This window comes from Pinus tabuliformis, chromosome 8 (genome assembly GCF_031772625.1).
Source record: "Pinus tabuliformis cultivar Carrire ecotype Pingquan chromosome 8, CPIR1, whole genome shotgun sequence".
Taxonomy (NCBI): Eukaryota; Viridiplantae; Streptophyta; class Pinopsida; order Pinales; family Pinaceae; genus Pinus; species Pinus tabuliformis.
The window spans coordinates 962,520,312-962,592,400 of record NC_142294.1 but is presented as its reverse complement, the minus strand read 5'-3'; the positions used below and the strand labels follow the sequence as shown (position 1 = coordinate 962,592,400).

The window sequence follows — 72,089 nt, the reverse complement described above, 5'->3', positions numbered from 1 at the left end:
AAAACTAGACCCTAAAACAAACGAAACAATAAAAATTACTCAAAATAACTGGAGGTAAAGATAAAAAATAATAGACCCTAAAACAAATGAAACAATAAAAATTACTCAAAATAACTGGACGTAAAGATAAAAAATAATAGACCCTAAAACAAATGAAACAATAAAAATTACTCAAAATAGCTGGAGGTAAAGATAAAAAATAAATGAAGCTGAGTCCACAGAAATAAAGAGTGCTTCAGAAGTCCCCAGCTATATGAAAGTGATAATGACTAATGTGAAGGAGGAAGAAATAGAGATTAAAGAGCAGGTCAAATCCTTCAAGACATGAGCAAAAATGGTGGGTAGTTAGGTAGTAAATGGGGCAGATAAAATCATGATGACTAGAAAATTTGAAACATATTTCACAAGGAAGAGTGAGAATGAAAATTCGGTGGCAGTAATATAAATAACATTTGAAAAAAGAACTCCTTGAAGGTAGTAACGGGGTTTCTGAAAGATAAAATGGGCTGCTCAGGCATGATATAAACAAATAAAAGAGAGAAAATGGCATAGCTAGTGAGGCTATGAATGGATGTTGAAATGACCCCTACACATGGCCAAGATAAGGCCAAAAATAATATGAAGCAGAGGACAATTAAGAAGCTCAAAGGGGTTTATAGACGAAGACATGTTATCACACAAACCTATACAAGCAAATTTACCCAGCAACTGTAGGAAAACCAACTCTGGTCATAATTGGAAGCCCTTTCTGTTTGGACTGGAAGTATTCCAATGTCAGTGGTGTGTCCCTAGTGGATGTATGCTGCCACCTATTATCAAATCTGCACATATTCTAAGATGATCAGCACACAAAACACTCATTCTCAGGTTGTCCGTAAACAGTTAAGAAAGAGGCTTGAGTTCACATAATAGTTTTCAATTGGTTGGAATCAAATACCGAAGATATGTATAGCAATGAAAACAAATGGATGAAAGACTGTTTCTTTAAGGGAAAGTTATTGAAAGTAAATACGCAAGGAAACACCTTATGCTACCATAACAATTAAACCAACATAACAAATAGACTCAGAGAGCTAGAAAGGCCACTTGTTGCCCAACAGATTGTTTGCACCATAGGGAGTGATAGGTAACAAGCTTCCATTGATTTCCTTACCTGCGATAGAGTTGGTGGTCAAAGTCTTGTGGATGAAAGAATGAGGAGAATTCTACTGCTACAATATTGTCTAGAGATCGAAATTGTCCAATGCAGGTCGCTACAGATGGTTAGATGAGGAAAAAACAAAAAATTGCAAAGCTGACAGTGAACTGTATGGCTTCCAGTCCAGTTAAGTTGTTGGTTTGATAGAGTTTCAGTTGGCACAAAAGTTGTCACTTATCTTAGGGGAGTTCCTCTGGTAGTCATTATACAATGGGATACATAGATATCAACAAAACTATGATCTAGAGGTTGAATTACTGCTTTGTTTTCCACCTGTAATGTTGGTAGGGACCATCAAAATCATTCATGCAATTACTATTTCTTTGCACTGCTGTTGTTTTTATCTTAAGTGGCATGTTGTTTCCACACAGTTCCAGCTCTAAATAGGTTCACAACTAGTCGAGATATACATTTGATTTAGATGTTGTTTGGTTGATTTGTTTGGTTCAAAAAGTTGCCTGGAATACCCTCCTCGAGTGGTGACCTTGATTATCTTAATTAAGGAAAAGGGCTTGTCTAAGCAGGCAACGATTTCACCCTGATGCTGATTTTTTCACGAGTATATAGTGATATTTTTTTCCCAAAAATCTGATATTTTTTTCAAAAATTTGAAATTGAAAATGTTTGAATCATTTTTTTAATAGTTAAAATGGATTCAATACCTTAATAACCCCAATACAAATTCTGAAATTTAAAATATGTAACCTGTAATTTCAAAAATTTCAACCCATAAAAAAATCATTCTTTTACCAGTAAAATTGTCATCGGTTTAGACTATGGTAGGGTGAACCTTCTATAGTTGCTATCTTAAAGACGAACTCTGTTGTTTATGTGATTTTCACCGATTAACAGGCGCCCACACTCCATGTTATAACAGCAACACAAGCCTAACAATTGGACTTTCCTCGCAATCTGTAAAGTTCTTTCCAAATACACGTGATATTTCAAATAAATTGCTGCCAAAAATGAAGATTGCTGGGAATTTTCTCTTGAAGACAAAAACTCCTTAAAGACCTCTCATGCAGGTTGTAAGTCCACTCAGGCTTGGTAAAATCAGCCCCAAGTGTGAACAACTAGTGAGTTATAGTTTCCCAATTGATTATGTTAGCAAAGGGAAATCAACTTAGTATCCAACTTTTTGACGTAAACAGTAGTTTGGTAATTATGCCTGGGTTTCTAAATACAACTCGGACTGGATATTAGATGATACAACTAGTGAGTTATAGTTTCCAAATTGATTATGTCAGCAAGGGGAAATCAACTTAGTATCCACCTTTTTGACATAAACAGTAGTTTGGTAATTCGGCCTGGTTTTTTTTTTCTAAATATGAAAACGGGGTTAGATAATGCATGCTTTAAATATTGACAAAAGTAGCATGAAGATTGTAGACTTAGAGTTTAGAAAAACAACCTGTTTTGAAACGTTTTTTGCTGGATAAGGTTTAAGCAGAAGGCCTCTCTTATTCATGTAGTTTTGGCTCTTACTAAATTAATTTATGGTATATTTGGCTGGCGGGCTAATGGATATATTCTTGTTGTTATATAGCCATTAGATTTGATATTGCCCATATCAGTCTGATTCATTATGATTAAACAAAAAAATTAGGAAGGCTTATCAAGTATGACTAACCCAACACTTTGGGTTTTGACTTGTAAAAAGGGAAATTGATATTATAGAAAGTCAAACTAGTAAAAAAATGTTCGAATTAGGGTTTTTATGAAAGCAACTTTAGTGTTTAGGCATGAAATTTTATAACCTCATGCAAGCGGATACCTCGGTTTTTGAAAGCAATTTTAGTGTTTAGGCATGAAATTTTATAACCTCATGCAAGCAAATACCTCTCAAAAAAAAGTTTCCATGTATCCCTCCGTGAGAAAAAAAAAACCTGCTTGATATTGTTCTTAACCTCACTTTTTAAACCACCCAAACCTTGCACCTGCCCACCACGAAATGCTCAAAAACCATGACATTTATTATCTAAACTATATTTATCATACATAAAAAAAAAAAAAAAAGGTTAGTTATAGAGATGCCCAAAAGAGTAATTTGTCTTCAAAAATGCAAAAAAAAAAAAAAAGCGAGAAAGACCAATTTGAAAAAATAGAGCGTTAGTTTATCTTTTGTAAAGTAAAAAGTGGATTAATATTCTTTCATGTAGTTAATTATGCCGTAAGGTGTTTTTCTTTGAAAAGAAATTTCTTCTTGTCTACTTGTAATTTTTCTGTACCTTTGGATTATATGTTAGACGATTAAATGATGTTAAGCCATTTGATCATCGCAAGTGAAAATAGTTGGAAGAAACAATTATTGATAATCTACCTAACATAGGTCATATCTCTTTTGCCATGTCTTTTTCGCTACTTCTATTGTTGGAGCTTGCAAACTCTCACAAAGCGTTGTAAATATATTGTCATCGTCGTCCTCATATTGAGAAGAACAAAACCTAATAGGTTTTCTAGGTGAAGAAGCTCGAAATCGTGCCGCCCTCATATGAGAAGCCTTCTCAACTACTTAATGATTCATGAGTAATGTGTGATAATTGGGAATGAGGCCATTTGTGGTGGTTTCTAACTCATTCCCACTCCTCATAATCTATGTATATTGACGTTGGTCTTATATTATCTTTAGTGTACAACCTTGTGTGAATGTCTTTACAACTTCTTCAGAGTAGAGATATTGCAAGTCATTGTGTGTACAATTAGTTGTTTCGCTAATCTAGATAACTATAATTTGAAACCAAATCATGAAATCTTATATGAAAAAATGCTTGCATGATATGTAACAGTCCATAAATAAATATCTAATTTAACATTAATTTAAATGAGAGTGGCACTTACGTAGCCCAATAAACATGTAATTAATTAACTAAATTCAAATTGAATGAATAGTGCTTACATATTTACCTGTGGTCGAAGTAGGCTTACCGCAACAAGGTTTTGGGGACGGCTCTCCACCCAACCGTAGGCTCAATTGTGCAACGTCTTGCTACAACTGGCCACCCCCGAGCCTCAATCAACGTACTACTGCCAGTGTTCCTAAGTCTTAGTATACCATTCTCCCAAGAGAATGAAAGACAGAATCTCGGAAAGATGGAATGCAGGAATGCCTCTCATCTTCCTCGCCATCTATTAAATAGAACAAACAATGGAAGAGGAACCACATGCACACACTCCATGTGTCTCATGCAACTTTCTTTTGATTTCTTTCTTTTTGATAGTTTCATTTTCTTGTTTTATTTCCTTCTTTTTGATAGTTTCCTTATTCTTATCTAGAGCTTTAGTATGGTTATTACTATTTTTATCTTTATTATTTTTATTTATTTTCTTGTATTTTAAATATCATTTATTATTTAACATTTATTATTTTTTATTATTTATTATTTATTATTAAGTGGTTTATTATTTATTATTTATATTATTATTATTTATTTTGTATTATTTATTATTTATTATTTTTATTTATTATTAAGGGGCGGGATATTACATACTCTCCCACTTTAAGGAACTTCGTCCCGGAAGTTAAGTTGAATTATTTATTATTTATTATTTTTATTATTTATTATTTATTATTTATTATTTAATTTACTTCATGTTGCCAACACCCTCTCCTGAACTAGTATAACCAGCAGGCATCGAAAGTCCCTAACATCCCGAGAAATCTCAAGGAATCTCTATCCTTTTTCCCACTTTCGGCACCAGGCTAAGCCTGACCCAGTCTGTATCCTAGTCCAAGGCTGGCCCCAAGGCTCGCGCCTGACTCAGACCTCGTCTGCCCCAAGGCAGGCATCTGGTCCGGTACTCAATGACCCCGGGCATCTCGCAAGGTTGGCCCACTCCCTCCACAACTACTAAGGCGCTCTAATTTAACATTAATTTAAATGAGAGTGGCACTTACCTAGCCCAATAAACATGTAATTAATTAACTAAATTCAAATTGAATGAATAGTTTTACATGTTTACCTGTGGTCGAAGTAGGCTTACCGCAACAAGGTTTTGGGGATGGCTCTCCACCCAACCGTAGGCTCAATTGTGTAACGTCTTGCTACAACTGGCCACCCCCGAGCCTCAATCAACGTACTACTGCCAGTGTTCCTAAGTCTTAGTATACCATTCTCCCAAGAGAATGAAAGACAGAATCTCGGAAAGATGGAATGCAGGAATGCCTCTCATCTTCCTCGCCATCTATTAAATAGAACAAACATTGGAAGAGGAACCACATGCACACACTCCGTGTGTCTCATGCAACTTTCTTTTGATTTCTTTCTTTTTGATAGTTTCATTTTCTTGTTTTATTTCCTTCTTTTTGATAGTTTCCTTTTCTTGTTTTATTTCCTTCTTTTTGATAGTTTCCTTTTTCTTGTTTTATTTCCTTCTTTTTGATAGTTTCCTTTTCTTGTTTATTTCCTTCTTTTTGATAGTTTCCTTTTCTTGTTTTATTTCCTTCTTTTTGATAGTTTCCTTATTTTTATCTAGAGCTTTAGTATGGTTATTACTATTTTTATCTTTATTATTTTTATTTATTTTCTTGTATTTTAAATATCATTTATTATTTAACATTTATGATTTATGATTTTTATTATTTATTATTAAGTGGTTTATTATTTATTATTTATATTATTATTATTTATTTTGTATTATTTATTATTTATTATTTATTATTTTTATTATTTTTATTTATTATTAAGGGGCGAGATATTACATGATATTCTTGTGAAAACCCTTTTTAACGTTATTGGATCACCACATTTTGCATATCTTTGTTTCCATTCCTATGGTTTGATGGTGTATTAGTGAACACTAAAACCCTTTTTAACATTATTGGATCACCGCATTTTGCATATCTTTGTTTATCTTTGTTTCCATTTCACCCTTGTCATTGATTGATTGTTAATTTGTTAGGAAAGTGTCATTGATTGATTGTTAATTTGTTAGGAATGCCAAATTTGCAAGGTTGATTCCATTGATGGATGTAGGTACAGGTGTCAGTATTTGGATGCCCTTTCCAAATCTCAAACGAGTTTGCATGATTTAGGTGTATGCAATTCAAGTGATGTGTTTATTTGTATGAGTGTATTTTGTGTTTAACATTAAAAAGCTGAATTTGATAAAAAGGGTTGAATTTGATCATTGTTTCATATCTTGAATGCATTAAGAAATTTGGAGTTGTATGAAAACATTTTTTTTAACAGTGCAATCAAGATAGATGACAAAATTGCCTAAATTTTTTACTTCTTTCTTCTATGCTATTCTTTCTTATGCTACTACCTTACGACATTCCCATTGCAACATGTGTTGCAATTGCTAGTTATCTCTTTCATAACACGAGGCTTGACTTTAAATATTATACCATTTAGAATATCTTATGTGTTGCTTTAAGCTTTAGACGTGGTTATTTATGATAGAGAAAAGACTAAGATATTAAATAAAATAAAAATGATTAATTTGGTAATATTTCAAAAAAAGAGAGGAAGAAATAAGTTTGTAATGTAATATTAAATATGAGTAATAAGAAGTATATTTATTTTATTGAATTTTATTATTGTGTAGAGATATTTTCCAGTTTAGTATGTAAGAAATGTTGTAATATTATGTTTAGTAAATATTTTGATTTAATTAAATTCATAAAAAATAAAAATAAATTAAAAATAAGATAACATTAAATAATAAAATTCATAATTATTATTAATAAAATAAATTTGAATATATTTATTAATAGTATATATTTATTCTGTAAAAACTAAAAATAACTTCATGGTATTCACCCATGGTGTTGACCGATGGTATTCATGTGAAATATAACCTATTTCCCAACCTAGATCCATCTTAACTATGAATCTACTTATCAATAAAATTAAAAGCATTATAAGCGAAAGGTTATAAGTTGAGTGGTTGGATGAATGATTTATTTTCCCCTCTCTCTAGGTTTAATTTCCACAAATGACTTGTTAGTTTATTGTGACAAGGCTATAAGGGCAGGTGCCCCTTGAGATAGAGGCTTCACTCTGGTAAGCTTCGCCCCTTCTTACTAAGTCATAAGTTACTGGTATATTTGATTTGCAGGCTATTAAATGTACTATTGGGTTATAGTGACAACCAATAGGTTTGATGCCGAGTCTAGCCTAAATTACTCCAATAGATTACTAATTCTCATCATTAAAAAAATGTTATTTAAAACTTATCGTTTATGAAACCTCGCTAGGGGTAGAAGAACTGGCTTGCATTGAGAAACATTTTTGCAAGAAACCAAATCTTGCACCTCCAATCCATTTATTCCAGGTATTGATGACATTTCCATGTCCTTTTGATGGCTTCAATCAACTTATAGGTTTTCTACTTCACATGGATTTACAAGTACTCTGACATAATATCTTGTATAATGAAGTCTTGATCAACGAACCTTTTTGTATGTATCTAGTTCGTATATAGACATTTGGGACAAATGACATTAATTGGTTTCCAAAATTGACAAACCACAACAAGAAAAAATTAATATTATGTAATTTGATATCAATTTTATTAAAAAACACTTATTTACCGGAAAGAAAGGAAAAAAAAACCAAAAAACTCTTACCATTAAAATAGAATATTTATTTTCCCCCGATCGGGGTGTGAGCTAGAGGGCAATGCCATCATGGTGAATTAATGGGGGTCTCCTCAAGGTACAAACCCACCACCCTCCACATGCTCGAGGCATATGGTGTGGTGGCTACATGCATGCGAGGTATTAAGGTTCCCGCTGAAGGTGACAATGCCATTGCATTTTGGCAATTGGTAAGTTGCTTTATGAGGGAAGTCAGTAATCATGTAGTGTATGGTAAAGGATTGTTGAAGGGTGGTGGTGTTGGGCTCTATGGATCGACGCAGGAGCAAACAAGGTGGTGGTCTTGGCTTCTTCCCGTGCTGGTTAACGACTAGCTCTTGGAAATGGGGGTCACATCTTTGTTTAAGTCAGTCAGTAAGGGATGTTTACAATGGAAGAGGAGTGAGGCGATCCCTTGGGTTCTATACTGAAAATTATTTGTTCATGTTTATTCTATGGTAGGTTTGTGGGGCAGTGGTGTCTCCTGGAAGCTGGGAGCTTCTGGGCTTGAGCTACCACCTGTGAAAGTAACTAGATTAGTCACAACCTCCACAACAAAGTGTAGTCGTAAGGCTATGGTTCGGTCGGCAACAACAAAGGTAAGAAGCCCATCCTCTAGGGGCCATGGTAGAAAAACCAGGGGGGCCTCAGCGGCAAGGCATCCCAACTCCTCTAAGGGCAGAACGTGGGGTCAAAAGTCAATGTCCACCATTGTAAATGATGTGGCTACAACGTATCATAAAGGCACGTCGGAAGAAATTCAACAATTAATGGAAGAATGGGAAGCAAATCTGAACAGGCAGGTCAACAAGATGGAAATCAACGCGAAAGAATGGTGAGCTATGGTGCCGTACCTAGGGCACACTCGAGGCTGCGTCACTCAAATTAAACAAACTTTGTTCTTATATTGGTCTATGAAGAGTATCCTAGCAAAAGCTTTGGAACAGATTTATGTGGGTATGGCAGCAATAGTACAAGATTTTCCTGACTACAAACAGGAATTTCAGAAGCTCCAATTTCAGATGCAAAAGCAGCATGGCCGACTTCGGCGTATTGAAGAACATCTCCCGTGTATTCTCCCACCGACAGAGCTCTTGGGATCTAATGCTAAGGACCCGACTTCGATGGAGTCTGCGTCTGCTGATGGTGCATAGTAGTTTGATAATTGGTCTCTCAGTTTTCTTTTCTTTTCTATATGCATGAAGCATTTAGTTTTCAGTATGCTGATAATTATGTTTTTAGGTATATAGAATTCAGGCAATGCAAAGACAATCAGACTTATTTAGCTTAGTAGAAAGACTTGTTATTTTTTGTGTTACTGGATGGCATATCACGCTATTATATGGCCAACAAACTCAATTTCCCTCTAAACAAATTGAAGCCACCAAACAATCTAGATGTAGATATAACTTGTTTTTTATATATTAATAAAAACCAAAAAAAACCTACCAAACTTACAAATATATATATATATAATTTATAAAAAACACGCAAATAAAAAAAACGCACAACTTAAACAAACGCAAGGTTTGCAAATATCGCTCTAACGATTTATATTGTTATGGCGCCATTTTATTGTGGGTATTTTTGTTGGTATAAGTTTTCAAGCTACGTAAGTATGTTTAACTTATCGTAAATTAAGTTTCACTGTATTAAATAGTGAAAAAGGAAGTGTTTATATTTATTAAAAAAAAAAAGTTTTATCTATTGAACCTACATTCACTCCTAGAAGATGTCCACATAAAGAGTGATCTTTGAAAAAGTTGAACGTATAGAATATCATTCCACAATCAATCTATCAATATTTGAATACGGGTGCCAATCCACTTTAAATGTGCCATTTTTAAACTACCATATACCAATATGTTAATAGGAGAACCACTCCATTGTGGATATTTCAAACTTCGCATTTTAAACTAATAACAATATGTTAAAAGGGAGTGTTATTATATTTAAATAATTTAAGTTATTTATTTTTTATTTATTGATGAATAATAGAGTTGTATAGTTTTATAATGGGTGTTTGTTACTCTTCTATTATATAGGAAATCAAATTAGTGGAAAAATAACAATTCATCATTGTGATTTGGTTCAAAATAAAATAAGCCATATAAAGTTTTCCCATTTTATCTATTTTTATTTAGATAGATATGTATCTAAAATGTGCTATATAAATTTATTTGAAATAGAGTAAAATAAATCATAATCAACTTAAACATAAAATTATAAGAGGCGAGTGAAGTCTCTACCTTAATTGGTGTCACCATGTCTTTATTGTTGGTTCTAGGAGCCAAACCAAGAGCAGAACCAACTTTTATGAGGCAAGTTGTCCCTCAACATCCTTTAGCTACAACTACATCTCATTAAGCACCAACCAAATCTCATCCTTCGCAATGTTGTGCTTGAGCAAGATCTTTCCGAAGAGTGACTTAATCTACCAATATATGTCAATCATATGGAGGTATTGGTTTTACCAACCACACATATGCCTTGTGTCTAGCACCTAGGCAGCAAGCTCCTCCATCACCTCATAGTCCCAAAGACAAGGTCACTCCTGCCAAAGATCCTCCTCCATTTTGTTGAGTTTCCATTGAACTGTCACTAGAGTTTAGCTATGAAACAATCAAGTCAAGGACTCAACTTGTAATCAAGCCCAGGAGCCTTCAAGAGAGCCATGACCACCTTCTCCTCTCTTACACCTAGTGCATTATTAAATCATGATAGTGATGGGAAGAAAGAAGTCTGAAGTTAGAGAAGATTAGGAATCCCAAGAGCAAACGAAGTACAACCAAGAGAGGACTTCAAATTCATGAAAGTAGAACCAAAATTCTTCTATTCCACCATCATATCCTAATCTCAACTCATTATGTGGTGGAGAGAAAGGAGGGAAGGAGTAAAGGCCTAGGATAGGGAGGACTGTGAAGAGAGGTTGCTAACAAAGATAATCGAGGGCCAAATTGGCGAAAAACTAGACCATGAGAATTGCCATCATGAATCCCAAAGTTTGAAGAGTAGGTGCCAACTCATAGTGGATGAATGCCATAAGGCAGTGACCATCCCAAACTAGGGAATAATGGAGTTCATTAAGGCACAATTAATCCCCATTGCATGTATTGATAACATGCAGTACAGAAGCTGAATGAGCTAACAAGCCATATTTTCTTGAGGCATTACTTGTGGTGATGATAATCATGTCCCTCGCTACTTCTCTCACATTTCTTAACACCTCCATTGGGAATAAATAACTTTATGTTAAAATAAACTATATTAGCATAATTTTGAAAAAATAAATAAATCAAAATTATAAAAAAAATATATAATTTTATGTATTTATCAACTTACTTTTTATATGAAAAATGAAAAATATTGATATTTTTCTAATTTTTTTTCAGTTATGTATCACACTAATTTAAATGCATACTTTCTCTCTATTTAAAACAAGTGCCACTATAGTGACGATGCCTTTATACAAAAGCTCTTGCAATGATTTGCATAAGGTTATCTACAATACATCATATTTTTTTTGTTTTGTTTAACCAACATGCAATCAAATTCTATCACCATATTCCATCCAAATATATGACCAAATTCACTTTACTTGAAGACAACATTCAATCCTATAAGTACGTTAGGAAAATGTCTTTGAATGGTGAAGGAAGAAGTATGCAACAATAATCTAGAAATATATCCCTTGCGAGGAAGGCTCAAATGTAACAAGAAGCAAGTTTTCATACTTCACATTAATCACTTCATTAGGTTCATGATTCTATTTAATAAATCTCCACTAATTATCGCAAAAAGAGACAAGATTTGATGACAACATATATATTATCCCTTTTTTACTTTATATATAATTCTTGTTAGTTGAATTTAATCATATAATTGCCTTGACATGTTTCTTCTTCTTCTTCTTCTTATCTCTCTTTCTCTTTTATGTGTGGTTCATGGTCTCTAGAGATCGGTGACCTCTACGCCTATGGAATAATTGTACTAGGCAAATCTACCTGAAAGGATTACTTCCTACTGACTCAACCACATAGCCGACCCCGAGAGTGTTGAGAGAATTAATCCTGCCACCTCTCAATCACATGGGTACTTTAACAATGAAGATTCAACCAACTAAGCTAACTTCAAGGCTTACCTTGACATGTTTCTTGTTTTATATCAAATATTTTTCGGACAAAATCACATTTAGATTATAAAGTCGACACGTTTCCAACCACTTACTGTGGTTCATCATAAGGACCTGGATGGATAGTTGAAACATAGAACCAATAAATAATAGACATATAATAAATTAATCCCAATATAGAACCAATAAATAATAGAGATGCAACAAATTAATCCCAACAATCATTTTTTTAGTTTATTATGAACATTAGAAAAATATAGTAAAATTAAAATTAAAAAATATAAAATAATAAAAAAGCCTTAAAAATAAGAAAAAAATACTAAAATAAAAATTATGTTAATTGTTTCGATTTAATATTAAAATTATCACTTATTATTTAAAATATATATCATAAGATTGTATACCTAGAAATAATGTTATTTATGCGTTCTTTTTTAAATAAATGTATTAAATTAAATAATACATAATTATTTAATTAATTATAATTCTAATAAATTAAGCATGTTAAATTAATAGAGTCGTCTAATGAGGCGGAGGAATTGCCCGGACGTCCAAAAGTGGCCGGAATTTGGGCAAAAAAAATTTCAAAAAATCTTGTAGAGGCAATGTTTGAATTGTGTTTTTAATGGCAGAAATGGATTCAACACCATCAAAAACATCTAGGACACCTAAAATTTTGAAGGTTAACAACTATAACTTGGATTTACAAAAATCATTGCCATTTTCTCTAAATATGACCGGAATTTCCATAACTTTCCGGGTAACTCCTCTGCCTCGTTAGAATACGCGTAAATTAATTGATAAAATATTATTCAATTATTTAAAATTGAAATTATATTAATCAATTAATATAGAATTATTTAACTATTTAGAATTAGGTTAAAATAATTAGATAGACGAAAATAATTAAATACAACAATATGATCTAAAGTTCTACTTATTTATGTCTATCTGGGGTAGCTCAAGTGGTAGTGGCCGTGGAAATGAAGTCTCACCGAACCAAAAGTCTTGGGTTCAAATTTTGTGCTACCCTCCCCCTGTAGCGAGGTGAATAATGGACATGTAAAAACACAAAAATCAAAGTCCTACCAAGCTTACAAAAAAAAATCTACTTATTTGTGTTCCCCAATTTCTCTCTAAAGAAAAATCCCATCTAATGAGAGATCTTAAAAACAATGGATATTTTTATGTCCAAATCAACAAAGCGTTTCGAGCAGCCTCCCTCTAAACAACCTCTCCCCCCCCTCCCTCTAGCTATGGTTTCACTACCCTATATAAAATGTACCACTGATCACATTTCAAAAATACTAGGCAAGAAAAACATCAAAACTATTTTCAAACCCTTCAAGACTTTGAAGAAATTATTTAAATCTCCTAAAGACCAATCTGATCCATTGTCTGCCCTGGGTTTTATGAAATCCCATGCCACCCCATGCTCATGTGAGAATTCTTACATAGGCCGAACATGCAGATCCATTAAAACCATGCTAAAGGAACACATAGCTAATACTACTCATAATTGTATTTCCAAATCAACCCTAGATGAGCATTCCTTTAAATCTAAGCACCTTAAGCAAGCAAAAATCTAAAAAAAATATCATTTTCCATCCTTGCATTCACTTTTGTATATATAAAGCTGTTTCAAAGTTTTAACCTGTAGTCTAAATAATAGATGAAAGGACATTTTTCAAAGCTTTTTTTCTGGTTAATTTTAACCAAAATCTAGTAGAGATTTTTAAAAACTTGAGTTTAAGTTGTTTAATTTATAGAATTTGAGTGCCCCAGGGATTTTTTAGGGTGTTGAATCCATTTATGCATTCAAAAATGTATTTTAATCAATAAAAAATCACAATTTTGTTTGAAATTGAATCACTAAATTCTAGTGAGAAAGACCATTTCATCTATAAGTTAGACTATTCCATTTTTTAATATAGATTAGTTCAACCATATAAATTAAATAACTAATAAATGCATTAATTCATAATAGTTATCAAAACACACAATTCATGATACATCTCACATTGCCAAAATTTTAAAAAATCACAAAATAACTAAACATTATTTTTAAACTATTATCATCATCATTATTATTAATTATAAAAATAACTATATGTGAGCTATATATATATTTAAAAAAATGTAACAAGAAAAACACAGTAAAACAAGCATAAGAAATAAGATTTCAATGCCATAAATAAATGTCTAATGGAAACTAAACTCAAAACTTATGAAATTTATCATAAAGCTCTTTTTATCACTAAAAATAATTTAGCCCCGAGGGTAAGCTCAATTGGTTGAGTTTCGGTCGCTAAAGCACCTCGCTAATGGGAGGTCATAGGGTCAATTCTCCTCGACACCCTCGAGGATAAGCTCTGCTGATAAATCGATGGAATGTGATCCCATCGAGCGGATGCAGGATATTCCTTGAAAAAAAATAAAAATAAAAATCACTAAAAATAATTAATGGGCAGGATCATCCCACTTTATCTCACTATCCTCTTTTAACATGGCTATCTTGTGCTTAGTAATCTAAAGAAAATTAAGGAAAACCTTAAAATTGATTTTCCTAAAGAATGAATATATTGCTTTCATAAACTTGGTTAGGGGAATGGTATTTGTGGTTTCAACTCTTTTTGTATCAAGGTTTACCCTAGAGCAAATAAAATGTGGTTCAATATCTTTCCTTCCACCATTCTGGATAATGATTTCTTGATTTCTTTGTATTGAGAGATATGTCAGAATTCTCACATTTTTATATGACTTTTTTTTTAATTAAATTGAAAAGCAAAAATGATATTACCTTTCAAATAGATATTGATATACATGGGACACGCTCTCGGAGGAAAAAAAAAATTGTGGAAAGAGGACGAGGACGAAGAGTTAGGGTTTCAGGTTTCTAAGCTCCATGGAGGCGCGCAAAGGGGGGAGCTCCACTCCCTCCTACAGGCAGGCAGTGGCCAGCCAAGGTAAGAAACCAATAGAATCTGTCAGAGGGCCTTCAGGAGAAGGGAAAAAGAACATGGAAGAGGATCAAGATTTAACCAAACCAAGGGAGGATAACAACACAAAAGAAAATGAGGAAGAAGACAAGAAACAGGGAGCAGAAAATAAGGCACAAAAGGGGCCATGTAAACCCAAGGTTGAGGTCACTCCCAGAGTAGTTTTAAATGATCCTGTTTTGCGAGCGCACAGGGACCACATGCGGACCTATGCTATCATTTGTAAATTCATGGGATTATGGCCCACTGAAAAAGCATTACAAGTGTGGATTAAATACCATTGGAAACCAAAAGGAAGCATAGACCTACATCTTGGGTCAAAGGGTTTCTTCACTGTGGTCTTTACAAATATTAAGAACAAAGACAGGGTGTTTGAAGGAGGACCCTACTTCTACGCAACAGCAGGCCTCTACATGCAGCCGTGGATGATGAATTTTGTCCCGGAGCGAGAAACTTTCACTTTGGTCTCGGTCTGGGTAAGACTCTACTCCCTACCTCTTGATTACTGGCAAATGGAATCGTTATCTGCCATAGGAAATAAACTAGGGCATTTTGTTAAAGCCTCTTAGGCCACCAGAAGGAGAAAATACACTTCCTTTGCACGAATATGTGTGGAGATGGATCTCTCAGGAGCTCTACCGGATGAGGTCATCTTGGAAGTTTTTGATGAAGAATGGGTGCAAACAGTAGATTATGAACATATTCCGTTCAAATGTCGTAGGTGCCATGAGCATGGGCACCTATTTAGAGACTGCCCTCTCAGTAAAATAGAGAACAAAAGTAAAGCAACCACAATGAAAGATACTGAAAGCTTTCACAAAGTGGGATATAGAGGAAAAGGAGGCAAAAGGGGGCCAAAGAAACAAGAAACAGAAGGGAAACTGGTGAGTCTGAACAGGTTCCAAGTTCTCGAAGAAGAGGAAGAAATAACAAAAATAGATCAAGTCATGGAAGGAAGCCCAAGGGAGAAGGAGAAAGCGGAAGATAGGGAACAAACACAGGATATTAATAAACAGAAAGAGACTATGCTGAGCAATGGAGAAATTGAGATGGACCAAGAAATGACCCATAGTGAGATGGAAACGGAGGATCATGAACTGCAGAAGATTCTTGATAGAGAACACCTAGATTTGGAATGGTTCTTGAAACACGGAACCATGGGAGGGGTAGACTCATTACCTCAAGAAGAGTTAAACAAAGTACAACAGCTGTTCCTATGGAAAACTCAGGCTAAAGGGCTGGAAAGGCAAAGAAACAAGGAAAGGCAGGGCAATGAAGGTGTGAAAACTATGAAAACCACACCAAGATTAGCTCCTAGAAACACAGGAAAGAGAAGAGGCAGAAAAAAACAGAACGAGCTATTGATGGAATGTGGAAAGCTAATGATAGATTCAAGTAAGATGAAAGACCTAACCAGTTACTCCTTTACAAATCTTTAATAATGAAGTTCACATCTTGGAATATCAGAGGTCTAGGTAGTAAAAGAAAACAAAGAATACTTAACAATAGAATGAAACAAGAAGCTCCAGATATGATCTTTATCCAAGAAACTAAATGTTCCATTCAAAAAATTAAAGAAATTCACAGCAAATGGCTCAATAGATTTGAGTTTCTAGAAGTTAAAGCAAATAATACATCAGGAGGCATACTCACTCTCTGGAACCCCCAAAATATTGGTATAATAGATGTTGAGGCATCTAGGAATTATTTATCAGTGGTTATTCAGCCTGTGGGAGATAGGGAGACTTATCTGGTCATGAATGTTTATGGACCCCAAAGACTAGATGATAAACTCAAGTTTCTAGATTCTCTTGTGGAACTGACATGCAAGAGTCCCATGGATCATGGGTGGGGACTTCAAACATGATCAAATCACTTTCAGGGAAAAAAAAGAGAAGGGGGGGAACAAGAACTTTAAGCAAAGATTCTATAGCTTTCCAAACTTTCATAGATAACATGAAGCTAGTTGACACTGATATGAGTAATGGCCTCTTTACATGGAACAACAAGAGAGGAGGGGAGTCTCAAGTAGCCTCAAAGCTAGACAGATTCATAATTTCAGAGGACCTTATGCTCACCGATAAGGAAATGATAGTGAGAATTCTCCCCTTTGGAGGCTTAGACCATTGGCCTTTACAAATTGAGGTACAAGGCATTGGTACCCCCAGGAATAGACCTTTCAGATTTGAGAATATATGGCTCACTCACCCAGATTTTATCACCAATATAGCAAGATGGTGGACAAAAGATCTGCATATTCAAGGAACAAGAATGTTTCTGCTCCACAAAAGACTAAAACACATCAAGCTCAAACTCAAAGACTGGAACAAGAATGAATTTGGCAATATTTTTGAAGCGAAAAAAGATGTTGAAGACAAAATGCAGGAACTCAATCAAACCCTTATCACAGATGGCTTTGATAGAGCCAGAAATGAACAAGTCACCAAACTTCATCAAGACTGGGAGAACTTATGTAAACAAGAGGAAATATTTTGGAAGCAAAAATCTAGAGTTCAATGGATAAAAGAAGGGGAACGAAACACCTGATTTTTCCACAGATCCACTATGGCGAACAGATCCCATAATAAGATCTCTTCAATCAAGGATGAGGGAGGCCATCTACTCAATTCCCATGAAGAGATAGAAACTGTGTTAGTTCAACAATTTCAAGGTATAGCAAAGGAGACCATTGCAGACATAGCTCATTTTATCAGGGACTTTACAAGGCATATACCTAGGCTAGTATCAAGAGAGGATAATTTCAATCTCAATAGGCCAGTGACTAAAGAGGAGGTTAGTGAGGTCGTTAAAGAAATGCAGAATGGCAAAGCGCCAGGCCCTGATGGTTTCAATGTGGATTTCTTTAAAGCTTGTTGGAGCATTGTTAAACAAGATATTTTGAATGTAGTGGAGGATTCCAAAATGAATAGAACCATTTTGAAGGTGCTCAATACTTCCTTCATCTCCTTGATCCCAAAACAGGATAATGCTCAGACTCCAGACATGTTTAGACCCATAGCTTTGTGCAATGTGGTGTACAAAATTATATCCAAAGTTGTTGCCAATAGACTCAAACCCCTTCTTCCTACTCTAGTTTCTATGGAGCTATTAGGTTATGTGGAGGGTAGACAAATTCTCAATAACATCATTCAAGCGCATGAAGTGGTGCATACATTGTTAAGCAACAGGAGCACCATTGTTAAGCAACAGGAGGGCGGGAATGATTATGCAATTGGACATTGCCAAAGCTTATGATAAGTTGAATTGGACCTATATTAGGAAGGTCCTTCTAGCCTTTGGTTTTGATCATAACTGGGTAAGATGGGTTATGACACTAGTTACTTCCTCTAGCTTTTCAATTCTGGTTAATGGTTCTCCTTCCAAGACTTTTACTCCTTCAAGAGGTCTCAGACAGGGAAATCCGCTCTCTCTTTCTCTTTATCCTCATGATGGAAGGACTTGGTCGGTCTATCAAGCATGCAAAAGAAGTGGGAAACATCAAGGGTCTCCAACTTTATGAGACTGGACAGGCTTTGACCCATCAACAATTTGTTGATGACACTATGTTGCAGGGAGTCCCCACGGTTAAAGAAGCTCTTACTTGTAAACAAATCCTGTGTGACTTTTCCATGGCTACAGGTATGGAGGTAAATCTTTCCAAATCTAAGATATTTTTCTTTAATACTAATATTGTTATTCAGAGAAATATCTCCAGAATTCTGGGCTTTCAACGGGATGTCCTTCCTTCCAAGTACCTGGGAGTTCCTCTAACTGATAAACCTTTGCACAAGAGCATTTGGGACCCGATGATTAATAAGATGCAAGATAAAATCAGGAAATGGACTACCAGATCTTTAAACTTGGCAGGCTGGTTGGTGCTTACAAAAGCTATTCTACAATCAATCCCAATCTTCATGCTTTCAGCACTTCCAGCTCCAAAAGGAGTTTTACAACAATTTAGAACCATTCAAAGAGACTTTCTTTGGGGTAAAGGGGAGGAGAGAAAGAAATGGGCTTTGGTAGCCTGGGATAAGATTTGCAAACCGAAAAACCATGGGGGTCTTGGATTGGATGATCCGGATGTACTCAACAAGGTTTTAGGGGCAAAAATATGGTGGCGTTGGATAAAAGATCTAAAGGCTCAGTGGGCTAGTATTTGAAAAGGAAAATAAACCAGCACTTGGCAAGATAATGATCACATAAGGTTGACAGGCATCATAAAAGGCTCCCACATCTGGAATAGGGCCTCGCAGAATAGAAACTTAGTGCAAAAAAATAGCTTCAGGGAAATCAGAGAAGGAGATCTTGCTTTGTTTCGGGAGGATAAATGGCAACAAGAATCTACACTATTAAGAGAGGACTTTCTGGAACTCAAGAAAGAAACGGATACCAAAGGGTTTCTCAGGGTAAAATATTTTTGGGATCAAACCAATAGTGAAGAAAAATGAAGAACGTGGAAGAATATAGAATTTGGGGATGACAACCCCTTGAAAGCAAAAGTAGATGCACTACTGACAATGTTGGACCAAAGGAAGATTCTTGTTTCAGAGGGGCATGACCAGCTTAGATGGGGAAACAGTAATGAAGGCACCTTCAATATTAAGGAGCAAAGAGCATATTCCTTGTGCTGGACTCCAATGTATCGAACAGGGTTTGGTAGAACCTATGGAGACATCAAGGCTGGATGAAAATTAAACTCTTCATGTGGCTGGTACATCATAAGAAAATTCTGACCTAGGAAAATATTCAGAAGAGGGGTGTTCTGGGACCTTCTAGATGCCAGCTCTGTGAAGCCCAAGAGGAAACAATGGAGAACCTTCTCAATAACTGCATTTTCACCTCTAAGTTGTGGGATACATTTGCCACAATTTTCCAACAGACAGACATGGACAAAGGAAACATTATCAATACCCTAAATAACTGGAGATGAAACTACTTTGATTATGAGTTTCTTCACTCAACTTGGGCTTTAACTCCAGGCTTCATAATTTGGAATGTCTGGAAAGAGAGGAACAACAGAATCTTCAAAAATGTAAAAGGTGCCCCCCAATGCATTAGTAGATCTTAAGATAGCTCAAGGAGACGGTTGGCACTATAGTGCGAAATTCCCCAAAGAATCCACCTTCAGAAAATGAAATGCAGATACTTCTTCAGTTGGGTATGTAGGGGCTTATACCTCAGGGAATGGACAAGAAGGTAATGAATCTGGAAAATAAGCCAGATTACTAGCATCCTCCCCCTCAGGGTTTTTTGAAATACAACATTGATGGGGCCTCAAGAGGCAACCCGGGTATTGCTGGTGTTATCACAAAATCACTACTGAGGGCTGCAACCAAGCAAGATTTCATGTAACTCTTTCAACCAGACTTTAGACCAAAGATTAGCCTCTTTGGTCAGAGAGGGCTCTCTCACAAACTCTTGATAAAAATCCTTCACTACAACAGATGGCTAACTCTTTACTCATTCATGAAAACAAAAGCTGGTTGGATACATATCAAACTGGTCCTCATTGGGCTATGGAGTCTCATACACTAAGTAAACAAGAAAAACATATTCATTTCATGGAAGTCAAGGCTCTTTGCATTAAATGTTCAAACATACTCCATAAAAACCACAGCTTGCCAAACACACAGGAAGTCAGAGCATAAGATATGAATTCTGAGTGATTGTGCTATAACAAGGCTGTAAAAGAACATATAATATAAAACACCACCATTATATTTGAACACAATAATCCATCGAGAATCTTGAGAAGAAATCAACACTGTTTTACTATTACTGTAACAAGTCTTACAATGGCCCAAATAACTCTGTTTTTGTATAAAATGTCCAACCTTTTTTACATCAGAGTTATTTCTATATATAGCAAACCAAAATACTACTACCTGAGACTCCTCAACAAGCATGAAGGGAGCTCGGAATTCTATCATTAATTATCTTATCTATATCTTAAACAAACTAATTAATTACAAAGGTATTGTGCTGCGAAAACAGAGGGTTCCATTCCCATTGAAACTTCAAGTCTATCTCCTCGTGTGCATTGATGCGTTCTTGAAATTTGACACCTGTAGCACTTCAATAATAGCCAAGCCAAGCTGGAAGAACATTCACTGAATGAGCAGCTTCGGATGCCTGATATATGGATGATTCATCAACTGATAAGAATCTGTGCCCTATGTTCACGGTCTCTGCCTCCCATTAGTGTTCATGCATTTAAGATTATGCTTCAAGCCATTTAATTCTCTAATAGTCACGTATGATGGAAGAGACCTTATGATCTGGCCATCTCATAAACTGAACAGGTGTACCACTCAACACCTCGGCAACCCTACCAGAACCCTAAAAATTCGGATATAAAGTGAAAACTTTAACAAAAGACAAAATTTCACCTTTTCCTTAAATACCTACACCTGGCACCTTTTTAAACATCTGAATGGCTTTATATAATCTCCATGCTAGCCTCGAGTCATCCCTTTAAGATTCGCTGACCTCAGCATCAATCTCAAATTTTTCATATAAACAGTCATCTACAGCAGTTTCGTAGCGCGCTACGAAACTGCTGTAGGTAATCAAAATTAAGCATATGAACCTTAAAGCAACAATGACTTAACTCTGTGATCTCTTCAGCTATTTTACACAGGTGTAAGGACTTCAAAAAGTTTCAAAAAGTTTCAAAATGATGACAGCCAAAATTTACCAAAATTTGGAAGGCAAATTTCCCCTTGGATCAATTAGCTAGTTTGCCTAACTTCCTTTTCAAGCTGCTAACTTCTTCCTTTAACACCTTGTTTTCTGCTCTTAAGCTTGTATTCATTTGTTTCATGATTTTTTCCTGCTTCAGAGCTGGCACTGTCCACACATATGCATCAGATACTGAGTCAGTTTGGCTAATCAAACTTGTTCTGCCTTTCATTACAGCCTTTTTATAATTTGTATATCTTACTGCCCTTTCCTTAGAAACATTTTTAATCTGAGGTATTTCTTCCTTTGTTGCTCCAGCTTGTTTCTTGATAGCAATAACATTTCCACTTTGACTGATGATAACCTTATTATCTTTGTTCTTGCTTTTGGCTGCTTGAACTATTCCGGTGAAAACCTCAAGTATCTCTGTCCTAGGCACTTCTAAAGGTGCCTTCACTTTCTGTGCTTTTTCCACTTCTTTGATTTGCCTTCTTGTGACTGGTCTGCGTGGCTTAAAAGCATATTCTTTACTAGGCTCTTCAAATTTCAACCTTTTAGAAGCCCTTGATTTTTTAGAACTTTCAGGTGAGGACTGAGTGAGGTCAATATGCATTGGCTGCACCGAGTGATCTTGCTCAAATTCTAGTGGTTCAATTTGTATTGGCTGATCTTGCTCTAGTTCAATGGCTTCAAGTAAGTCATTTAAACTACCTTTTGAAATAGGACTTTCTTCCACAGTAACTGACTTTCCTTTCTCCCTGTTTAGTTGACCTCTGGTTCTCATCCTTGAAATCTTTTCAACTTCACTTGATTTAGCTTCATCCTTCTTTTTCTGAATCTTCTGCTTTGATGACTGAGGAGTTTCCTTTTCTGATACTCTAGATGGCTTAGGAGTTTTCTTCACTGATGCTTCAGGTGTCTCTTTAGCTGCCACAGACTTCTCTAATTTCCTTGATTTAGTTTTAGGCTTCTTATGGTCTGTCACTTCTCTTCTAAGTTCAGCCAAAGTGGGTTCTTCACTCCTTTCTTCCCTTTCTCTCACAGGCAATGGAGTGAGGCCTGTTTTGCTTGGGAAGCCGGCCATAAACACAAATGAATCCCAATCTCTGCCAAGTTTTTGTAAACTATCCAACACCAGCAATTTTACTAGACCATGATGAAAAAGGGATGTTTCACAACCATCTTTCTTTAACTGAATTTTATCACACATTTTGCTAATGCTCCTGAACAAATAGAAAGGTATGTCTATTGAAACCTTACCTGTGAAATGTAACAGAAGTTTGAAGTGGTAGGAGTAAACTCTATTGTACCTACCCTCGCATGTCAGATATTTCTGGATGCCTGTGAGGAGCATAGCATAATTCTCTTTTATATAACTCCTTGGCACCGCTTTGGTGAGATCTTCATCTACATAAGGTTCCTTCAAAAACTCTTTACAGGGACTCATGTCGAACTTGAAGTTTTTGAACCATTCTTGGCCACCCCTCAGAATTTCAGTGACAATGGAAATAACTTCAGGAGACACCGGAAACTCTAGCATTGCCACCTTCGAATTCAGTCCAGTGAAATTTAATGCGAAAGCCTTCGTCACCTCTGCATGTCCTCCTTTCAATTTTTCGCAAAACCTCCAGCAGCCAGCATTTCGAAAGGCTCTTGCTACACCTTCATCCCTGAGAGTAACATCTAACCCCTCCGGCTCTGTCCTCACACACTTACCGGATCGGTGTTCCCTCCTTTCCATCCTGCTTTGAATATTTTCACACAGGAAACTAATGGTAGCTTGTAGCACGAAAACAAACTTCGACTTTGGAGTGCAGGCTCGCTTGCAGTGGTCCTTTTAAATAAGAACTTGGGCTTCTCATACAGCAAACATGTTTACATATTATGAAAAACCCATTATGATATAACCATTCCTTGTAAAATCCCTTAAACTAACACTCAAATGCATGACTCTGGACTTTATGGCGGAATAATGGTTTATCATGACATGGAGAGGACGTAAACTGACAATCATGAACGGACCTATGACTCACTTCTCTCGGATTTGACATTCAAAGGAAGAGCGCTACAAAAAACCCTGAAACCCCGATTTCGTAGCGCGGGCAGTTCAAACTTAACAAGATGCGCTACTAAATCGCTGACAAACAGAACGCTGCGAAAAAACGAAAACATCATTTCGCAGCTAAACTGACCAATCAAACCTGCGCTGCGAAACTGCGCAAAGTACTAATGACATGACATGCTTCAACTAACAATGATGGAGGGTGTCTAATGATTTTTCCTTTACACGAATTCACATCAATACCTTTTGAAATTCAAATTTCAAATTGACATACACCAATAAACCTATTCACAAGACTTAAAACCTTTATATAAAACTTATGGACAACCTTATATACATGAACTATAGTTCTAAGTGATAACAGCTGGTTTTGGAGGGGTGTTACGAGATGCAAATGGCTGTATCATTTTTATTTTCCATTGCCATTTGGGAAGAGCTACAAACAATATGGTAGAATTAATGGCTCTTGAGCAGTGTTTAGAATTCCTGAAGCAGGATAATCTCTAGAATATTATAATCGAAGCTGGTTCCGAGTTGATCATTAACTCGGTTAAGAGAATCTGTTGTGGCACAGAGCCGAAAAAGTCTCAAGAAAATGGAGGCTACTTCAGGTCTTTCAAAGGATCCATTTTCACCTACTAAACTTACGCATTGTGAGTTTCACTCATGTGTGAAGGACGACCAATAAATTGGCAGACATACTTGCCAGTAAAGGGGTGCTCTGCACCAAAAGCAGGGTCAAGTGGAGTTGGCAAGAGATGCCTCAGAACATATTAAGGGAGCAGTGTCGTGATTAGGTGGTTGAGGACAAAAAGGGGTTCTGAAACAGCGCCACAGAGACAGGGTCTAATTGTCTATTATGAAGTGTTATGACACAAGACAGGTCTTTTTTGGGATGCAGGGCTATGTCGGCAATAGCAAACCAAAAGTCTCAAGGGGTCAGATGGAAGGAGGGATCTTCATCTTCCTTTGTCCCATATGCTGGAGTTCAGACTTTCTCGGCAGACGCAAAACCCCCGCTTTTAAACCTGTGGCTGCTTTACTACCCTTGGGGCGGTTTTCGTTCTATCGCAAGCTCATCAAGCCAGAAGTGGTTTTTCACAATCGGGAGCGATTCCACTCACCACGCAACACGAGGCTTAGGGTGGGGAGGAATTACCGCCCTCATCGCGTGGTAATTGTTGGTGCTGTTAGTCCGAGTGATATGATCCTTAACCGTTGGATCAAGTGTGGACAATCCATGACCAGGATTGAGCGTGCTTGTTGGTGGGTCCAAAACAGAGGTTATGCTTCGAGTTGTTCGCATGACCTCACTAGTATCGAGTGCAAATGGTGGATTTCGGGTGGTGAAAGTGAACGAAGTTTATGTTAAAAATGGACCCGATATGATTATAAATTATGGTCTATTGGGTTCATCGGGTCCGATTTGTTTGTTAAACAGTGTGCTTGTTGGCCACCCGATTTGTTTTTCATCCGCTGGATCTTTAGCATAGGATCCAACGATCAATTTTGCACTGCTCGTTTGGTTTGGTGGGCCTGCGTCCTTGGGTTTGATTTATCGTCTTGGGACCATGGATTGGGGTAGGCCAGTTATATTGGTGGGCCACACCACCGTGGTCGCCTTTTGTACAATATTTCTCCTTTTTAATTGAATAGAAGGATCCATTCTTGCCTTAACAAAAAAAAGATATTACCTTTCAAATAAATCTCGACACTCTATTTCTAACTAATTGAGTCGAGAGGCGCTATCCAGCCTAATATGAAAGAGATATTGTAATGTCCTGTTATGTTATGCTATGTTATCTAAACAGTTTGACTTAGTCAAATTATATAAAAAATACCCAAAAAAATAATAATAATTAGTTAAAACATTTTGACTTGCTAAAATTACATAAAAATAAAAATTAAATAAATAATTATAATTATTAATTACTAATAATTCATAATAATTATATCAACCTACATTCGTTTTAACTTTGAATCTATCAACATCGAGAGGGATCAAACCTCTCAAAGTGCAAACCTTTCCTCAAATTTTGTACTCAAGAAAGAGGTTTGCACCTTGAGAGATTTGATCCCACTCGACGCTTGATAGATTCAGCGTTAAGATGGATCTAAGCTTGTATTAAAAATATTTTGTGGATATTCCATGGAAGTTAAATCCCTACCATCCACCAAAGAATTATTAATAATTGCATTGAGAGGTGCTCTCCAGCTCAATATGGAAGAGATATTGTAATGTCCTCCCATGTCCTGTAAACAAAAATAATAAAATAATAAAAATAAAAATAACCATACGTTAAAATGAAAATAACGTATTGACCCATGGTATTAATGTGGAATATAACCTATTTAAAGTGAGGAAGACTCTTTAAAGGGGGAAAGACTAGCATAGATCCATTTTTACTCTAGATCTATAAACGTCCGAGAGGGATCAAATCTATTTTCACTCTAAAAGAGGTTTGCACCTCAAGAGATTTGATTCCTCTCGACACTTGGTAGATCCAGAGTTAAGATATATATATATATATATATATATATATATATATATATATGAGTAGTATTATATTAAATCTACGCCTAGTCATAGCAAAACACTCAGGAGTTACATCATCTGTATTTAAATCTGACTATATGCCATAGACAACACTAACCTTCTACTCATAAGGACTCATATGGACAAACTGAGATCAGACTCTAGTTATGATGGGGAGATTACATAGAAAGACTAAAACAACTACTAAAGGACTGACTAATACCATATTTGTATCATTACATCATACATATAGCCAAATCATTCTATAGACTAGACCTTTTCAATTATGCAATTTACAAAAGGCAAAACTCAAAATTTCCCATACTAAACTTGTTGGAGATGCTAACCATTGCATAGAGCTAGCTTATTAAGATCGATTTCGCGCTTGCCATTGTCATCTTGGTGCTTGTCTAATTCTGTTGGAGCTTCTTTATTCATCTTAATATCCATCACAGTATTTTTGAGTGCATCTACTTCATCAAACAATAAGGAGAATTAGAATTGGAGGGACATCAACTTGTTAGTAAGCTCAATCTAAGCATTGGACATTTGACAGAACTTTACCTACAAATCATAGTCCCCATGAGGAGCTTCATGCGTGGATAGGCAATGGGAGCAAGGACTATCTGCCAATGAGGAGTTAGAGTCTGAATTAGAATTCATTGTGCTTCTCTGAACATGTGGTAGATCCATAGAGGAGATAGAGGATTATGACCTTAGTAAACTTCTGTTACCTTCCCAACTAATGACGCATATAGGCAAGCAGTTGACCCCATGCTTCAAAATAGTATGTCCAATAAAATTGACCCAATTTCCATTTATTGTTGCAGGACTCGTCAAGTTATCCAAAAACTTATTAACTTTCCTATTATCTATTCTGGAACCAGGGAGGGGGCCTATCTTTAAGGAATTACCAACCCAACACAGACTTGCATAATTAAATTTTGGAAGTTTAGAAACACCTTCCGTGAATGAGATTTTCTTTAGATTGGAGAACTTTGGGTGAAACTGACTAGAGTTTTTTGAATTTGCCTCTGAGCTTGCAAGTCTCGAGCGCCAGAAAATCCATATGCAAGAGTGCCTTTCCCACCCTGTCACCAACCCAATGAATAGTTGGAGCCTGAATTGGAGCTCTTCGCAGAGATGCGAGAGGGGGATCTATCTTAATGCCACAGTTGTGATTGATAGTCAGACCATAGTCGAATTCACATCCAACTGGGGAGATATCACCTTTGGGGGAAGGAACGCCAAATGGAATATTTATGAAGGATTACATCTTGTCCTTTTAATTCTTTGATCCTTGTTTATCCACACAAATTCATCCTCCATTACATTAAGTTTCTTTGTGCATCGACCAAAGAGATACATCATTAATTTGCGTTAAGGATAATTCCAATGTTCAAGCATATGAGCTTTGATGTCTCGAGCATGCGAGGCAGGGAGAAAGGTCATTGCACGATGCTGGATGAAATTGCCTAACATGTTTAATAAATAATTCATGCCAACAATATACCACACATATGCTTGGATAAATGATGGATCATCATTACACGGGGCAGAGAGCGTTCAGAGAAGGGAATTAGTGGAGCCGAGGAAATAAATGAGATTTCTTGATGTTACATTTAATTTCCAACAAAAGCAATGCCTTACGATAATCCGATGGCCATATGTTCAATTAGGGAATAGAACATTTGATTCTTTGCTCATTAATCTCGAGTTTAGATTCATCCAGAGGGCAAGCTTGGTTTGCCTTCACGTCAACCTCCATATTGTTAATTCCGAGAATGTGGAATGAGTTTCTAGAGTGAAAAGCGACCAAAACACTTCTGATTCTTTGGAGAATCCTAGCCTAAGAGTTGTCTTTTAGGTTCTTTCCATTATTTAAATACTGGATTAAGAGTAAGGAGTCACCTAGGATAATTAAATCATTCACCCTTTTTTCTTTGGCGATGAGTAAACCTTGAAGGAGCTTGCATATTTTAGCTTGGTTGTTTGATCTTCTTCCTAGACCCCATGCAAACCTAACTTCAATTATTCCCTCAGGATTGATTAAAATCCCCCGCCCCCCTCTTGCCAACCCTGTAATTAAATTAATATTTTGTTGATAGTTTAAAGTTTAAAAATCCATGACATTTGCCCATGATACTTATGTAATGAAGTCAAAACTTCACAATGAAACTTTGAACCATATATATATATATATATATATCCCAGAGGAACCCAACAATTTAGTAAATCTTTGGGGCCCTATGGCTGGTCCTCCTCTTCGTAAGTCACAACCAGGGAATTTGAACTTTGGATTTCTCAATTTTCATTATTTTGATTATCAATTTAACCACCCCTTAAACATAAAATAATTTAAATTTTTAAAAAATAGGATACAACATCATAGAACAAAAAAAATATTTAAAATAAAATGTTAACTAAAAATAGAAAATATTTAGAATCAAAATATTAACTAAAAAAATTTAAATTCAGAAAATATTTAGAATAAAAATATTAACTAAAAAAATGTAAATTAAAAAACATACGGCTAGAAACATATAAAACTAATAATAACCATATTACGATAAACTCTTTAATGATTGATAATCTATTTTTAAACAACCTAACAACCTAACTTTAAATTTGACAATGAACCTCTAACTTATAGGGCATCATAACTTTCAGTAAACAACCTAACTAAATTTGACAATGAACACCCTAATTTAAAGGGCATTATAACTTCAAATCAGAGAGCGATCTTGGTCCTCAACCATATATAATTTGGTGAGTGCTTTACTTCGCCAACCATAAGAGGGCCCATAAAACCATTTACAATTTTAAAGCATTGTATTGCATATGCAATTTCATCTTTTCTAAAATAGTAGCCAAGGCGTTGCCCCAAAATAAAGAGATACCAAGATGCCCAGTGTAGGGGTGCAGTTATACAGCGTTGTGTTCAAACTAATATTGAAGCACCGTCTCCAACAACATACCCAAACCAGTCTCAGTTCCCAAGGAGAATCTAACCGACTAACGAGGTCGTCATCCTCCAGATCCAAAGCAAACACAATACCTGCAAGTGCTGCTTTCATAGATGGGGTGGCCACCAAAGACATCAACATTGATCCTAGTACACTGCTTTCCCTTCGAATTTTTCTGCCAGAACCAGAATTAGCAGTAGCAGCCCTCCCACAGGGCCAGCAGAGAGATTCAAGGGATGTGGATCTCACTCTCAGAGCTTGGGGTTTGGCCCAGAGAGAAACCATACATGAAGTGGATTCAGCTCAAAGTTCCAGGAAATTGAACAGGAATGCCAGTACTAATGCAAAAGGGGTCAGTTACGAATCAAGTTCAACACACAGGAGGAAAAGTTATGGTGGTATTGTAGACAACATGAGAAGCAGCTATGGTGGTATTGGGGACAAGCAGCAGCGAGTTTGTCAGGATTCGTTGCTCAGACAAGGAATGGACGAAGACGTGAATCCATCAGAGAAGGATAGTTTGCTCAGGTGTACGGATAAGACATCAGGATCAGGCCAAATAAATGATAAATATCAGCGAGATACCTTTGGCGGTAAAACCAGGAATATGGGAAACTACAAGGGATATCTGCCCACTTATTCCTCACCCTATCAGAGAAAATTACCCATTATTCTGCAGTTTCATGGCGGGGGTTTTGTTTGTGGTAGCAAGGATTCAGCTGCCAATGATATTTTTTGCAGAAGAATGGCCAAATTATGTAATGCTATAGTGATAGCGGTAGGCTTCCGGCTTGCCCCTGAGAACCGTTATCCGGCTGCATTTGATGATGCATTTGAGGCTCTGTGTTGGTTGGGAAAGCAGGCTAACCTTGCCGAGTGCAGTAAATCTCTTGGGCTTATATCGAAGGGAGTTTTGCGTGATGGGGTGGATGTTCGCAGAGCAGATTGGCGTCGAGAGATTGTCGATTCATTTGGAGATTCCATGGTGGAGCCATGGCTTGCAGCTCACGGCGATCATTCCAGGTAGCCTGTTGATTCTATTGTATATCTATTTTAATGGTACCGTGTTTGGCATCTTTGACAGTGAATGTGCTTCGGCTTCATAATGGGATTTTATACAAATATGTTATCCACTTGGACCATGGGACTTGCGTCCTGGAGTAAGTTAAGTGGACAATCTCAATTCTTTTTTCCTTTTTCCTTTTTTCAATCAAAATTATTTTTCAAATCAGGGAGGAATTTTGCTTTTAAGTTATAATTCCACTATTGATTCGAAAGTTAAGTGGACAATCTCAATTCTTTATTCTTTTTCCTTTTTCCTTTTTTCAATCAAAATTTTTACTTTTAAGTTATAATTCCACTTTATTGATTCGAATTTTGACCATTGAACTTTGCCATCCTATGCTATTTTGTACAATAATTTCAAGAAAGACCTAAATGATCAAATTTTCAAAACAATAATTAAATCAAAGTAAAAGTTTGAAACATTTTTTTAATGGAGAAAAAATGTTACTATAAGAGTTGAATTTATCCAATTATTAACTTATTTTATCTTGTCACTTAGTTTATAACCAATTCCATTCTTTTTCTCATAACCAAACACAAAAACCATGGAGACAACACCACCATTAATGGGTGGGAGTTAAAGTAAACTGTCAATGGCCCCTCACTCAGAGGGGATCAAGAGAGTCAAATATGTGATCTCCTCAACATGGTTAGAGATCTCACATATTTATCATGATTGCTTGAGTTAACACTTAGGGCATCATTGCTTGAGTTAACCGTTAGGGCTCCATTTCTAAGATGTTTATAACTATAAAACCATTTTTTTTTATCACCAGAATATTAACACTCCAATAATATTGATGGACTTTCAATAGGTTCATACATAGTTAAAATTTATTTCCAGAGATAGATATACCTGTTTAACTAAGAATGCAAGGAGCAATAAGGTTGTTAATGGTTGAAGCTTGGGAGTTGAATGGAAAAGTAATGCTAAAATGAGTTCAATAAGAGTGCAACTGAAGTGAGGAGTTAAAATAAAATTTAAACCATAGTTTTATTGGTTAAGTATTTTATGGGACACGAGTCTCCCGCGATTATATGACTGATTTGCAATTCTTTCCAAATGCTGAAACTTGAATCTAGGTATCTTATGGGACATAAGTCTCCGACGATTATATGACTGATTTGCAATTCTTTCCAAATGCTGAAACGTGCATCTAGAGTGCTCATTGGTAATTTGAATTTATCAACATTGTTTTATTTTGGATAAACAAGTAGGTGCTCAAGGTGCTCAGTAGGTTGAATAATGAATTGAAAAATGTTGTATACATTTTGACCGATATTTTAGGAAGTGACTTTTGGTTAGCTTGGAATTATTGGTTGGTTTCAAAGTTTCAAACCCTATAGCCAACTGCTATTATGTACCTAATTGACTTATACCTTCAGGCTTCCTTTAGTTTTCTTATCCTTCCCATCTATAAGTTATTGAAACTTGCCACTTCTCTTCATGGAAACTTAGATTTCATGCCTCAACTCCACTGCTCTATTCAACTCCTTTTCCTCTACAAAAAGCTTTTAGTTTGCTACGTTTATTCAAGGTAGCATAAATTAAGGTATTTGAACCTTGCAAAACAATTGATGAGTAGTTATGTGATTTAACATGGTTCCAATTGCTACCCCACAAGGGGTAACTACATTAGAGGCACCCCCACAAGGGTGTATAATGGTGATTTTTTTGAGCTTTCCTGTTCAAGCTCTCTAGATTCAGAGAATTTTTTTCCTTTAGATAGATGATTGTGCTAGCGCAATTGTGGTATATTAGATGCTCCATCCCCGCCTCTCATGTTTACAGATGCACTTGTGGATGCTACAATTTTGTTACAACATATTCTATCTTGATATCCCATGCATTAGTTTTTTTACTTGGATGTGGTGCTATAACTTCTTTGATCTTATTGTCAAAGTGGTAAACCCTAATGAAATTTGATAATATTTTATAGTTTTATTCTTTGCCACGTCATACCATGTGTGAGATGGTTTTCTTTTGTAGGTGCTATCATTTCTTGGGTTAGCTTGTCATAATGGGAAGCTAGTTAAGATAGTGTTTACATATCCCCAACTATACTTAACACCTTCTAGTATACCCCTTCTCTTGATCTCGTTCATAAAAAAAACTTTCCCTTTTATGTTTGACATATCAAAAATCACAAAAGGTGTAAAAGAAGAAAAAGCTTGCCATTAATGCCAGATGGCTAAGGTGGTGAGCAAATAGAAAGTTAAAAGCCAATAAATGTATAGCTTAAGTAATTGCCACCTCGCTATGAGGCCATTGCCCCTAGTCCCTTGGTTGTCTATAAATATCTAATGAAAAAGCGATTTGTTTGATAAAGTGAATAGTTAAAGAAAATTGCAAAGGGGGTAGAAAGAAAAGGTGTTGAGGAAAGGAAACTCAATGCTAAGCTCCCTCTTTAAAAGCTTGTAGATGGTCATAAATGTAATTCTTATGCATCATTACTAGATTTTGAAAATCATTACATGAAATTTTCCCCTTTCCTTTTCATGATTTTACTTAGGGACTTGGAAAACACACTTTGTCTTTGGAGTTGACACACTTATAACAGTGTTAATAATTGCCCCCCCCTCTGCCCCCATGGAAATACTAAGGTAAATTATAAAACTAACCTTTGTTATCTTGTGTTTGAAGAAATCACTAAAGGTATGCCTCCTAATGGCACATCAAGAAGTTGGACTCACCACTCCAAGTAAGCCCCTTCCATTGGGATTCAGGTGCCATGCCTCAAGATCCATGATGTTTTTTTGGGAAACATGTCATTACATTGGGATTTGTGGTTGTGCACTAGGTGATGATAAGGATGGCACATCATCACAGATGCCACATGGACCACTTATAGAGAGATTCCCTGCCCAGTTGAATGCATTGCTTACACTGTTAGATCTTTGGGCACCAGGCTTCGTGCGCGCACACACAAAATCTGGTAACAATCTCAACTTAACTAATTAACAAAAACACACTGATATGCCGAACTAGAAACAAATTTTACACAACAAAACCTTGTAAAACTAGTGATTAGATCATGCATACTAACAAAGAATTTCAACCCCAAAACACAATTCTTATTAGTCTTTCAACAAGAATCTAGGGCTCCCATACAAGGGAAAATGGCCCTTTAAATGCTCAGTAAAATGGCAATTCACAAGGGAAAACTTACATAGAAAGTCCCTTGCTTTGACCCATAGAAAATTACTCAAGAAATATAGTTGAAGGGGAACTTGTAACGCGACCCCCTGAGGATTATGGCTGCCTGGAAACTCAAATGTTGAATTGTAATTGGCCCCAAGACAAACTCAACCTCTTTGGAGTGCTCTTGGCCCTCCCTCCCCACTCAAGACCTCTCCAATAATCTCACGACTTGTGCACATGTCAAATCGGTCCAAGGAAATACCTTGACCTCTACAACAAGTCGGCCCCTCAGCTCGACCCTTCTCTTCCTACTCAGCTTCCCTTGAATATCTTTGGAAATATCCCCTTCCAATTCCTCAAATCTTCTTCAATCAACTAGAGCCTCTCGACCCTCTCAACCCTTGCCACAAGTTTGAGCCATACTTGGCCTTCTACTCCACAAGGTGCTTTCTTGCCAACCACCCTCCATAGACCCTTTCAACCTTCAAGGGGCTTGAGGCCTATTCGGCCTTCTCCACAATATGCACTTTTGCTAGCCACCCTCCATAGGTCCTCTTAGCCCTCAAGGGATCTAAGGCCTACTCAACCTTCTCCTCCACGAGATACTCTCTTGCCGACCACCTTCTACAAGCCCTCTTGACCCTCCTTAGGGCGTCTACGATGTACTTGGTCTTCTCCCCCACAAGATGCTTTCTTGCCAACCACCTTCACTAGGCCTTGCTGACCCTTCCCTGGGCCCTCTCAGCCCTCAAGGGGTTTGGGGCCTACTCGACCTTCTCCTCTACAAGATGCTCTCTTGCCAATCACCACAGGCCCTCTCGACCCTCCATAGGTCTGAGGCCTACTCAACCTTCTCCTCCTCAAGGTGCTCTCTTATCGACCACAAGAATGAATCATTCACCCTTATACTTTTCCAGAGGGTGAAATACCATGGGTTATCATAATACCATGGGTCATTAGAATACTAGGGGTTTGTACCATGGACCTATACCATGGGGCCTAAGTCATCAGGATCGGTGAATTTCAAGTTTGAAATTTGAAATTCACCCAACCTAAAACCAAATCGAATTTGTTTGTTTAAATTCACGAGCAAAATTCAAAATGAACACAAATGCAAACCTGTAAATAATATTTGATTGGGTTCGGCTAGGGTTTAATCCTTTTTTTAAATAGGTACTAAAACCTAAGTTGTAAACACCACACCATTGGCATTCCACTTCCATTTCTTCTTTATTGTGGCCCTCCTCTGTCAATTCTTGAAGCCTCCATTGGCATTGTGACTAGTCTCGTGACTCTGCAAGTTGAGAAGCTCAGAGTTGAGAGAATGACCATATGTCTGAGATTGCTTGTATTGGTTTGGTTGTTTGCAGTGCTGAGCCGATGACTATCGAGATTTGTACAGTGGGTAGGCATCACATGTCAAGCCGCCAACGCAAAGAATGCGCTCGAACGTGTAGTTGAAAGCAAAGCCGTAGATATATGTAAAAGAAATATTAGGTAACTTAAAAGGTTTTTAATAATCATATTTTAAATTTACATAACTTACTTATTTATCATTGATAGTTATATATAATAATATATAAATTTTAATATATTTATATATAAAAAATTTATTTACATAATAATTTAAGGTTTTTATAATCATAATTTAAATTTATACAATTTCTTTATTTGCCACTATAGTTATATATAATAATATATAAATTTAAATATATTTATAAAATTAAGCTATAAATGTTAATAATTTGAATTATATAATATATAATTAATATTAACATTATTTAATATTTGTATTACTTTACGTTTTTTATTTTTGCTAAGTGGTGGGATTCCTGAGATAACTGCATGCTTAACCTTTGGCTTGAGAAATGGTGACCCAAGGGCATCTAAGCTATCAAAATCACCTAAGGATCGCACCCGATTCCAGCCACACTAGCCCTTAATATGGTTGGATTTTTGCCTACGGAGTTTTGAACTGGCGACCTTCACATCTCGTAGTGCCTTAAATAGTACACCCCATCACCATCTATTCTACGCTTCGTGAGCTACTCTCGTAAAGTAGCCCACGGGGCGTCGAATAGACAGTGATGGGGTGCACTATTAAGGAAATCCGTGATGTGAAGGTCACCATATATATATATATATATAATTTGTCGAACTTCAAGTCAAATTTTATCATCTAATTTTTTATTGTTGATTTTTTTTCCACTTTCAAGGTTGTTGAATTTGAACACGCACTCGAACCAGGTGACTTAGCATGGGGTTATGGGTGCAAAGCCCCATTACTTAGCCCACTTGCCCCACACATGAGAATCTTCCGTTGCTACCCAAAACGTCAACATACACATCACGCCTACTAGTCTATCAGAACCTTGAGCCACTGCAAATCTAAAGGTAAACTACAATATTATACTTTCTGCTCCAAATTTGATCCAGATCAATCCAAGCCAAAACACAAGAAGCTCAAGAATAAACATTCCAAGAAAATGCCCTATCTAAGAAGGTGCCAACAAGCTTCTGAATGCACAAGTTGTGATATCTATAAAAAGTAAGGACATTGGGCACATCAATGCCCCAAGAAAATATCCAAGCCTATGCTATCTACATTGTTTACTGAAGAACGAGAACTTGAATGGTGGGACCTAAATTTTTGTTCTCCCACACAAAGACCTGAAAGAAATATTATCTTTATAGATACTTCTAATTTTTCAGAAGATGAAGAAAATAGTCCAGACGCTTCTGCTGATGAATTTACTATTTAGTGACCTTGAGGCACTAAATTGGGAGGGTGAGAATGCATATCCACCCAAGCATGAATTTGACTTTTGCATATTTAGTGCACAGAAGCAGAAAGATCCTGACATAAGAATTAGAGAAATTGATCAACAAATAGAAAATACTTCTACCTAGAAATATGTATTAAGAGAAAATTTGCATGACGAAAGAGATGATTTGTTAAGGCATCTAGCTTCCCCAAGCACAATATAGTCTGCCAAAACTGCACCCTATAAAGCTTCAACTAGCAACTATGATCTTGTTGATTTGTATATGGATTACAAAGGAAGCCACTGGGATAGACAGAATTTTAGGAAAGATAGAGAAAAGTTCCTAAAGCTTCAAATCGAAGAATAACAACAATTGCTCCAAAGAACAATTGAGATTATCAGAGAATTAAAAGCATCTTTGGAAGAAGTCAAAATGGAAAGAAACAGTTTATGAGGTGATGAGTTGTGTAGAGTTCAGGAAAAGCCTCTAAAAATCCCTGAAGGATACAGAAAGAAAAACTCGGGGAAAGAAAAGATAGAACATTCAAAGAGTTTGGATTCTGGAAAGCCCAGATACAAAACTTCAAGAATCCCGAAAAGAATCATGGTTAGAACTAATACTCCTTGTCTTTGGAGGTGTCAAATTCTATATCCAAGTAATGTTTTGTCCACCAGAAGTAAGGCTCTTGGACCACATGTGGAGTATTTATTGAGACATTGCAGGACTTCTAGGGGATTGGTACAAGTGGATATGGTGGTTACAGATTGTTATATTTGTGACATGTTGATGTGGCGTTGACACAATATCGTATTTGGATGAGTGTCCTAGATGAGGAGTCTTATGTACCATGCTGTATGTGATGCCTTGATGGGATGTCTCACACGTGTGGGTGACGTTACACTTCTAGGAGGTGGTCATTGCTCAATTTATCCACTTACTTCACTCATGGGAGTTTGTTAGAGGGGTACTATGAACCTTGGGCCTTTGGTTAACTCCTCCTCTACTTATTTCATGGATTTGACCACATTTTGGGGAATGTGCACTTCCTATTCCCTTTGGACCACATGTTTTACATTAGTTTGTTGCATCCTAGACCCTTTTGAGAGGCGATCTTGTATTGGAGATAGTGGTGGGTCATTTGTGCCCACTTACTGTATTTTTCCTATTAATTTGACTTGGTCGGCATGTATTTGCCCATAGTTTGAACTTTGAGCTAAGCACATTATATTGAGGAGTTTGTGCATCCATATAAGGAAGAGACCTCTCTCATTTTTATTTGTTGGAGATCAATGAAAAAATTAGTTTGAAAAACTATTCAACATCTAAAATTGTCTAAGCGATTAAGAATATTGTTCAAGGGTTAGACTAGGACATTTTTGTATGTTTGCTGGAGTACAAAGCTACATCAATGCCAATGAAGGGCACCATGCTCCACTTGGAAGGGAATGCTAAGGTATAGATCTCTTGCCTTTACCTTTAACTATTAGAGTTTTTGCATCATGGTATTGAGGTAGGATGTCTAGTGGTTCTTCCCTCTTCCCTTGACCATTCCTTAAGATCATCTTGTTGTACTTGGAAAGCATTCTTCATGGATTAATCCCCCCATCCATCCTTCTAGAAGACATATTAACCCTAAATAGTGCTTGAGGAGCAATCCTTTGGGTGCCATCAACATTGTCTCTCTTTAATCCCTAAATCTCACTTTGATCTTTGCATAGATACTCCATAGCCCTAAAGACACTGGTCTATCACTTTTCTTCAACCAAAAAACCTTAAATTTTCTCTATCTTTTTTTCTTTTTCCTTTTGCTTTTATAATCTAAGGGTTTAATTGTTAGATCTTAATCTAGATTGTCTATATCTAACGCTTTGTTACTTTGTTTTATCCTTTATTGCTTGGATCCTATATGCTAATCATTTCTCAAGGGTTTATCATTTGGTTTAGTATAATAAGAGTTTTTGACCCCAATTGATTTACTAGAATTTTTGACATAACCTTAGGTAACAGGTAGCTTGGAACCATACTGAAATTTTTCATATTTAAAGCTCCTTTAAATCAAATACTTCGAGATTCCTATTGAACTTTAAGCTTGCTCTGAAATATTTTGGTATGCAAGTGGTTTGAGCCTATGCTCAGATTCATTTTGGTTTAGAAGTTTTGATGAAATGAAACGAATGCTTAAGGGATGGAATGCCTAACTGATTCACCTTTTCTGGACATCATAGCACTTAAGAATTGTTTCTGGACATTTGCTCACTTTGGTTTAAGATTTCCATTTCATGCTTTGTTTGTAATTCTCCCTCCTACCCCCTTGGAACTCCCATGTTAATGGGAGGTGTTACTATCAACTAACTCGACCTCCTTGGTCTCATTATGGAGATGGGGTTACAACATTTTTTCTTCTCCAGATCTTGCAGAATCAACTTTGGACAACACCATTGCTCTCAACTCATCAAGAGCTTTTCGGCAATATAAAATTACCTCAATCTGACTCCGAGATTGGAAGTTACACCCTTTTATAGATTAACCAATTAACTCTTACCAAATCAGCAAGAGTTGGCATGTGTATCCCCAAGTGCCCTTGCCACGTCATTAATGATGCCTAAGTGGCACTCACGTGGTCTCAAAGGCACATTCGTGGCACTTACCACGTCAGTGTAATTCGCGGGTCCCATTGGCCCAACGTCCTTTACACAAATCACAATTTCCTTTGTATCTAACCACAAGGGATATTGGGATGCACACCACATTTGCACCTTGGCAAACTTCTTGGACCCTCAGACCGCTGGATTTCCATGTGTCCTCGTGCACATCTGGACATGGCCCACATCCGGCCCTGGTCCACATCCAATGCCTCATGCGTTTGAGACTAGTTTTCGCCCTTGGATGGCCTAGACTCCTGGACACATCTGCCACTTAACCATGCATCCTGTTAGAAAATCAGAAAGGCAGAAATATTTTCTTATGTTGATAATTACTTGTGATATCTTTGAGTTCTTATTAACTTTCTTATGTTCTTCTTTTATCTTTGTTTCATCAAGCAATTATCAAAATCAAAACACGAAGATCAAAGACACCAGATGTAGGCACTCTGCCAAGGCTAAAACCCCTATATAGGGGAAAACCCAGTCAAACTCTTCCACTAGCAAATTCAAGTTGAGATAGACCAAGACCCTAGACCCAAAGACCTTCCTCCTCCACCAAGTCAGCCTTCCAATATGATTCAACACACTTCAACAACCTCTTCTTGTCCAACAACTTCAATCCAACAACAATCCATAAATTCGACTTCCCAACTACAGAAATTCGCCCCCCAGCTACAAAATTTCGACCCAAAAACATAACTGCAGTTTCGACCCTCCAACAGCTTTAGTTCCTTCGCACATGTAAGATAAGAGAGAGAAAAATTTGACTTTCTTAGATAGATAATGTCCTCCTTTGCTAGCCTTTTTCTTCTTCCTTCTTGAATTTCACACTTTTACTGGCCCCAAAAGATTTAGATCGAACTTGATGAGTGAGTGCTCCAAATGAGGTCGAGTTGCTACCTTTATATAGTAGTTTTTGCCCCTCAGTTACGCTGACTTGTCCAATTTGAGGTTGACTTGGTGGAGGAGGTCTAGAAGACCTAATTTACATTAAAATAAATTTCTTTCTTGACAAATAGAGCCCTGAAAGGGTATTTTACATTATGACATGGACAAGGATACTTGACATAAACCCTAGAAGCCTTCAATGGAGGCTATGACCTAAAAACAATTGACCTAAGCATGAAATGTGAAAATTCCACAAGAGGAACCCTTTTGGCAACAAAATGATGTTAATTCTCCTACTTGATTAAATCATGCAAGTTATTGATTGTGTTCTATGGTAAATATCGAAGCAAATACATCTACAACCTTCACTTAATTTACATATATGCAAAAACAAAATATTGAGCAAGAAAGAAAAATACAACACATAGGACACAATTATTTTTGGACAAAAAGTCCCCGGAAAAACCCAATGCGGGAAAACTGGTGCAGTAGCTCTGAGGGTTTTATTATTATGCAATAGAAATTCTGAGTACAATTCTAGGATGCTTAATTAGCAATCCGATACAAAGAGAATACTGAACAAAAGACTGGTGAAATGATCTCACCCTGTCACTGGAGAACCAGTCATTGATCTTGCTGCTTTGGAGGCTCTGCGTCATCCTCTGCGTGGCCTTTGTGCAGAACTGCGTCACCCCTCCTAGGTATTACACTGCCTCTCCTCTGGATCCTCTGCTGGCTCAGAAATCGTCTTTCTGCCTCCCAAACTCACACCCTGGCTTCCAGCAACTGAACTTCGACTTCCCTCAGCAGGAACTCGACTTCCCCTTAATGACTGCACTGCCTCTGCGTCAGCACTACGTAGGCCAGCGTTAGCCTTCCTTTGGACGTCTTTCTGTTCTCCCTCTGCCTCATACTCTTTGGAAATTCCTGCTCCCGGATTCTCACCACCCCTCTGTTGCAAGATCCCCTCAATTGATTTTCCTCTTGAGAACTTCTCACTTCAGAAAATCGATTTTCTCAATCTCTCTGTGTGTTTTCCAAATTACCCACAAGCCCCTTCTTATACCTTTCTGTTGGACAACCAACGACCTAGATTAAATCATAATCAAAGACTTAGATCGTTTTGACTTGATCCTTGTCTTTATCTAGAAGTTTCACCCCTGATTAGATTAATACCCATTGATATTTTAATTTTCCCAAGTTTAGACTTAGGAACCCCATTAAAAATATTAATTATTTTAATAAAATCACTTCTGGGTGGAATTTCCCAAAACGCTTTCTGGGTTCTTTGGAATACTTGTGCCCAAGCCTCCCTGCAAAATTTGAGGCTTAGTGCACATCAATTCTATCACAAATCAACACTCCCTCTTAGTGAGGAATGTGCTTTAGCAATACACTACCTCTCTGCATACTGCTCTGATTCTGAAGCATCGTCTCTGCACTACTGATGTCTGACTTGCTGTCCACCAACCACTGCGCTGCTGTTGCTACTGTACTGGTGTCAACACTACCTTTGTCAACACTGCATCTGTACTACAACTTCCACTGCATTCGTGTTGCTGTTGGTCCTGCACCCAACACTGCATCTGCATTGCAACTCCCTCTCAAATGTTGCATCTGCTATGCTGCTAGCACTGCCACTGCTAACACTTCATTCGTACTGCAACTCATTTGCTGAGAGAAGCAACTAAAAGCATCCAAAACTGGATAAATATCCAGTGGATACACCTTGGTGTTGACACCTTGACTGTTGCTAGTCCCATGCTGCCTCTGAAGCCACTGCGCTGCTGAAGCTCTGCACTATGCCTCCTCTCATTGCTGCCTCTTTGCTCTGTGTTGCTCAGTCTCTGGCATCCTAGCCACTGCATTAGTCGAATCAACACTCCATGTCACAACTGAAACTCCACCATCCCACTACTACTGATCATGGGCTCCACGTAGCAAGGTAATGATCCAAGAGGTGGGCTCATCAAGGATCCTGCCCATCTACAGTCCTCCTGACTACAATACTATATCAGCGCACCTCCCTCCTGGAGGTATCTCAGCTGTCATGGCGAAATCCTCCTGTTCGATCTTTGCAGCTGCAACCTTTGGATCATGCTTCTCATCCTTGTCCTTTTTCTTCAAAGGATACTGGGATGCATAATGGCCCATCTTGCCACACCTGAAGCACTTCACCTTCGAGACATCCTTCTTTCGTCTCCGTTGTCCCTGCTGTCCCTTCGATGCAAGGGCTGCGTTATCCTCCTCCTCTACTTTGGGCTTTGACTCACTACTGCTACTGCTCCCGTCAAGTTTCACCTTGAGCAGTTCTCTCCTCAGCTCTTCTTGTTTCAGAGCTACTCACATCTCGTCCCAATTTGGCGATGTTGCCCTGCCCAAGATTTTCTGGACAAAGATCTGCCAATCATCTGAGACGGAATTCAGAGCCAATCTTACTAACTCCGAGTCTTGAGGTGTATGTCCTGCAACTGACAACTCATCCCAGGTCTCCTTCAGTTTTGTGAGGAACAGATTCACTCGCTCCCCCCTTCTGCATCTGAGCAGATCTCAGTTTCTGCTCTAAGTACATCTTCCGCTGCTCGGAAGATCCCTGATACAATGTGGTCAAGGCATCCCACATCTCCTTAGCGATACCTTTGCTTGCAACGTGGCACACCACATGATCCTTGACTCCATCCAAGATCATCCTCTTCGCCTTAGCCATCTCAACTCTGTACTTCTTCAGCAGATCTACATCCGCTGGGACAAGTACCACATTATCAACATACGTCTTGAGGGCATGCTCATCTTGAAGGAAAGTCATTTTCTGGTTCTGCTCTTCTTGTCTCACTTGCACTAGCTCCGATACCATATGAAAATTCTACAAGAGGAACCCCTACTGCAGCAAATTGATGTTACTTCTCCTACATGATTAAATCATGCAAGTTATTTACTGTGTTCTACGGTAAATATTGAAGCAAATACATCTGTAACCTTCACTTAATTTACATATATGCGGAAACAAAATACTGAGCAAGAAAGAAAATACAACACATAGGACACAGTTATTTTGGACAAAAAGTCCCTGGAAAAACCCAATGCGGGAAAACCGACGCAACAACTCTAGTCTCTAAGGGTTTTATTATTATGCAGGAGAAACTCTGAGTACAATTCTAGGATGCTCAACCAGCAATCCGATACAGAGAGAATACTGAACAAAATACTAGTGAAATGATCTCACCCTGTCACTGGAGAATCAGTCACTGATCCTGCTACTTTGGAGGCTCTGTGTCACCCTCTTCGTGGCCTATGAGCATAACTGCGTCACCTTGGGCAACTTTTGTGTCACCCCTCCTGGGTATTATGCTGCCTCTCCTCTAGATCCTCTAGTAGCTGAGAAATCGACTTTCTGCCTCCCAGACTCACACCCTGGCTTCCGACAACTGAACTTTGACTTCCTCAGCAGGAACTCGACTTCCCCTCAATGACTGCGTTGCCTCTGTGTCAACACTACGTAGGCTAGCGTCAACCTTCCTTTGGACGTCTTTCTGTTCTCCCTCTGCCTCGTACTTCGGAAATTCCTTCTCCCGGATTCTCACTGCCCCTCTGCTGCAAGATCTCCTCAATCGATTTTCTCAATCTCTCTGTGTGTTTTCCAAGTGACCCTCAAGCCCCTTCTTATATCTTTCTGTTGGACAACCAACGGCCTAGATTAAATCATAATCAAAGACTCAGATCGTTTTGACTTGATCCATGGATTTATTTAGAAGTTTCACCCCTGATTAGATTAATACCCATTAATATTTTAATTTTCCGAAGTTTAGACTTAGGAACCCCATTAAAGATATTAATTATTTTAATAAAATCACTTCTAGGTGGAATTTCCCAAAACACTTTCTGGGTTCTTTGGAATAATTGTGCCCAAGCCTCCCTACAAAATTTGAGGCTTAGAGCACATCCGATGCTATCCCAAATCAACATGAAATGCATGCTTTAATAAGTCAATTTCTTTAATAATAAAATTTATTTATTTTTCTTTTGACAAATACATTACATTATGACTCAAATGTAATTATGAAGACCGACATTAGTTACATTCTTCAACACATCCGACCTTGTGCTAGACATCCGCCCAATGGGTCCCACTCTGGGAAGTTTGAAACCTCTAGAGATGACTTGGATTGGTGCAAAATTCTTTCCTTGCTAAGAGCGAGTGTCGAGAAATATAGCTCGAGTAGGAGCTTCTTGCATAGGTAAGCTTTGAATGTACGAGAAGTAGTTTGAGATAACTTCTAGTTACCAGTTAGTAGAAGTGGAAAATAATATCATCTTGTAATTTCATTTAAATAAATAAAATTGAGTCAAATTTCCTATCTTCTACTAAATCTTAGAAATCTAAATGAAATATTCTAGAGATTATAGAGTACTAGTGAGTTAAATTTGATCTAATCTTAGCTGTGAATCTCACTTTTGAGATAAGGTGGTTGTTAGGATTGAGAAGATTAGTTGCTACAATTTGGGAATTAGTTGCTAAGATTTGGGAAATTAGCAGATGGGATTAATGAGATTAGTTATCTCTCTGAAAACATACATAGAACAAGATGGGAGAGGTTGCAAACACATTTTGTATGCCAAGAAGATTCAAGAGATCAAAAGATTAATTGAGCAGATCAGATTCAAGGCACAGGAGAGGAGGCAAGGTCGAGTGGCATGCCAAAGTACAATCCATACAATACTATACAACATTTCAGTTAGGAAGATTCTTAGTTGGAACTTGGACAGCAGGAAAGTTTATCTCAGTAAGTGCAGATTTGATTTTTTGTGTATACTGTTCAGCTACTAGTTTGACAACTTGTAGAAGTTTCCCTGTAAGTTTGGAATTTTCAAATGAAAAGTTGATTTGAGGGTGTAATCATTAGTATATTGTGTTTATGTTTTCGTTTCTTATTTTTCAGCTATATGTGTGATTGTTGCATCTTCGAAAATATATATTTTTGTGGTTAAATAAATTTAGATATGATTTATTTAATTAAGAGAAACATAGGACAACAATCCCCTAGAGCTTAAAAATTGATAGTTGGAACCATTCTCAAATATCCTGAAACAATTAATGATAATGTTAAAACTTAAAAATTTAAGTAAAAGGATAGAAAAGAAAATAATTTAATATTATTACTATGGTTAGGTTTTGTAGGATCCTAGGGTTAGATATTTTTTTTCTATTTAAGTAATTTTTTTTTAATGCACCCTTGTTCACATACCACCCGATACTTCTTAAAGTGTTGAAGATATACAGGAGAACATGGAGAAGGTGGTCATAAGCTAGGATGCCAACTCATCCACCCTTGCCACAATCCCTACACTCCCTGCAAATTGTTTCTGTTGCTAGACCTTCCCTTTCTTCTTCTTCAGACATTAGTTGGCATAATGTTGCTTTTGGTGCCAACTGAAACGTTTCACATTTCGTAAATCCTTCTTACCTTTACTCGATTCTTCCTTCTTACCCTTCTTGTGTCTCTTCTTGTTTCCCTTCTTCATCCTCATGATGAGGGCAAGGTCTTTTACTTCTCTTTGTTCAGATAAATGAAATTCTAACCTTATCTCTTCCTATGCAAAATCATCCCAAAGCTTATCAAAAGTAGGCAACTTCTCACAGGCATAAACACCTTGCACAAAAGTTTTCCAAGATGAAGCAAATCCATTTGATGCAATGGGGCACCAACTCCTCATCATGTGTTTTTGTTCCTGTCGCAGCCAATTAATCCTTCAACATTGTGAGCCTAGCTAGGAGGCTAATCATTGTATCTATGTCACTCATGCAGCTCATTGAAAGCTTGTTTCTCAAGAGCATCTTCCTAGAGACACTGACACTTGGTATAATGCAACCTAAACATCATACATTTCCTTGTTGATATTTTTCTTTATAATGTGAGTGATCAGATTATCCTTCACTGTATCAGAGAAGTTGCTCTTTGCCTTGGCCTCTTTTGTTATGTGCTTTAGATCTAAAAATAGAATCACATACAAAACATCCAAGAATAATATAGAAATTCTTCACTTTATTGATAACAAACCCTTAAGGTAGGGAGACAACTTACAATTAATCCTTTTATGGAAGGAATTTACTCTTGTTCACTTGCCCCTTAGAGAGGGCACCCTCCTAATGAGCTGAGTTCCAATTACAATAACATTCCACTAGCCGATTCCATTGCTTATACTTCTATTTATAATACTATCTACCTCCTAAAAACATTGTAGAGAAGAAACTTTCTAGTAGTTGGAACCTTCTAGTAAGCCTTCTTACAATATTTGTGTTCACACTATTACATAGGTCTTATTTACAAATGATGTCCTTCATTACATAGCAATACCTAGGCATCTAGTATTATTCCCCTTGTATACCTCCCTGGGTATCTCATGTTACCTTGCTAAGTACACTACATCTTTCATATTATGTTTCGCCAGAGATTTCAGATTGGTAGGTGCGACGATCTGTTTCTCAACAGTCTCTTGAAGTTCAACCTCTTCCAATAGCATTTGTAGCGTGGACTTTGAAGGTCTAAAACTGGAAGCACCTTCTGACCTCCCACACTCTCTAAAATTGAGGATAGTCATCCCCACAAATCTAAAATAACCTCAAAGTGAAATGAACAAGAAGTCAAGCAAATAACCTTGCTAGGGTTCAAGTTCTTTCCAAGTGCATTAGGGTTTCATACCAAAAACCTATGATAGGTCAAGCACCACTCCCAAGTTCAAAACAATTGTAATATGCAACTCCCTTTTCACTAAGAGAGTGATTTCAGTCAAGCCAGCTCTGTTACCATGTGGAAATTGTTGGAAATAATACTAAGAGGGGGGTGAATCAGTGTTATCAAGTCAATTATTTTTCATTTCATAATCAGATTTGCATACGCTACTTCAGTTAGTGGAAACGACATATATACGCAACTGCAGCTAAGGAAACTCGTGTATAACTTGCAGACTTGTAATTTAACTTATTCTTCAAATGTTGATCATTAATCTGTGTGTCAGAACCATATAAACAGTAACCAGGAATAGTAAAATAGAACAGACAGTCACACACAAGAACACAAGATATAAGGTGGAAACCCAATGTGGGTGAAAAACCCCTGTTGCAATTCGTCTCTATCTTCTTTCTATTAGAAACTTCTTTTTACAATGGATCTGTACTGGTGCAGTCTTATACCAGTACGCAGGCTTCTACTTGCAGAAGGCTACAACCTTCTCTCGTTTTCCAACTTCTCCTAGAAGGGAGCTACAACCCCCTTAGCTCTTGTACTAGCTGATGTACTAGTACGTAGGTGCTGACCTACAGAAGGCTACAACCTTTTCTTTTCTTCCAGGAACCACATTTCATAAATTTTCAGACTGGATCTATCAATAATCAAACATCAAATACATCTGCATCAGCCAATCTCCTTTGCTTCAATCAAAACTGAATCAAACAATTACTTCTCTGAATGCTGTAACCAGAATACATTGACAGTAACCAGAAACCAATCCTGAACCCAAAACACTGCAACAATAAACAGAAGTAGCTAAAACATATTTCATGAGACGTACGCTACTTCAGTGTGTAGAATATGCGTGCATACGTTGTTATATTAAGGCCAACCTGTGTATACGCTATTTTAAATTACCAAACCAGTGTGTATATGCGCCTTTGCTTCGCTGAACTTGCGTACAGATCTATAAAAGATAATCTTACCCTTTTCACTTATTCAGACATGAATTATACCCAGATTATCAGATTTATAGATCAAGTCATGCGTCAAATATAACAGATCAAAATCACACAAAGATACTACTATTCAAGCCTTAAGATCTTGACCCAACAATAGAACTTATCCTTCTTCTAGCGCTCAGGTTCCTCCTTGGTTCAGATCCAGCTATGCACCATAACCCAATTCTAGATCTTACTCTTCATAAGATATTCAATGCTTGAGTGAATGCCTTTGCCTAAAGGTCTCCTTCCCCTTTTATAGTCTTAGGCCTTACTCAATACCATGGTCCAAACCCATAGAGAATCATTACCATGGACCTAATACCTGGGTTCAACACTTCGGACGAGATACCATGGTCCAAAACCATAGGTCCAAATACCAAGGACTAAATACCATGGACCAAAAAATAAGTTTTCCCACATGTACGCGCTTTTCCTTGCATGAAAGTGTGTGCATACGTATACGCGCCTTATGATCATCGAACCCGCGTGTATAAGCGACTTGGTTAAGAGGAACCTGCGTATATATCTTATTCCTTCATTCTGAGAGCCTGAACTGTGATCTGTCATCTGAGTGAGTTGCCATCAAGGACAACACCTGTGTCATAGCGCCAAACCTGTGTCATAATGCCAACAGAAGTTTCGGGAAAATCTTTTACTATCACTAAAGGAGATACCTATGAACTTTTAGCCTTAGTGCTGAATCTGAAATATTAGTTACAACTGTATATATTTTACTTCTGTCTAACAGAATACACAAGGGAGCCCAAGAGAATAAACACCGAGCAATTGTACTCAAGGAAAATTTGTTTTCAGCCCTTAGGTTACAATTCCTGGCATATAACAGATCTGAAAATAACTTATTAAACACATATTTGTTAGAGCTACAATTTTTCCCTTTTAGTTTCTATTTACTTGTCAAATCTCTTAACAAAATCTGCTCACTGTTATGTTACATCAACGCACATAGGGAGCAATACAAACTACTCAATCACCATGAGAACATACATTGAAAATCAGATTTGCAAGAACATGTGATGTCCCCTATGGGAGGATGGAATAGCGACATAATAGCCTATCCAACCCCATAGGCTATAGTCTTTGATAACAGGGGAAACCCAATTATCCAATGTTTTGGGGCAACATTGGGTAAATTTTGGGGTAGCTGGGGCAAAAAGCCCAAATTGGGGGTTGCACATGAACCCCTCACATTTGATTGAGGAGAAGCCCCATGAGAAAATCTATAAATATAGGAGAGTTGAAATCATTTTATCATCATTGAATTGGAATTGAATTGTCTCTGTTTTCTTGAGCCTGAGGCTCTGAAGGTTGTAAGACCTTCTTCTTGATATGTTTTGGTGGAATGATCCTACCCTACCTAGACACTTCTTTCCCCTTGTTCTGTCACAGCAAATTATCTTGAAGCGATTCGGATCTATCCTAGAAGCAGCCCTCTAATATTTTTCGTCTGGTCAACAAGTTTTTTTTCTTCACTGTTCTGTTACAGCACATTCTTGGAGCAAATTCGGTTCCTGGTTAAGAAGCTTCTTTGGTTATTTCATTACTCAACAAATCTGGTCTTGTAAACAGCAGAAGCAGTGAGTTTCATCTAGCAGCAAGATTCACAGGCCACAGTGCTGCAAGCCCGAGTTGGCCGAAATTGGACCTGTTGCAGGGGCCAAAAGGGTTAGGGTTCCTTGTCTGTCCAAAATAAGCAAACTGCAGGTAGTCATCAGCAGCAAATAAAGCAGAAGTAGTCTGGATTCTGGAAGTTGCGGCCTATATTTCCAAGGGCCAGTGGATTGCATTTTGATCTGGGCAGTGAACAAGTTTGGAGGCAGGACTGTAAGGGCAGTGAGACAGTTAGCCCAGTTTGGGTATCATTAGTTAGCAAGACTCTCTGGAGGCTGAAATTTTTATCAAGTAGATCAAATCTTTCTGTAAGCTGGTTAAATTGATTTGTGGAATCAGAACTATTAGATATTGTTTGTTGCTTTAAACACTGAAGTGGACAGTTTACATTTCATAGATAAGTACTGTTGCTATAACATTCCTAGTAGCTGTTGTAAAGATCTGATAGACGTGATCAAATTGCTGTGTGGTTAAATCTACTGTCATGTGCATTATTGTGTGATTTATATTATCTCTGCCTAATGGTGAAGAGTGCTGTGCAATTACTAGAGATTAACTTATGATTTTGAAACCCTAAGGGCTAAAATTACCTGAGGACATTACAGAACACAAGGTTTGGGCAGAGCACAACATAGTCTTTCAAGCTTCTCACAAATTGGCACAACATAGTCTTTCAAGCTTCTCACAAGCAAGGGCTCTCCAATGCCTCTTGTTATCACTCAATCTGTCATCCTGAAAGTGTAAAAGTCTAAAGGACCCAGATGATAGACCAAGTTAACTAGGAGCCTAGCCACTGTCAACTCACCAACTCTCTTTTGCTGTTTAGGGCAGCTCTCCTCCAGCTCAAGGGAGGTCTCCCTAATTAGGGTTGCTGGAATTCTAAGGGAATGGAGTGCAACAATGGGTTAGAGAGTAAATACCAGCAAAACAAATTTAAAAGTTGCAGAAAATAATAGTGGATGGTAGGACTTGAGATTAATGCCTAGTGCATTGGGTGAATGGGGTGGGGTCACAACAAAGCACAACTGGGAGGGTGTTCTAAAGGTAATATGGCTGAAAAGTACAAGTCAATAATACCCTTCTTTTGCTGTCCTGTATTGCAGAAATAAAATATGGCCAAGAGTATTACACATTTAGACAACATTCATTACTTTAGGCTACTACAGCTGTCAAGAACCATGTATGATATATTTCAATCCATGGATAGAGAAGGAAATGTATTCATAAACAAAGTTCTGCCATTGAGCTCCGAAGGAGGGAGTTCTCCCAAATTTAACCGTGAACTCAGAAATCAGGCAGCTGCTATTTTAAATAGAGCCTTTACTTCAACCTCTTACAATAAAAAAAAATAATAATATTCTATTCATTCTGGGAGTGGGCCACTCCTCCACGTGATCACTTGTCTTTGATAGGTGAATCCCTGTGATACTCGATGATTGAATCAGCCTGCGTGAATGGTGATGCCATGACATGTATGAATAAAACGATGTGAATATGATGTTGCCCTATGTGTAACATTGTACCAGTCCATATGTTGTGGAATGCAAGTGGCCCCAACAATTTATAATAATCCAACGTTGCCCTTCATTGATTGTGCCATTGCGTTATGGGCCCATTCCTCATCCGAATCATGCCATATGAAGCTGTCTTACAAGCTTGTAAGGTAGGCGAAGGATACTCATCAAAATTTGACATACAATGCCCTAAATTCAAACGATGGCAACTCCCTATGATAGGTGGATCCATGGCAGGTCATGTATTTATGTAGTGGTTCATACCCAAGACATCCCCACAATGTAAAGCTCAATAAAGTGAAATTCCATTCCTGCAGCTACATAATTCGTGGGGCACATTTGTGGTTTTATCCCACACAAACGATTATATATAATAAAGGAGGCGACTTCAGCTATATGTGAATTGATTCTATGCATATGGCACCTCACCATGGTATGACGATCCATCACCATAATAAACCCAGGGCTAGATCCATGTAATGTTTAAAGCGTTTGATGATGGTCGAATTTGCCATGTATAAATGAAAGTGGCTACATACTTCTCAAATATTTGACTTGGACATGGCTCCATTCCACAATCCCATTTCAAATGGATGGATTTCGTAGCATTTGACATTATTGACTTTGTGAAAATAAGCTTATTATACAAAAAAGGGGCAGCTCAATGCTAGTTCAACATATTGTCAATTCTGTGGTTTGTAATAATACTTTTAATTTCATGGCATATTCATTCGTGGACATGGATCAAATAAAAGGAAAAGCCCATCTAATAGAATGGTAGGAGCAAGTAAGACTAGGTATAGCAACACAACAAAGGTTAGACAAATCTGATGTCCCTGCCTGTTCTTGTTTCTTTCTTTTATGAGAATACCTTCCTTGCTCCCTCCGCTTTCGTTCTGATCTTAGACCACCATTCTTTTATAATGAATCTATCCATTCCCACTCTTCCTATCGGTGTCGGGAATCGGCTCGACTCTCCTGATTTGTGGCCCCCCTTTCCACATCACATGGTGTGCGTAATGGCCCCATCGACTAGCATGCAAGAAGGTGGCTCTATAACCATGCATCGACCCCCTTATATATTGTTCAAGTCATGGCAAAAGGCTCTTAATAAAATATTAATTTCCACCTCCACATATGTGCCCTTTAATGCACATCATATATGTTTGCAAGTGCGGTGGTTCCATATGATGCTCGACTCTCAAGCTCCTTTATGCACTTAATGCTTTTGAATAAAAGAGCCTCCCCTTATAATATATTATAATCTCTTAGCAACATATGTTCCCCTTTTTATGCATGCGCTTTTACATGAATGAAGGGGTTATTGACTCTTTACATAATCTTTCCTATGGTTTAAGATGGTCAAGGGGTGGCCTCCATAATAATTTGTTGCTATCAAGAAGTATCTTACAAGGTTTTGTACCAAGGTGGTATTTCCTAGTAAACTCATCATAAGCCAATTCCATAATAGGAGGAGACTAAGGCCAACCATGAAGAACATAATCATTTACTAATAGCATGGAGTGTCTCACAATCATCAACCAATATATCAAATGAAACCATAAACTTCTAAACTTTGAAGCTCCATCAACCAAGATATGCCATTATGAAGAAAGAACTAAACCACGATAAACCACCACACAAGCAACAAGCACAACACCATCCAACCAAGGAGATTTGAGTCTCTTCCAACCAAAGATCTCTATGGTGCACAACTAATGAAACCGTCTATTGACATCCCGTGCTATAAGCTGCCTCCACTAACGTCCCAACCTTTAGAAGGCTAGGACCATAATACCAACCTGCAAAAATCTCACTGATATAGTTGGAGTGATACCAAGGATTACATGTACAACCCTCTTGCAGTATAGGTGGTAACATGTCAAAACCTTGCCTATTGCCTACACCATTAATAGCAAATCGTAATCAACTATACAAAGGCCTAGCAAGGCATCCCATCGACCTATCTAGACACACCCAATGTTTCAAAACATGCTAGCATCAAGTTTCAACACCAAGAAGCCCACCTTGTTCCTTCACCAAGCTTTCCTCACACTAGCTTTCCTCACACTAGCTCCAAGCAAAGTGCTTCAAGTCTCTTCTTGGGTTTCTTTGCCACAAATTCAAGGTCCTTCTCACACAAAGATTTCAAACCCAACACTTCAAATCTCTAGGTTTTGCCTCTCACAAACCCTAGCACCTTCCTCACTTGCATAAAGACAAGTACAAAGGCTCAAGACATGTTCATCTTCAAGATATAATGATTTGTGCACTCGCACATGGTTATTACATGAATTTTACATTTGAAGACTCTCTCATCCCTTTATATAAATAGGTGAGGAAGGCCAATAATAACAAAGTCAATTAGGTAAAACATCTCCATCCCCCGTTCACTAGGAATAAAAATAACAAACAACACTTGGCTAAATAACATATAAGGCCAACTTAACAAAAAGCTAGTGATTTCAACTTCCTTCAAATGCATGATGAAACTTTTATTGCGACAGTTCAAGGATCTCTTCCATCCTCACTTTATTTTCCTTGAAGCCAATTAGAACATTGTACAAGTTTGAAACATCTAGTGTTCTTGCCACAATCTAATTGTTTAGGGTAACATGTCTTAATCATTTTAGTGAGATGTTCATTGAATCACAATAGGGGATTGAGTAATGATGGAGGGGAACAAACCCTTCAATGATAACCTCGCTAAACAAGGCTCAGTGTTGGGAAATATATTGTCTTAGTTGCTTTATAAATTTGGGGCTTCAAAGGCTCATTCACTCTAGCACACCACTTGGATCCAATTATCCTCAATATCAACATTGGCCTATATGAGCTTGCATGTTGTTGGCGAGCTTGAGTAGCTAGGACCACTTGAGACCAAGGTTGGGCCATTTAGACAACCAAAGTTTTGATGGTTTGGGTGTTGGCACTAAAAGTGGGTGCTAGTAGGCATCCATACTTGATTGGTTGCCATATGATCTTGTCTCTCGACCTTCTGGGAAACAACTCCTTTTGATGCTTGGACAAATTAGTTGTAAGACAAACCCTATGCTAGGGCCTAGGGTTGAACAACTAGATAGGTTTATTATAGACATATCTACTAATAGGTGCAGAGATACACTCCAAAAACAACCAAAGATACATTAAGGGACTAATGATTCAAGCAAAATTGGACAAGACAATGATGCTATGTGGTTAGTGAAAAATCGTCATTCCACATGGAAAATACCACTAGGTTATTTTTGCAGATTTGCATGCCTCGAATGATAGCCTCATGCATATGGGTCTTGTCAGCAAGTTGGAACAAGGAGAAAACACTTGGTCATAGTATGAATATGGATACAAATGCCACTTGTGGTTCCTGAACCTCCCTGGCTAATTCCTAATGACCAACTTAGTTGGAACATGAACTACAATGTGTCTTGGAAGGATTTTAAAATTTTTTAGGAGTGTTTTTATTTAGCTAGAGGGTTAGATGGATTAGACTATTATCAAATATTTGAAGAATGATTATCCAAGATGGCCTATTCAGTACCTCCTTTGTCCAAGGAACAAAAAATGATTGAACAATGTCAAGAATGTGAAAATACATTGACAAGAATCTAAATCAAAGAATAAGGATAAATATGTTATTATAAAAGTTGATGGGACTATTACAAAAAAACTTGAAGAGGAAATTTGCAAGAAGGTTGAAGAAGCCCTAAATACATGTGTTAATTTTAGGATAACAACGGTATGTTCTATGCTTAGAGCAATTATACTTCAATTTTCTTTATTAGCCCAATATCATATCCAGTATAGCAATCACATCAACATGATAGTAAAATGCAGATAGAACATAAGCAATAACAATAGAAGACAAGCCAACACAAGATATGGCAGCAGCCAGGGACAAACCCCAATATGGGGAAATCCTTTATCAATTCTTCTTATAATTCTTCAAAAGTTCAGCACAGAGAGAGTACAATTTACAAGATTCACTTACCCAAATTGATCAATCAAAAATGCAAAAACAGAAAGCCCTAACCAAAAAGTCAAAGCTGGTCAACAGGGCTGAAATTGACCTCCAAAACAACTCGGTCAATCTTGGTCAACTCAGCCTCCAACAACAAGATAATGTAGCCCACAACAGTCTGAAAATAACTAGTCAAATCTGGTCAACATAAGTCAACACAACAACCTGAATTAGGGAAGTCAACGCTGTTCAACGAAGGGGTCAAACTGCTTCGGTTTTTGTGCCCAGAACAGTGGCCTGACCAAACAGAAGTCTCCCTCACAAAACCGAAGTCAAACAGGGTCAAATCTGGTCAAAGTCAACATCCTAAAATTTTAGTCTCCTGAAATTTTGGCTTCCTAAAATTTTAGTCAAATCTGGTCAACGCAACAGCTAGAAAAAGCAGTTTTCCTTTCGCACGTGTGGAGAGAGAGAGGCCCAGAAATCCATACCCAATAAAGATGAGAGGGAGAAAGATGAACGAGATGAGATGCCAAATTGAGGAGGCACCTTGTATTTATAATAATAATAATAATAATATCTATTTTAAGGTCACAGCCAAGCCAGACACCAATATTGGTGTATGAGACCCCCTTGTTTGTGGGACAAGGGACCCACCTCTGTGCAGCGATTTGACTGCTAAGTCTGCGAAGGCATACATACTCTACCCCCCTCTAGTTTTGAACTTGTGACCCCTTAGGAGGAAACACATGCTCTTAACCATTAGGCCCACTCAAGCTGTATATGCAACGTTGAAGGCTGGAGGAGGCTAATTTGATGGTTCGCTGACCTTGACAATTTGTCCATAATCAAAATAAATTCATAACTTCATTTGTACATGTCAGAATGGGATGATCTTTAGATCAATTCTACACCTCTTGGAAAGAGGAATCCAAGAACAATATCAGTTGCCTCATAAGAGCTGTCCAAAGTGATGTTTGGCCCTAGTTGCGAAATTTAACACTCTCTCTCAACTAGGGAGAATATCACCTGCTAAAATGTCTGACAATATTACCATCCCTATCACTGCACTGCTCTGCTCTGCTTAACAATGAAGAAAGAAGAAATGATCGAGAATGTATCATACCATTTTCCACTGACCTGAAGTTAGTCTCCAACAACAGAGAGTGTGTCATACCACTCTTAACTGACCCGTAGTCTGTTTCCATTGATCCCAGATCAATATCAACATCCTAGCATAGGGAGTACGATAGTACACGATGTGTCCATCGGTAGTACTATGGTCCCTATCCTCATTTCCCAACTCATTGGCCAGATGAGAGGTACTTCCAATGAGTCTCGCACTGCATGGGTAGGATGTGTCGGCAGGAGAAGGTGAACCATTCATCTTTTTTATATGCCATGGGGGAGGGTGAACCACTCAACCTATGCATGTACCACCGTGGGGTATCACAGGGGAAGGTGAACCATTCACCTTGTACACAATGCACCACTAGGGGAGGGTGAGTCACCCTATGGTCGCTCATCACTCCAAGAAGTACCCCAAGCCCCCCGGAGCTCCCAGAGCTCACTATCCATCTCATACAGGACCCTCATAAGAGGGTCTCTCCATGACTCCAAGTCGTTCACGAAAGGTTAAGAATTTGACCTTCTTGAGGGGCTTCGTAAGAATATCGACGACTTGCTCATCGGTCCCAATATGATGGAGCCTTATTGCTCCTCGCTGTACCATATCCTGGATAAAGTGGTACCTGATATCAATATGCTTGGAGCGATCATGAAACACGGGATTCTCAGAAAGACGAATCCCACTTTGGTTGTCACAGAAGATCACGGTGGTATCCAACACATGTCCAAACAACTCACTAAAGAGCTTCCTCAACCAGACAACTTCACAGGAGGCCAAACTAGCAGCAATGTATTCAGCCTCAATGGTGCTTAAAGCAACCGACTTCTGCTTCCTGCTCATCCATGATATTGAAGCAGAACCTAGAGAGAAGCAACATCCTGATGTGCTTTTGCGATCCACCACACTGCCAACCCAGTCTGCATCAGAGTAACCATGGAGCCTCACATTCCCATAGTGTATCTCAGTCCATAAGTGATTGTGCCACAAAGATATTTCAAGAGATTCTTTGCAACAATCCAATGTATATGATGAGGCTCGACCATAAACTGACTCAATGTGTTCACTGCAAAAGATATGTCCAGATGAGAGTTCACTAAGAACATCAGGGCCCCTATGAGTTGACGATACTCAGAAGGATTTCCCAAATCGGGCCCAGCAACACTTCTGTATAACTTCTTGAAGTTAAGCTCCATCGGAGTAGTCATGGACTTGCAGTCGACCATCCCAAATCTTTCAAGTTGCTTCACAACTTATTTTCCTTCAAAAAGGAAAATCTCCCCTGGCTTTTGCCAGACCTCCAACCCTAGGAAGTAATGCACCAGTCCTAGGTCCTTCATATCAAATTCGGAAGCCAACTCTCTTTTACATTGATGAATAAGAAGGTCTACACCTGTCAGAAAGAGATTGTCCACATAGAGTACCAAGATGAGAGGTCTACCATTCTCAATCTTAAAGTAAAGGTTCGAATCAACTTCACTTCTTGTAAATCCCAACTTCATCATATAGCTATCGATCCTCTCATTCCAAGCCCGGGTTGCTTGCTTCAACCCATAGAGGGATTTCTTCAACCCGCATACATGTGTATGAAGATCTTGAACTTCAAACCCCTCAGGTTGTTCCACATAGACTTCCTCCTTAAGTGAACCATGCAAGAAGGCAGTCTTGACATCCATTTGGTGTAGATTCCATCCTTGCGAGGCAACAAGGGCTATAATCGAACAAATGGTGGTGTAGCGAGCAATGGGTGCAAATATCTCATCATAATCCACACCTTCATTTTGAAAGAAGCCTTGAGCAACAAATCTGGCTTTGAACTTCTCAACACTTCCATCAACACCATGCTTGATCTTGTAGAGCCATTTAGAGGTGTCAACAGATTTGTCCTAGGGTCTAGGGACCACATCCCACACATCATTCTTCATAATTGACTTGTTCTCTTCGTTCATAGCATCCTTCCATACATGGTGCTCATAGCAGTTAAGTACCCTTACCTATTAGGCTTCTTGCTTACACGAAATGTGCCCCTCAGTGCAGCATGTCTCTCAGCATCTTCGAGAGTTTCCCTCAGTCATGAGGGTCTCCTTTTGGAGGAGGAGGGCTCATGAGGAGGAGGATCAATGGGATCCATCGATTCTTCAACATCGGGCATCGACTCATCCTGCGAATCTCCCTGATTTCCTGCATCTGCTTCTTTGTCCTTCCTTGGAATAGGAAGGTTGCTAATCTTCCTTAGGGCAGCATCCTCATCGAAGGTGACATCATGACTCAACTCTACTTCTCTTTGACCAGGCACATAGATTCTATATGCCTTAGAAGTTTCATTGTAGCCCACAAAAGTTCCTTTCTTCCCAGATGCCTCCAATTTACTTCTCTTTTCTTTCGGCACATGAAAGTATACAGGACTACCAAAAATTCTAAAATGAGAAACATCAGGTTTCTTACCGATGAAAACTTCTTCGGGAGTTTTGGAGTCCAATGCTTGATGAGGGCATCGATTTTGAACGTACACAACAGTGTTGGCAGCTTCTCCCCATAGGAACTTTGGAAGTCCTTGATCATGAAGCATGGCATGAGTGGCTTCTATAATGGAACGATTCTTCCTTTCAGCAACACCATTTTGCTCAGGAGTATATGCAGTAGTAGTCTCCCTCTTAATGCCAGCTTCCTTGCAATAGTCATTGAATTCATTTGACTCATACTTGGTTCCATTATCGGTCCTCAATATCTTGATCTTCTTCCTTGTTTGATTTTCCACCAAGGCTTTGAAGGCACGAAACCATGAGAATATTTCATCCTTCTTCTTCAAGAAATATATCCAAGTTTTGTGAGAGAAGTCATCCACAAAGACAACATAATATAAATATCCTCCTAATGATGTCACAAGCAACATACCAGATAGATCAGAATGAACCAATTGCAAAATGTCTGTGGTCTTGCTATCACTTGAGGGGAATGGTCCCCTTGTATGTTTTCCCTCGGCACATCCCTGACATACACCTTCATGCTCTATTTTGAATTCGGGCATATCTGTAACCATTTTCCTTGCATCAGGTAGAGCCTTATAGTGAAGATGAGCAAACCTCCGGTGCCATGGTTCGGATTGAAGAGATGTGTCATAAGACATGGCTCCCAGTGGACTTTCTCCAATTTGATATAAATTGTCAACCCTGAATCCAAGAGTAAATGCTTCTTTGAAATTTCTTTTCCACACACGTGCCTTTTCATCGATGAATGCCACCTTGAATCCTTTGTCTTCAATCGCCGAGATAGACACTAGATTCTTCTTTAGATCAGGTACATATAGTACTTCTTGAAGATGAACAATGTTACCTTGATTCAATTGAAGGGTAACATTCCCAGCTCCCTTCACGGGATAGGTGGCATTGTCTCCAAGGATAATTTCCAAATTTGTGTCCTTCTCTATTAGATTTGAAAGAGCTTCCTTGTACCCGGTGAAGTGCCCTGAGGCACCACTATCAATCAAACAATTTCCCAAAGTATCCGGAGGAGAGGCAGTAGAGAGTGAAGATATAAGATAAAATTCCTTTTGCTTAGAATTTACAACATTAGACTCATCATACCTAGAGTTTCTTGTTCTTTTAGAAGCTCGATCATTTCCAAGTTGAGTAGCGGAAGCATTCCTTTTCCCTTTGTTGTTGAACCTGCCATTCCTTTGATTGTTGTTGTTGCCCCTGGAAAGATTGTGATCATCATCATGAGATGTGTCCCTTCTATTTGGACATTCCCTGGCATAGTGACCAAACTTGTTGCAAACGAAGCATCTTCCCTTCCTTCCATTTTTGAATCCCGGTCTTCCTTGACTTTGCTTCTTTGAACCTGCGTTGTTCTTTCTCTTGGCATGGGTGGAGAATGTGGTAGGATTATTCTTATTCGAAGGCATCTTCAATTCCATAATCCTTGTTTCTTATTGAGAACATCTAGTCAACAATTCTTCAAAACTTGGAATTCTGTCGTTGTTGAGAATAGTAGTGTTGAACACATGCCATTTGGGAGGAAGACCTCCAAGGGCAATGAGAGTGAGCTCCCTATCAGCAATAACTTCACCAATCGAAAGAAGATCATTTTTTATCTTGGTAATCCTCATGAAGTAGGATTAAATATCCTCACCTTTTCCCTTCTTTATATCCTTCAGCTTGTTCTTGAGGAAAATAATTTGATTTGCATTGCTAGATTTGAACATGCCAACCAACCTGTCATATATCTCCTTTGATGTATTCAAATCGAAGATGTAAGCAACTAAGTGCTTATGAATAGAATCCCTGATGATCTTCTTGGCTTTGACTTCACCCTTCTTGTACTTTGTCTTAGCAGCAACCGGTGCATTTGAAGGAGGTTTCAGAATCTTTCCCTGCACATAATCCATGACATCTTGCTCTTCTAAAGTCAAATCAAGAGACATCTTCCATGCATGATAATCAGACTTATCATGAAGCTTATCATTAGACTTGAAGTAGGATGTGAAGGCCATTGAGACTTGTTCTTGATCAGTGATTGCTCCTCTTAGTGATTGCTCTTTACTCTTGCTTGGGCTTTGTCTTCACCTCACCTCTGATACCATGTTAATTTTAGGATAACAATGGTATGTTCTATGCTTAGAGCAATTTTACTTCAATTTTCTTTATTATCCCAATATCATATCTAGTATAGCAATCACATCAACGCGATAGTAAAATGCAGGTAGAACATAAGCAATAACAGTAGAAGACAAGCCAACACAAGAGGACACAAGATATAGCACCAGCCAGGGACAAACCCCAATGTGGGGAAACCCTTGATCAATTCTTATAATTCTTCAAAAGTTCAGCAGAGAGAGAGAGTACAATTTACAATATTCACTTGCCTAAAATGATCAGTCAAAAAAGTAGAAACAGAAAGCCCTAACCAAAAAGTCAACACTGGTCAACAGGGCTGAAATTGATCTCGAAAATAGCTCGATCAACTCAGCCTCCAACAACAAGATAATGCAGCCCACAACAATGTAAAAATAACTAGTCAAATCTGGTCAACAAAAGTCAACGCAAGACCCTGTATTAGGGTAGTCAACGCTGGTCAACGCAAGGGTCAAATTGCTTTGGCTTGGTGCCCAGAACAACGGCCTGCCCAAACAGAAGTCTCCTTCACGAAACTGAAGTCAAACTACAACACTAGTCAAAGTCAACCTTCTGAAATTTCGGTCAAATCTAGTCAACGCAATAGCTAGAAAAGACAGTCTTCCTTTCGCACGTGTGGAGAGAGAGGCCCAAAAATCCATACCCAATCAAGATGAGAGAGAGAAAGATGAATGAGATGAGATGCCAAAATGAGGAGGCACCTTGTATTTATATGCAACGTTGAAGGTTGGAGGAGGCTAATTTGATGGCTGGCCAACCTTGACAATTTGTCCATAATCAAAATAAATTCATAACTTCATTTGTACATGTCAGAATGGGATGATCTTTAGATCAATCCTACACCTCTCGGAAAGAGGAATCCAAGAAAAATATCAGTTGCTTCATAAGAGCTATCCAAAGTGACGTTTGGCCCTAGTTGCCAAATTTAACAATATGAAATAAAATTAGAAATGCAATCTAGAATTCATGAAGGAAGAAATACATTGATGGAAAATATCACTTTTTTAGCTTCAGAAAGAGAAGGAAGACAAGATTCAAGAGGGTTACTAGAAAATACTTGAGTGGTGTTTCATCTAGAGGTTGTATAGGTCAATATGATGATATTCTCAAAGACTAGAGTAATCAATGATCAAGGAGAGAGCATAGAGGGTGCCATTGTCTCTGAAAAGAAGATGGATGACATGGGTGGGCATAATGAAGGGAAAGCTTCACAGATGAAACCATATTGTCACCCTTGTTACTATGAAAGTTTCCAAGAAAGATAAGAAGATCAAGAGCGATAACCAATGAAGAAGATGGAATAATAAACAATATGTATACAATTGGGCATCACAAAACCATTATTTGACAAGATATTATCAAAAACCAACTACAACAAATTGGATAAGCAACAACAACTCATGGAATCAACAAAAAAGGGAAAATCATGTGACACCTAGCTATGAAGGATTAAGACCAGGAAGAATTGAATTTTCATGGATGGATGATCATTAGTGGCAACAAGAAAGCATGAATAGAAGGAAATAATGCCCTTAACTCAATGTTATCAAAACCAAACTGATGATTGAACCAAAAAACCATCTGAACTGGGAGTGAGTAAAAAAAATAGACCAAAAAACTAGTTGACCAAAAACATGTAAAATATTCAAATTTTAAATAAAGACATATATATTCATGTGCATCCATATGAACCCAAACCATTATTTATACACAAATAAGCAAATGTTCTCATTCATATAGCATGTAGGGGTGCGCATAACCACAATAGCACCAAGTGCAATCCATCTTTGAATCGAAAATACATCAACAAATAGGTTCTAGGTGGCCTCTAGCATCCAAAAAAAATGCTACAGTAAATACCTACATATATTGGGATCTTTTTCATCAATATCACCCTTTAAGCATTAAAATAAGATAGAGAAAAATGTAGCATGTCAAGTCAAGAATTTGTGTGAGTGATGGGTACATTTGTAGTAGGATCGTGACAAGGAGTTCAACAACGAATGCCACTAACATGAAGGTACATAGAGGGCTTGGTGCTCTTGACTAAATACTAGTTCCATACCCTCATACATGACAAAATCTAGTGGAAACGTTGCAATCCCCCCAATCCTAAAATCCTGAAAAACTATCAAGTCTGTTAGATATTGAGTGATATCTAAAATTCTACTTTCTACATATGAAATCCAATGAGGTCGGAACCCTTCTCAAACATCTTGAGTCAATTCATGGAAATATTAAAAGTTTAAGTAAATCCTTTTAATTTAAGAATTTAACATTATTATGAATTGCATAGCAATAATAGGACCATAGGCTTGAATATTAGGTTGCCCCACTCAATTTTTATTTTTAAATTGCATTTGGAACGTCTTTGGTCACATTGTGCGGAATCGGCTGATTTGGTATAAAATTGGCCAGTTCAGTGAAAAAAGGTTGGTTTGTTATTGAATTGGCCATTTCCGGTTCTAGAGTTCGAACTGGACTGGTTTGACCCCCAAACTAGTCAAACTGGTTGGTTCCACTAGTTACGGTCTGGTTCCGATAACACTGCCTTAACTACAAAGCTTTGAGGTCAAAGTATTTTGAAGGAGAGTACTATTATATGGCCCTAAGGGGGGGCATTTATGTAGTTAAATATATATGTGATGGATTAATTGTACATGTAATAAGGGTTGGCCTAATAAAAGGTCCAAATGTGCAATGAGTGAATATGTATATATTATAGATGTTACATAGTCATTATTGAGGGGAACGTGTGATTTGGATATATGGATGTATTGGGGTATTTGGAAAAGGATATTATATTCTTTAAGGAGTTATTATGTAACTCTTGTATTTTATCTATCTTGCAGTTATTCTCCATGCTCACATTCAATGTACATAGTGTGTACTCTACTATATTATGATATATCAAGTATTTGGTACATTACATTTATGTGCGAGGAGAGGTTTCATTTTTTTCGTGAAATACATTTCTTGGGGAAACCTATTGGGCACTTCCCTCCATTTTGAAGCCAGTATCCAGTGTAAACTAGATTTGGCAGAAGCTCAAAGCTTCGTCAACATTATGCTCAATAAGAGATCAATATGTCACTTTGAACTTGGGTGGGGAGGATAACGCTCCCATCTCACAATTTCCTGGGCTAGATCCAATTGACATATGAGTAAAGTTGTCTACAACTAAGGAGATAGGTACTTTGTGCATCTGTTTTGAGCCTATGGAGCGTTAAGAGTGGTAACACTCAAGATAAGATATATGTTTTGAATTATTATAGGAATCATTAATGTTAATATCACATAAAATATGTTAGTGATTTGTGATAAATGCAATGTAATGTTAAATATTGACGTTAGAGGTTAGGTGGTTAAATCACCTAACCAATCAAAGATTCTCTAAGGAGTTATTATGTAACTCATGTCTTTTATCTATTTTGCAGCTATTCTCCATGCTCACATTCAGTGTACATTGTGTGTACTCTACTATATTATGATATCTCAAGTATTTGGTACATTACATTTATGTGCAATGAGAGGTTTCCTTTTTTCGTGAAATACATTTCTTGGGAAACCTATTGGGCACTTACCTCCATTTTGAAGCTGGTATCCAGAGTAAACTGGATTTTGCAGAAGCTCAAAGCTTTGTCAACATTATGCTCATTAAGAAATCAATATGTCACTTTGAACTTGGGTGGGGAGGATAACACTTCCACCTCACAATTTCCTGGGCTAGACCCAATTGACATGTGAGGAAAGTTGTCTACAACTAAGGAGATAGGTACTTGCATCTATTTTGAACCTATGGAGTGTTAGAGTGGTAATACTCAAGATAAGATATATGTTGTGAATTGTTATAGGAGTCATTAATATTAATATCATTAATAAAATATGTTAGTGATTTGTGATCAATGCAATGTAATGTTAAATATTGAAGTTAGAGGTTAGGTGGTCAATCAAGGATTCTATTAATTTGTCACCCGTGGTGATTCATTGTGAGAGATGTAACATTTTAAGTTGCAACACTAGTAATTAAATGTTTAATTTCACCAGTGGACTTGTGGAATCAATTCTTAGCTAAGTGCTCATGATGAGAATTTCACCAGTGGACTTGTGGAATCAATTCTTAGTTAAGTGCTCATGATGGGGAATCTAATCCATCAAAGTCACCTAGGAATCATATGAAGGGAATCTGATCCATCAAAGTCACCTAGGAATCATATGAAGGGAATCTGATCCATCAAAGTCACCTAGGAATCACACTTCATCACATCCACATCTGTGGCTCCTTGCAGAGCTGAGGAGGGGCAAGCACGTCACAAGCAGAAAATCATGAGGGGAATCTGATCCATCAATGTCACCTAGGAATCACACTTCATCACATCCACATCTGTGGCTCCTTGTGGAGGCAAATTGGCCGAGGAGGGGCAAGCATGTCACAAGCAGAAATCAAACCTGGATAAGGAGGTTAACAAAGCCTCAGTCCAACCACTCAAGCTATACCCCATTGACATTATTTTCAGATTATAAAGGTCAGTACTTGTTAAAAATTCCTTCAAAGCTTGAGATAAAATAATATTTTAGGAGAGACATGGTAATTTGAAATATTAGGGAAATGAATTAGACAGGAAAAGAAACAGAATTAGTCAAACAGATAAGACTGACGGATATCAAAGTGCAGAGAAGATAAAGAACCCCAGTTTACCCAAGAGAATGATAAAAGAAGCAGTATTATATAAACCAACAACCTCACATCAAATTCAATCATATTAGGTGTTTTTGATTCAATACGCAGGTTTGTATTTTATGTTGCAATGCAATAATGTTTGCAGTTCATATTATTATTTTGGCTTTTTGTCACTCTTAGTTACTGGCTGCTAGCACACACATGTTTACTCAAGTCTGCTAAGCAAATTTGTATGTTGTTTTTATTGGAAGCATATAAAAACTTTAAATTAGATGCACGCATACATGGACATAAAAGTATGTGAAATTTGTGTCAATTTTTTTGGTTGCAAGTTACTTGGGTTTTAGACTTGCTTCATGCTCGCAGCTTTCATTGTCATTTTGAACACACACCATTTGTAGAATCGAAGTGGTTGGATTTGGTTATGCGTGTTTTTCTCCCTCTTGTATTCCCCCCTCACGTGCTTTCTGAGTATAACGTTCAGATTATCTACTTTCCGTAACTTTGCTCTTGTTTCTAATTGTGCTTTGTGGCAGATGTGTACTTGTTGGTGTAAGCTCTGGTGCAAATATCGCAGACCATGTAGCTAGGAAGGCAGTTCAGGCTGGAAATCGCTTAGAACCAGTAAAAGTGGTTGCTCAAGTGCTTATGTACCCATTTTTCATCGGTAGTGTCCCTACGCAGTCAGAGATCAAGCTAGCAAACTCATACTTCTACGATAAAGCAATGTGCATTCTAGCATGGAAATTATTTTTGCCCGACGAAGAATTTAGCCTGGACCATGTTGCAGCCAACCCTCTTATTCCTGGAACGGATCCTCCCTTGAAATTAATGCCTCCAACGCTGACAGTGGTGGCAGAACTTGACTGGATGAAGGACCGTGCAATTGCCTATTCAGAAGCATTGAGAAAGGTGAACATTGATGCTCCAGTGCTGGAGTACAAGGATGCAGTACACGAATTTGCAACACTTGATATTCTCATCAAATCTCGGCAGGCTGAAGCATGTACAGAAGATATGGCTATTTGGATCAAGAAATATATCTCCTACAAGGGACATGAAATTTCATACTGACTTACCCTCAACAATTGATTGGGTTTTCCTACTTGCAGAGTCAGACCACTTGAGCAATGAAATAGATTCAAATCCATGGTAATCTACTTTTGATAATTAGACTGGGATCTATAGAGCATTGGGGCACCAATCAATCTCATCATGGTTTTCTTTTGGAATTTGTGCATGCTTTCTCCTTGTAAGATTGGTTTATTCAAAAGTTTGACAGCCCCATTTAGAAGGACCGATGAGATTTTCAGATGATGTATTTTAAGTTTTAACCTCAAAATACAGGTGTGGATAGTTTTCCTGATATTGTATATTGTGTACTATAAACTTTGTAGTTGGCAAACCTGCTACACCCCAGATCTGGTTATCTGAAACGTTGAATAACCTCTTTAGTTTGTGGCATCAGTGTCTCATGTGGAGAATAAGGCTACATGTATCCGCACAATTAATTTCGTTCTACTTCAGTTATGAGCTCTTGTAAACTTTGGGATTCATTCCTAAAATGCTTTAGCAATTCCACAATCCAAACTTGTTTGATAGTTCTTGTTGTGTGACAATTCACACAATAGCCATATGTTAAACTTGAATAGTGATGTCTATTGTTAACTACCAGTGTTTGATTGCACTCTGAGTAGTGATATACATTCTACATAGGGATATGTGTAATTTAATGTAACACGGATAAACTAAATTGGAAAAAAAAATTGAAATCTCTAGGAAATGAAAAGCTGGAAAACAAACTTATCACAACAATAAAATATAAAGAATATAATAAATTAGTGTAGATTTGTCTTAAACCTGATCTTTTAGAGACTGATAAGTTTGTGCCTTAATCTATTGTGTATCTTTCTTGGTGCTTATTAGATATGGTGTTAAGATGGATATATGATGTTTAAGTACCAACCACCCACAAGTACCTAAGTTTTAAAAGATGAGCAACTTGTTCTTGTCAGCTTGGTTGCTTGGTAAAAAGAAAGGGTGTTCCTCTCCCTTTGAGGGTCAACATGCCCATGTAAGTGGGTCATTTATTGTGGTTGGGTGACCTTTGTAGAATAAATCTCTCAATCTTGGTTGAGTAATAGAAAGATCGTTGCCATAGTGTGTGAGATGCACTCACTTCATTGTAATAAATTCTTTATATCATTTGTAATCATAGTTTCCTTCTGTTGATAGGAAGCATCCATCAAAAAAAGCAAGTGGGTCATTTATTGTGGTTGGGTGACCTTTGTAGAATAAATCTCTCAATCTTGGTTGAGTAATAGAAACATCGTTGCCAGTTGCCATAGTGTGTGCGATGCACTCACTTCATTGTAATAAATTCTTTATATCATTTGTAATCAGAGTTTCCTTTCCTTCTGTTGATGGGGAAGCATCCATAAAAAAAAGCAAGACTTTTAGATATCTTGATAACCTTTAATCCAGTTGGTTTCATGATCTTGAATTGTCTATGTCTTGTTAGTGTAGCTGCAATTGGAGGACTTTGTCTGATTTCGTTGTCTAGCTCTTTGTACTATAATTTGCATGAGATTTTTCATAACCCCTCCATTTTCAATTCTTCCAAATGGAAACTCAATCAGCATCCAAGCTTATTTTCAACGAACTAGACCCTGAATGACTTGAAGAGTTCTCTAAAGGCTTCCTTGACCAAAAGCTAGAGTTATTGAGCAAGGTTGATAATTTTTTTGGTTCGATCATTTGCCAACATTTTTTCCCTACAAGTCCCTCCAAGTACGGATTTTGTTTATGGCTGAATTTTTTAATGCAAAAAAGGAATTAAACCAATTTATTCCTTATTTGAAGGAAAAGTCCTTAAGTGCTCTTGTTCCTAGGTCCATTAAGTTCCTTATCCACTAAAATCACGATGTACTTCTTGGGAAACTCATTACTAAGCCAACATGATCCTCTTGAGGAGGCTTTAGGTTGAGTTGTGAAAGTGTTGGGTCCATTGACTACATCATGTATCTCAAAAGGCCTTTTTATGCAACTTATAAGGAAAACATTCTATATTATTGATAACTAAGAATATGACCAAGAGCCTTTATAACACTTTTCTTGGGTAAACCCACTAAGGTACTTACCCTTATGTTGAGGATGATACCTAGGTAAACTGGATCTTTTAGGGCTCAATGCTAGGTTAATAGTCAACAATTGGCTCACCTAAAGAGCAAGCATGTTAGAAAGTGGGATTTGAACTTGTGTAGGGGAGGATAACAACTTTCCTCAACCACTTGAATTATAGCCAATTGATAGGAGCCTTTCCTTATATGGCATTAACAATCCATTTGGTTTCCAACATTATCTATGAGCTCGATTAAGAGTGAAGGCAAGCCCTCCAATCTCCCTTGACATTATAGGAATGTCCCATGAAGTTAATATGGTTCTCCTTTTTCTTCCTAATGTCCCCCCAAAAAACCATCAGAGAAGCATTTCCAATTTATAGTACCTTAAAGCACAAAAAAAGGCATGAAGAATCGACATGACAAGTTAAAATCTATCTTGAGATTTAAAACACTCCACGTAGTTGATTTTGATTTAAAAAAAAATTCATAATGTTGTGTAAGGTCCCTTGTTACCCTCAAAAAAGATTTAATTTATAGGAGATTTTTTTCTCTTCCTTGGACAACCAACTAGCTAGTAGCCCTATTGAGTCAATACCATGACATGATGCCATAGATCCTACATGTATTCTTTTGGTTAGATTTATTTCTCCCATTTGGCATTCCTTCTTGAAGGAAGGTGGGTCATCCATTGGCAAGTGCTTTAACCATTCTGTAATAATGAGTTTTTACTTAAAATATCAAGGCATGCTAATATGAATCAAGGGGTGATCTAGATGATTGACTGATCTTTGATTGTATTCTTGTTCCTTGTTGACTGATCTTTGATTGACTGATCTTGATTGTATTCTTGACTCTACTCCCATGGGAACTCCTCTGAGACCTTAGTGTTATAGGAAGGACACTACTGGGGAGACTCTAATTAAAATAACTTGTCCGTGATATCCCATACTTACCACTTTTCATCTTTCCCTCCATCCCATATCCATTCTTCGGGCTTGTGGTCATTGACCATGGGCATTGGTGCCTTAACATTTCCATATGTGAGTTTGGGCAAGAAAACCTTTGCTTTGGAGGTTGATGTAGCTGAAAGAAAGATAAAAGCAAAAAAAATCCAAAATGAAAAAAAATAAAAATCTAAAAGATGCTTGTGACATAAATTAACACGTAGGAAAAAGCCTAGTTGCTGAGCTCTATCCCTATCATTAGCCATTGCTCAGTTCCTAGAGCACTTAATGCTCCATCATTAAAAGGAACCCTTGTATTGTCCCAACCTTGATGAGTGACAATCTACCTCATTTTGAAGGGGTAATAAATGTTAAATCTCTCAAATGCAGACTTGGGCTCTTAAGATATGCACCCATAGCAAAACATTATAACAAAGAAGTAAAAGACACACTAGAGGGGTGGAAAAAGCAGGCTGAGGAAAGTGGTAACTCGTGCCTCCACTATTGCTCCCTCACATTTATATACTGAAGATGTTGGACCACCATTATCTAGTCACTTAGTTATGGCACCTTGCCCTGAAGTCATGCCCACTCCATTACTACCATCTACACATGTACCTATGGATTGATGGGTTAACTTGGGACCTTCCACTTCCTTTGGGGCTTAGAAACACCTAATAGGGTTACCCATTTGTCCATCCCTAACATAAGGGAGGGATAACTTAATACCAAGAAAAATTTCAGGGATGGAAATTAATCTTAAAGTTTAGAAACCTCAGCAAATGTTGCTAGTCTCTAATATGGAAACTATAAAATATTTGGTGACAAATATGTAAAAACATTCAAATTTATTATGTTTTTATATATACTTTCTATATAATTTTGTGATATTTAAGGTAAAATAATTTTATATTATAAAACTTGGGGCGAATTATTTTTATAAAAAATGGAAATTGGCGAATCTTTTTTTTGGAAAAACCATGGAAAATTAACCCACCCACGAATATTAGCCACTAAATTTTCCATGAAACTTACACGAGCTTTGTCTAGTTAGATATTTGAAGGTGATTTTCCTATGAAGTATTGGTTGTGCCCCTAACATTAAGTATGGTCCACTATGTTGCATCCATGGATTTTTTACCTAATTATTGTTGATTTACACTTGATATTGAGTGTTAAAATTGGCAACCAGGGCCAAATTCCACCTTGGGACAACTTATATGATGGAGATAATTATTGCATTGGATTCCTCTTTCCGAGAGGTCCAAATTTGATATAGAGATCATCTCATTCGGACAAGCAGAAGTGGAATTTTGAATTTATTCCCTCTCATGCAAAAATTGTTAAGGTCGGCCTCAACTTAATGTAGGCTCAAGAAGCCCAATAGATGTGTCCTTTCACCCTCAACGAATTGTATAAATAGGAGTGACATCTCTTCTCATTTGGACATCAATCACTCATCATTTCTTCTCTCTCTTAGTATGATTGGTTCGTACAACTTGATGATCATCTCTCTTTCTCTCACACGTGTGGATGGAGGACAAATTTCTAGGACTGTTTGCTGGCCGAAAAATTTAGGGTTTCAGGGCAGCGTTTACCCTTGCTGTTTGACCGAATTTTGACTATGTTTTGGAGGCAAGATTTCGCTCTCTTGAGGCTGCATTTATTGGCACAAATTTCGAGGTATTTGGGACTGTTTGACCAATGTTGATTGCTGGGCTGTTTGACTGAATTTGAAGAGTGTTTGAAGGACAGTTTTGGGTTGACTTTGACCCTTGATGGAGGCCGAATTGATCTGCCTTTGACCGAGCTTCAAAGGAGGTGACTTGTTGCTGATTTGACCAACGTTGACTTTCTAGTTAGGGCTGAAATTGACTGCATAATATTACAGGGCTGATTTGGCTATGTATTGGCAAGTGAATTTGATTATTGTACTCTCTCTCTCTCTCCACTGGACTATTGAATAATAATAAGAAGATTTGATCAAAGGGTTTTCCCCACATTGGGGTTTTTCCCTGGCATCCGCCAAATCTGGTGTTCTCTTGTTTTGTTTTGTTTTTTGCATATGTTTTTATGTTCTATTTGCATTTACTGTCAATGTGATTAAGTTAATATGATTGCTACTGGAAATAATTGGAAATTGTCATTGGGCTGCTAAAGGAACATTGAAGTAAATTGCGCTAAGCATAGAACATAACATTGTGATATAAAATTAACATGGTATCAGAGCTCATGTGAAGACAAAACCCAAGCAAGAGTGAGGAAAAGTAATCACTAAGGGCAACTGTTGGACAAGAACTTGGAACTAGTCCCAATGACGGTTAAATCTTACTCTAAATCCGAGGACAAGCTTAAGGACAAATCTAACTATTATGCATGGAAGATGTCTCTAGATTTGACTTTGGAAGAAAATGATGCCATAGAATATGTCAATGGAAGAGTGATGGGGCCTCCTTGAAATGCACCCGCTGTTGCACAAACAAAGTACAAGAAAGGTGAGGTTAAAGCTAAGAAAATTATTGTTGATTATATTCACAAGCCTTTGATTGCCTATATCTCTGATTTGGAAACATCGAAGGAGATGTATGACAAGTTGGTTGGGATGTTGAAAGTAAATAATGCAAATGAAGTTCTCTTTCTCAAGAACAAGTTGAAAGACATCAAGATGGATAGAGGAGAATCCATTCAATCCTACTTCATGAGGTTTACCGAAATCAAGAATGATCTCCTATCTATTGGATAAGTTATTGGTGACATGGAGCTCACTCTTATTGCACTTGGAGGCCTTACAAGAGAATGGGATGTGTTTAACACCACCATCCTCAACAATGACACAATTCCAATATCTGATGAATTATTGGCTAGATGCACTCAATAAGAAATAAGGATGATGGAAAGAGACAAGCCTTCAAATGGAAACAATCCTACCGCCTTCTTCGCTCATGCTAAAAGGAAAAACAATGTTGGTCTAAGAAGACAAGGTCAAGGGTTCAAGCCGAGATTCAAAGAAGGAAGAAAAGGAATATGCTTCAATTGCAACATGTTTGGCCACTTCGGTAGAGAGTGTCCTCCTAAGAAAGATACTCCAAGGG

At 37.6% G+C, this 72,089-nt stretch overlaps 1 protein-coding gene across 1 annotated transcript; it reads left to right on the top strand.

The window, feature by feature from the left end:
• Positions 1-28,979: 28,979 nt before the first annotated feature.
• Positions 28,980-66,210, top strand: LOC149238668 (putative carboxylesterase 11). The gene is made up of 2 exons (XM_089373140.1): positions 28,980-30,177; positions 65,468-66,210. The coding sequence occupies exons 1-2, from the start codon at positions 29,093-29,095 to the stop codon at positions 66,003-66,005; spliced, it is 1,623 nt and encodes a 540-aa protein (XP_089229266.1). The 5' UTR covers positions 28,980-29,092; the 3' UTR covers positions 66,006-66,210.
• Positions 66,211-72,089: the final 5,879 nt, after the last annotated feature.

Coding starts and splice junctions, on each gene's coding strand:
- LOC149238668 (XM_089373140.1), top strand. CDS start 29,093: ATGCCCAGTGTAGGGGTGCAGTTATACAGCGTTGTGTTCAAACTAATA. Junction 30,178..65,467: donor GCTCACGGCGATCATTCCAG/GTAGCCTGTTGA, acceptor GCTTTGTGGCAG/ATGTGTACTTGTTGGTGTAA.